The sequence below is a fragment of the Cetorhinus maximus genome, chromosome 21, assembly GCF_964194155.1.
Source record: "Cetorhinus maximus chromosome 21, sCetMax3.hap1.1, whole genome shotgun sequence".
Classification (NCBI taxonomy): Eukaryota; Metazoa; Chordata; class Chondrichthyes; order Lamniformes; family Cetorhinidae; genus Cetorhinus; species Cetorhinus maximus.
Window position 1 is genome coordinate 17,625,858 of NC_135899.1, and position 72,089 is coordinate 17,697,946.

General features: G+C 43.8%; 1 protein-coding gene and 1 non-coding gene across 2 annotated transcripts; one reads left to right on the forward strand and one right to left on the reverse strand.

The window, feature by feature from the left end:
- The first annotated feature begins 18,313 nt into the window (after positions 1-18,313).
- On the forward strand, positions 18,314-18,476 carry LOC144696216 (U1 spliceosomal RNA). Its single transcript, XR_013580128.1, has one exon. It is a non-coding gene; the product is annotated as a U1 spliceosomal RNA (small nuclear RNA).
- An 11,094-nt stretch (positions 18,477-29,570) lies between these two features.
- Positions 29,571-51,214, reverse strand: LOC144695710 (zinc-binding protein A33-like). Its single transcript, XM_078566666.1, has 6 exons — positions 50,794-51,214; positions 50,608-50,703; positions 50,281-50,514; positions 49,182-49,204; positions 46,159-46,277; positions 29,571-30,121 (listed from the first exon to the last, which is right to left on the reverse strand). The coding sequence occupies exons 1-6, from the start codon at positions 51,202-51,204 to the stop codon at positions 29,571-29,573; spliced, it is 1,434 nt and encodes a 477-aa protein (XP_078422792.1). The 5' UTR covers positions 51,205-51,214.
- Between the last annotated feature and the right edge of the window lie 20,875 nt (positions 51,215-72,089).

Genomic DNA, 72,089 nt, shown 5'->3' on the forward strand with positions numbered 1-72,089 from the left:
CCGGTTAGCGGGGCCTCCCACCCGGATCCTCGGCTTCCCATCGACATTTCACATCCTAACCTCCTGCGTCCATTAACCGAATGGAGAGGCTGAGGTCTCCCATCCGGGAGTCTCTCCCGGTCTCTGCTCGGCCACCAAGCCCCGGCTCCTCTCCCGGTCTCTGCACCGCCACCAAGCCCCTGCTCCTCTCACAGCTTCTGTGGCGCCGCCAGTCTTTATAGGGAGCACTGCACAGTAGAGCGCATGCGCGCTCATTAATGCTCACTGGTTAAACAACGCCCACATTAAACAACTCACCCAACCTTGCATCATAATTTCTTTCACAAATCTAAAATGCTCCTTACAATTGCACCTTTGCTTTAATAGCGAACACTAATCTCCACAAACTTTGCTAAAAATCAGAGCTCGATAAACCACAAAAGGTTGAAGTCAAAACCAAGTAGATTTCGAGGTAAAGCCCTGGACCTCACAAACCCAAGAAATGTGTTGCCATTTTGGGGATACACGGAAATGAAGCTATCACTATTTATGAGGGTGGATTTCTGCACCTAGACGAGTATGGATGCAGTGAAGCGCGATTGGAACCCACCTTGCGTTGGCAGGAGTTATACAGTGCATATACAAACCCAGGCAAATTCTTTTATTCATTCTTGGGATGTGGGTGTCACTGGCAGGGCCAGCATTTATTGCCAATCCTGAATTGCCCTCGAGAATGTAGTTGTGAGCTTCCATCTTTAACCACTGCAGTCTCTGTGGTGCAAGTACATCCACAGTGCTGTTAGGGAGGGGATTCCAGGATTTTGACCCAGTGACAGTGAAGGAACGGCGATATATTTCCAAGTCAGGATGGTGGGTGGCTTGGAGGGGAACTTGTAGGTGGTGATGTTCCCATGTGGTTGCTGCCATTGTCATTCTAGATGGTAGTGGTTGTTGGTTTAGAAGGTGCAGTCTGAGCAGTCTTAGTGAGTTGGGGGAGTCAAGAGTTGAGTTACTCGCTGCATAATTCCTAGCCTCTGACCTGCTCTTATAGCCACGGTATTTATATGGCTAGCCCAGTTCAGTTTCTGGTCAATGGTAACCGCCAGGATGTTGATAGTATGGGCATTCACTGATGGTAATGCCATTGAATGTCAAGGGGCGATGGTTAGATTCTCTCTTGTTGGAGATGGTCATGGCCTAGCACTTGTGTGGTGCAATTTATTATTTGCCACTTGTCAACCCAAGCCTGCATATTGTCCAGTCTTGCTGCATCTGGACATGGACTGCTTCAGAATCTAACTCACTCATCAATGACTGAAACATTCTCCTATCCTTTGTACAGTCTTTTTAAAAAAAATTGAAAGTCAAACATTGTTTTTTCTTACACAATCTGTAGTTTTGGTAACAATAACTCAGAACATAATGACTAACGTTAGATGTGATTCTGCGATTGGACAGCATTTGTTGAACAATGAGATGAAGGAGCATAAGTAGACATACAAAGTGTCCATTGAAAGTAACCTCAAACTGTGAACCTGCAAACACATGGAACATCAAGGATCTGTAACGCATGTCACACTGCTCTTAAGACACAATAGATTCCCACACAACTACATATGGGCAAATGAATCATCACTGGACGTGGTGCCTCCCGAGTTAGAAAATCTCTGACCCTCTCAAATCAGATTGATTAGCCAATGCATCCCCTTTTATGATACTCTTTACAAAAAGGTCAGAAGGCAATTTACTGTAGTACTGTCAATGTACCATCAACAGTGAATGAAATCCGTTTACTGAAACTGCCACAAAATGCTAATGTTGTACCACTCAAATTGAAATGAAGCTTGTTTTTAAAAAGGACAGTGTATGCACCAGTACAGGAGACCAAAGTCATGGAGGCTCTCAGATGGCTCAAACAAAACATCACATTGTACAAGGATAAAATAACCTGTATGGATTGGGAGAGCCATTGGGAAAATGCTGACCTATAGAAAGCAATAACTCATTGTCCATCCGAAATTATAGCTACAATTCAACCAGATGATGTACAACGCACAGATGGACCACCAAATACCATTGACTTTATTTACAATCTTCATGAACTGTGTCAAACGATTATCACGGTTTGTGGCCTTTAGCAAGGAGCCACAACTATAACAAAATTGATATTCCCGATGATAGGGATTGTTTTTTTTTCCATGCAGTTTCTGTCTTGCTAGCTGCAGCACTTAAAATAGATGGATTTGGACAAACATTTATACACAGATAAGCCATGGCGAAGAAACATTGATCAGTTTTTGATTGAGATCAGTATACGCAGTTTACCATCCGTGAATTTTTGAAGGATCCTTGAATTCTGTCCTATCAGTCTTTGCTTTGAAGTCCATAAGGATCCAGATTGTTGCCATCACAAATACACAAAATTTGAAATGTCTCTGGAATATTGAAGAACACCTGATTTCAAAATTCTATTGAATAAAATGTTATAATGAATAATTGAATAAATGTAATAATATAGTTTAACACTGAGTGCATATCTCCACCATACATAATGTCCTTTTCATTTGTCCTTGTAGATGTTTTTCACGCCTTCCTCAGAGTCTTGATAATCTTTTGAATATTGTGGAGATCAGAAATGCTCAAGCGTGGACTAACCAAGATTCTGCAAGTTTACCAGAATTTCTGTCGTTCAATTCTATACTTCTACAAATAAATCCCAGTGTGGGGTTTGTTTTTTCTTATGCTCTCGTTAACTTTATGATCATTACTTGCAGGACTTGTAGTCAGTGACTCTAAAGGGGACGCAGGAGCACAGGTACCCGGGTGTACATGTACACACGTCATTAAAAGTGGCAGGACAAGCTGAGTGAGCAGTTAATAAAGCATACAGTATCCTGTGCTTTCTTGATATGGGCACAGACTACAAGAGCAAGGAGGTTATCTTGTATAAGACACTAATTAGACCTCAGCTGGAGCACAGCATACAGCTCTGGGCACCGCATTTTACAAAGGATGGGAAGGCATTGGAGAGAGTGCAGAAGAGGTTTACGAGAATTATTTCAAGGATGAGAGACTTTAGTTATGAAGGTAGATTGGAGTTGTTGGGACTCTTTTCTCTTTTGGAGAAAAGGTGGCTGAGGGGAGATCTCATTTAAGTATTCTAAATCAAGAGGGACCTGGACAGAGCAGATAGGGAGAAACTATTCCCAGTGGTGGAAAGATCGAGAATGAGGGGTCATAGATTTAAAGTAACTGGGAAAAGAAGAAAAACTAAATGAGAAAAAAAAATCACACAGTGAGTGGTTAGGGTCTGGAATGAACTGCCTGAGAGTGTAGTGGAGGCAGGTTCAATCAAGGCATTCAAGATGGATTATTGATTATTTGAAAAAAAAAACAAATGTGCATGGTTACAGGGAGAAGGTAGGAGAATGGCACTAGATGAAACGCTCATTCACAAAGCTGGTGCAGACACATTAAGCCAAATGGCCTCCTTTTGTGCTGTAACAATTCTGTGATTTATCTCTTCTCCCAGATCTCCTGTTATGGAACCCCACTTAGACACTGACCTTCCAACGAGCATGTGGCTTTCTTATTCTTCCCACTAAAATGTACGCTTCACACTCATCTATTATCTGGCACTTACATGCGCATCTTGCAAGTTCATTAATGTCTTCCTGTGATTTGTTGAGGTGCTGCACTGTATTAACTGCAACCCTTGCATCCCTTACAATTTCAAAATTTGCGGAATGCATTACTTTTAATTACCAACCCAAAATGTAATGGTAACAACACCAATCCCATCTTTTGCCAGAGTAACTACCTTTAACTCCTACAATGTTTCCTGTTAGCCAGCTTGCTAATAATTCTATCACTCTCAAACACGTCAAGGAATACTTATTAACGGAAAGATATGAGATTAAGGCAGCATTTAACCATCATATCTCGTGTCTTTCACCCCCATGAACTTCCTTTGGTTCCCTCTTACTACACCCAATCATGGGGTGAAGCTAAAGGAGGCTGAGGGACAACATGTCAACAGGTTCAGAAAACCTGAAATTAATCTATTCAGAAATGAAATGTGCACATGGTTTCAGCTTCTTCAAATCCGAGGATTTGTAAGTGGAAATCTAATGATAAGTATCCAACTGTTTTCAATTGAACCATGCTAAGCCCAGTGTTCTGACAAGTTGTATAATTAGGGCAGTAGAGAGGGCTCTACACTGTATAAGGGGTGGGAGGAGGGGTCATGTGAGAGGACATGTGGTAAATTAAAGGGAAACGACAGGGTAATAGAGCAGGGTAGCAATTTGAGTAATGGTAACCAGTGTGGCAGGAAGGGACAAGGGTGTACCTGCAGATAAGGCCAGAGATTACAAAAATGGTAGAAAAGACAAATTAAAGGCTCTGCATCTGAATGTGCGCAAGATTCAGAACAAAATTGAGGAATTGTGAGCACAAACAGGAGTAAATCTGTATGACCTGATGGCCAGTAGTTGGTTGCAGGGTGCCCAAGTCCTGGACCTGATTATGAAAGGGGATTTGACCCTTCAGAAAGACAAGAAGCTGGGGTCAGGTGGTGAGGTAGCTCTGTTAAATATGGATGATATTCCTACAATAGAGAGAGACACGACCTTAGCTCAATAAATATGATGCAAAATCAATTTGTGTAGAGATAAGAAATAGGAGAACTAAGAGGTCACTTGTGGGACTAGTTTATAGGCCCACTAACAGTTGTCACACTATAGGACAGAGTACATGGTAAAAAAATAAATGGTGTGTGTAAGAAAAGGACTGCAATAATCAAGTAATCTACATGTAGGAAAGATGTCTTGCTGCAATTTAGAGAGCCTTGGCAAGACTGCATCTGGAATATTGTGCACAGTTTTGGTCTCCTTATCGAAGGAAGGATATACTTGCCTTTAGATGGAGGCAACAGAGGTTCACCAGACTAATATAAAAACAAAAAACTTCACATGCTAGAAATCTGAAATCAAAACAGAAAATGCTGGAAATACACAGCAGGTCTGGCAACAACGAGAAGGAAACAGAGTTAACATTTTGAGTCCGTGAGACTTCTTCAGAGCTGGAGAGGTAAAAATGTGATGGGTTTTATGCTGTTGAAAAGATGTGGGGGAAGATGGTGTGCAGCAGGTGGAGCAAAGTAGGAGATGAGGAGAGATTAAATGACAAAGAGAGTAGTAATGATAGTATTAGAGACCAAAGCCGATGCTGGTAGCAGCAGAATGATTAGCCCTGTCTGAAGCAAGATGATGCATTAGTAGCAGAACAACGGTCAGCACTTCCTGAAAGCAAAACTTAACAAAAAGATACAGACTGGCATTTGGGGCTGGGTGGGTGGCGTCGAAAAAAAAAATCCAAATGGAGTACAGAGTTCGTGGTCTGAAGTTGTTGAACTCAATGTTCAGTCCAGAAGGCTGTGAAGTGCCTAAATCAGAAGATGAGGTGCTTTTCCTCCAGTTTGCTTGACCTTCACTGGAACATTGTGCAGGCCGAGGACAGAGGATGACAGCAAGATGGCAAATTGATACGGCAAGCGACAGAAAGGTTGGGGTTTATGCTTGTGGACTGAGAAAAGGTGTTCCGCACACCAGTCATCCATTCTGTTTTTGGTCTCCCCAATGTAAGCAGCGAATGCAATAGACTAAAGTGAATCAAAAGCAAGAGAAATGCTGCTTCACCTGGAAGAGGTGATTGCGGAGAGTGGTGGTGAAGGGGCAGATGTTACACCTCCTGCAATTTCATGTGAAGGTGCTGTGGGAAGGGGATGAGGTGTTGGGAGTGACAGAGTGGCCCAGGCTGTCAAATTGCACATTGCTCTCCTGGCCTTTGGATTCCTCTCTACCCCACCCTTGATTTCCCCACTTGGTGGAAGCTCCTCCACAAACAGATGTTGACACTCAGCTAGAGACACAAAAATAAACTACTGAACAATGAGAGAGGGGGGAGGGGGGGCAGAGAGTTAAAAAATGCTGACCAATGAGGGAGGGGGAGAAACCAATCCCAAGGTAAATACAGTAACATTTTCAAATGGCACACGATCAGACCTAAAAGCTGCAGGAATCCCCTCCAGTTTGAACACGATTTGCTCTGTTGCTCCTTTGGGGATACAATAAACTCTGGGCCACCGCCCAGACTCTGGAGCAAAAAGGCAGCAAACAGAACAAGAGTAGAAACGAAAGTCGGAGCTTCAGCCCAGACAAAGCGCAATTTTATTTCAACAATATCTCCAACTCCTGCACAAAAAAAAATGTTCTGGTGAACATTTCAATCATGAAGCGGCAGAGCCGCGGTTACATTGCGGAAGGGCTGGAAAATCGGATTTGCAAAAAACATTGGTGAATGGGGCAAAAAATGACGTTTCTCAAGTTAAGCAAAGGATTGATCGTATGATAATGGCGCAGTGTGTAAGGACAGGGAAACGTCAACAGAAACTGTAACACACACACACACACAACAAAATAGGTCGAGTTAACGTTTCAGATCGAGGTGGGATTTCATCAGAAGTGTTGAAAGATAGAAATGGAGGAGCTATTAAGTCAGTGGAAAGGGCAGGAAGAACAAAAGGGAAGGTCTATGCAGGACAGGGGAGATTAAATACTACAAGATTTCATGATGCAACAGCCAAAGAGAGTGGTAAATGGGTCTAGTTAGGAGGAGCAAAACTGTCCAGACGAGGCTATGTAACAACCACCTGAATGCAAAGAAGGTATAAAGAGACAAGACTAATCCAGCAAATCAAAAACTAGAACAAGATGGAGGCAGAGGTTATGATCTAAGATTGTTGAACCCAATAATATCAAAGCCAAATATTGCAGATGCTGAATCTAAGATTGTTGAACTCAATGTTGATCCCAGAAGGCTGTAACGTACAAGTTGAATGATGAGGTGCAGTTCCTCGAGTTAATTGAGCAGGCTTACAACGTTCCACAGAACAGTTCACCATGAAGTTATTATCGATATTCCACCATGTGTTAATTAAGTGACCATTGCAAGAAGGAAAACACCAATACCAGACTTTCCAATGTCTAACACAATCATATTTGTACAACATTTCAAATACCATAAAAGACTGTAATAAAACTAACCAACCCATTTCACAGGTATGTAAATACATAGCAGTACATGGAAAAAGGGAAACAAGAATAGATGGTATGGTGCAAGCAAGCAGCATGGAAGTTGCACCACCTCTGGACAACATGCTACACAGTGTCATGAAATGCATTGATCTTTTGTCTCCCTGGGTGCTAAATTTGCAGTCTGTGTAGATTGTAGTATTTAAAAGGTGCAGGGTGTTCCAATGCCTGTTACAATGTTTCCTGCCAAGTAACAAGGGTGGGACCCTATTGGGAGTGTTTTGATAGTTCCCCAGCTAAATTCAAGGGTCAGTGCACAGCTCTTCTTGAGGCAGTCAGTTTCAAGAAGTCAGCTTACAAGTGTCACAGACACAGGGACAGGAACAGGTCTCAGTCAATTTAAAGAAAGCTGTGGGGAGCAGACCTTAAGTGGGCTGTAGGCAGTGGTACTCTGCTTGGCGTGGCCATAGATCTGAAAGTATGCGTGTGAGCTAGTGTTTGACTGTACTGGGGAATCCAGGGAGAATGAATCTCAGAAGACGAGATTGAAACCCTGTAAGCTGGGCTATTGTTAAAGTGCAAAAGTGGGAGTGATTTTTGGAGAGAATTCCAAGGAGAGTTCTTCAAAGGCGGAGTTGGGAATGCCTCATGGGGCAGAGTTTTAATGAGATTGTTTGACTGGTGTTTACTGATGTCTAGGTGAGTTATTTAGAAATCCATGGGCTGTGTCTTGGTTGCCTCTGCCATTTACTCTGTAGTGTGGTGTGTTCGACCACAGTTCATCTGTTAATTCACATGTATCTCATACTTACCCTGAATGTTAGAGTGTAAGACAGATTTGAAAATGTTTTATCTTTCTGAACTTGTGTAGTAATGTTTGTTTTTGTTTGTTCAAAATCTAAGGAATCTCGTGGCTTTATTCCAAAAGAAAGTGTCTTGAATCTCAACCTTTATCTACAAAACGTTATTAGTCCATAACCGGATCTCCCCCCACATCCCAGGGTCTGGCCAAGGATTGTCACAACAGCAATGCCCAAATCTTATTCTGAGAAATGGCTGTGAACGGAGTGTGGAAAGAGTCAGAATTATAAATGAAAAGAAGGGACATTAATGAAGATAGAGCAATGTTTGGTTTAGAAACCAGGCCCACTCTTATATGTTGCAATGTATCCAACACAAACACACACACAGCCCTCCCTTCTAGCTGTTTTCTGGCTGGGACTCACTCTTTAGTCTCCTCTCTGCTCTAAATCACAATAAGGTAATAGCAATTATAGTCTCCACTTAAACATTCAAATATATTTTACTTCCTCGTCCTCCTCAAGTTACATTGATCTTAACCATTCAGTTTGCTTCCCTTTCCACAGATGCTGACTAAGTGTTTCCAAGAGCTTTCAGTTTTTTTTCAGATTCCCAGCATTTTGCTACATTGTTTGAGTGTATACGTGCGCGCACTTGCACATGGTGATTGTGTCATACAGGAGTAATGCAATTCCTTCTGGAGTCTGCAGTCAAATGAGAATGATGAGGCTTTGCTATTGATTTTATCTTGTCCATGATCAGTTGCAGGCCATCTGGAGCATGCAGGTTGACTCAGAGTGGCCAGGGCAGGAGTTTTCCAAGATGTTGTGTCTGCAGCTTCCCTTGTTTTTCCCGGTAAGTTCCTGGATTCCTGACATTCGACATAGGAGTGGGTACGTTGGTCATATAGTACATTTCCAATTGCACTACAGCCATCTCCAATGGATGTGCTGCATGGCTATTACCTTATGTGGTTAGAAGGATGCCCAACCATGATGAATGCTTTAGAGAAGGTGCAAAAAAGATTCATGACCATGATTCCAGGGCTGAGGAACTCGACGTGGTTAGATTAGAGAAGCTGGGACTGTTATACTAAGTGATGTGTGTCCCACACTTCTGTGCAATCGAACCATTCCTTAGCTGAAGCATTGATTCTTCATTTGGTTACACAACATTACAAATATCACTAAACCTCATGTCTCAAACCTGCTGCAGTCTTTGACAGAACCTCTAGCTCGTACATCTGGGATTAATGTATGGTGTATGTTAAAGTCAGTTACCCAACAGCTGGAATAGACCCAGGAACCAACCAGCTTCTTCCCAAAAAATATACTTTACTGATAAAAATTTGCAAAAAGAAAACAGTTCAAGTTTGACATCATATTTGAGATTGTTATCGTAAATTGGTCGTCAGTGTAGTCATTAGCACACTCAAGATTGTTCAGTAAGTGCTACCCAATCACGGAATCACATCGGACAGTTTTGCAAGTGTGGGCTGCTTGTGTACTCTGCCTATTATGAGCAACCAAAGGAACAGGCTGTTTGATTCCATCAGCTAATCGCTGAGACATATATGGCAGTAAAACTGCTTTTTAAGTGAAAAATATTGCTGCCGGTGGGCAGTAGGCATTTTATTTTCAATTGTGTGGTATTTTGAATCATTCATCTCTAGCATAGCTAGAATTACATTCTGCAATATTCTACAGGTTGAGTATCTGTTATCCGAAATCCTCGGGGCCAATCGCATTTCGGATTTCAGATAATTTTGATTTTCGGGATACCACGTATGGGACTGGGCCTACTTACATTACAATAGTCCAAGCCTAACTTGAATAAAATGGCCAGAAAAGTAAGATGTATCACTGAATAATAAATGCAGGGTACCTGTAATAGTACCCACCCATGGCAATTCTGCTTGTAGGAAAGGGTTCAGAGTGTCGATGTTCTCTCCTGGGAGGCATTCTTGACTAGTTCCCCCAGCTTCATTTGCGTCATCAACTTTGGCTTTTCTTTCATAAGTTTGTCTTTTGATTGACGTTATTTCTTGCTCACTTATAATTGCACGTTATTCGGGTGCATATATCAACCTGTCACACATCTTAAGAATATCATCCACTGGCACTTTCTCTACTGGGTTCACTCATCAACACTGTATTTATCAAGTTGGTCTTGATGTAACACCATTCCTGCAATCTCCCTGTCAGTCAAAGAATGAACATTGGGAGCATTTTTAACGGTGTTAAACACTTCCTCAATATCCTCAGCCTCCAGTGTATTCACACATTCCATTCATATGCATCTTGAATACTCAAGGAGCTAGTTTACCAGAATTTTTTCCCTTGTTCACATGAGTCTTCAAAGTTCTTTGTCAATATTATCGTTTCGATGAACAACGTTGCAGGCCAAAGGTTGTCCCACCGTTGGTCGGTGTCTTTATCAAAAAGGCACCACACATTAGCAGATACATAGATGGTGTCAGGGGGAGCTGGTGGTATAGTGGTATTGTCACTGGATTAATACTCTAGTGACCCAAGGCAATGCTCTGGGGACCCAGGTTGAAATCCCACCAAGACAGATGGTGAAATTTAAATTCAATCAAAATGTGGAATTTAAAGTCTGATAATAGCCATGGAACCATTGCTGATTGTTGTAAAAACCCATCTCGTTCACTAATGTCCTTTAGGGGAGCAAACCTGCTGTCCTTGTCTGGCCTCCATGTGACTCTGAACAAGGACAATAAATGCTGGTCTAATCAGTGATGCCTACATCACATGAATGAATTTTTTAAAAACTGTAAACTCCTTTTGGATGCCTTCCACCCCCCAGGCCTCTGTCATAGCGCCAAATATACTATTCAAGAAGGAGTCTTTATATTTACATTTCATGATCCGAAAATTACTTTGGTCCATTGACTGAGTTAATGACGTTACTTTGGGGGAAAAGTAAACAGCGAAAACATTGTTCTTCACCAAGAATTCAGCAGGAGAATGTGCTTAACCATTGTCCAGGAGAAACATGATTTCACAGCTCCCAACGTGCCTCTGGTACAAAGTGGTTGTGAAATCAATCAGAAAACATGTCCCCGGTTACCCTCATTGGCAGAATAGTGAACAGGTAATGTCCGAATCCTTTTGAAGCATCTGGGACGTTTGCTCTTCCCAATTACAGACAATTTACATTTGCGTGTGCTGGCTGCATTGGCACAACCAAGGACAGTCAGCCTGTCCTTAGCACCCTTAACACCTGTTGGTGCACTCTCCTCAGCCGCTTTTAGCATTTTCCTCGGGATGTATCACCAGACCAGAGTTGCGTGTTGATCACTGAAACAATTGGTGAGGGTGCGGTTAAATGGGGCCAGAGATAGCAGTCACAGATGAGGCTGTGATGGAAGGAGCAGTGGATGGGTGCAGAGCCCGGGAGGGGGCAACATTCAGACACAGGCATTCAGCGTTTCGACAGGCACTGGCGGAAATTTCCCCACAGTCAGTCCGCCTCTGAGGGACAGTCAGTAGCCCTGAACAAAACTACTACGCGGGAACACGGGCCTAGCTTTTGACATCCTTTCCTTTTGCCCAGGAAGCTTCATTTTTGTCACATCATTGTCCCACTGTACATTCTGATACTGAGATGCATGTCTTCCAATTAGCACACTCCGATTTTAAAGAAAGCCTGACTGTATAGATAATTCCACCTCCTCCACCACCATCACCCCACCCCAACCCAAGTAATTCAAACCCAAAACATTGAACATTGATCTGGTTCAATTAATGGGTAAATATGGTCAAGTAATGACATGTAATATTTGATATTTGTTGAGCAAGGTGACTTGTGATCCTCAGCAAGTAAACATTGCAGAATCATTGGCGGCATTTTAAATTGCAGAAAAAATGTAAGGAGCATTTGGTGAGCACCCTGGCCAGGAGCCTCTTAGACCTGAGTACCGTTTCTACCCAGTCTCCTCTCTCTGAGGACCCATGTGAAGCTGGTTTGCCAGTCAAAACCCAGCTCCCAGCTTCACATCGCAATGCTGGTTATAATCCAGCATCATTTTGGTAATTGTCCTGGGTTACTAGCTCAAAATAACCTGATGTAGTTCCTCTTAATGTGGACCTGTGCTGAGATTTAGGTGAGAAAGGGATTCAATGTCAGTGTGAAAGGCTGATGAGTCAGATGGGGTACAGTGTCTGTGTGAACTGGGTCCAGAGGAGATAGGATACTTGGCGTAACTGGTGAGCTAATTTTAGAGAAGCGGTATTTGTTGATAGTAGAAATGTCACGTTGTCTCTCCCATTTCTAACAAAATCTTAAATCCAATAATTCTGAAGTATAAAAGGAATTAAAATTGTGAATTCTTTTCTGCAGGACAGGCCCCAATGAAATGCACATTTGAGGTTCCTGATCATGCTTTTGTTTATTTATATTTTCTTTGAACCTACATACGAATTAGGAGCAGGAGTAGGCCACTCAGACCCTCGAGCCTGTTCTGCCATTCAATAAGATCATGGCTGATCTGAATGTAACCTCAACCCCATATTCCTGCCTACCCCCGATAAACTTTTATCTCCTTGTTATTCAAGAATCTATCTACCTCTGCCTTAAAACTATTCAAAGACTCTGCTTCCACCGTCTTTTGAGGCAGTGAGTTCCAAAGACTCACCACCCTCTGAGAGAAAAAAAATTCTCACCTCTGTCTTAAATGAGAGACACCTTATTTTTAAACATTGACTCCTAACTCTAGATTCTCCCACAAGACGAAACATCCTCTCCACATGCACCCTGTCAAGACCCCTCAGGATCTTAAAGGTTTCAATTAATTCACCTCTTACTCTTCTAAATTCCAGTGGATACAAGCCTAACCTGTCCAGCCTTTCCTCATAAGACAGCATTCCCATTGCTGACATTAGTCTAGTAAATCTTCTCTGAAATGCTTTTAATGCTTTTACGACATTCTTTAAATAAAGAGACCAGTACTGAGCACAATACACCAGATATGTCTCACCAGTGTTCTGTACAACTGAAGCACAACCTCCCTACTTTTGTAATCAATTCCCCTCACAATAAATGATAGCATTCTATTAGCTTTCCTAATTACCTGCTGTAACTGCATACTAACCTTTTGTGATTCATGCACAAGGACACACAGATCAATCTGAATCTGAGCTCTGCAATTTCTCACCATTGAGATAATAAGCTTCTTTTTTATTCTTCCTGCCAGAATGAATAATTTCACATTCTCCCACATCATACTACATTTGCCAGATCTTTGCCCACTTAACCTATCTGTGTCACTTTGTAGCCTCATTACATCCTCTTCACCATTTACTTTCCTACCTATCTTTATGTCATCAGCAAATTTACCAACCATTCCTTTGGTCGCTTCATCCAAGTCATTTATCTAAATTGTAGACAGTTGAGGCCCCAGCACTGATCCCTGTGGCAAACTACCCCTCACATCCTGCCAACCATAAAAAGGCCCATTTATGCCTACTCTCTGCTTCCTGTTAGCCAGCCAATCTTCTATCCTTGCCAACATGTCACCACCTGCACCATGAGCCTTTATTTTCTGTAACGACCTTTGATGTGGCACTTTAGCAAATGCTTTCTGGAAATCTAAGTACAGTATATCCACCGGTTCCCCTTTATCCTCAGCACATGTGCTTCCTTCAAAAACTCTAATAGATTGGTTAAACATGATTTCCCTTCTGCAAAACCATGTTGACTCTGTCTGATTGCCTTGAATTTTTCTAAGTGCCCTGCTATAACATCTTTAGTAATAGCTTCTAACATTTAACCCATGACAGATACTAGGCTAACTGGCCTATAGCTTCCTGCTTTCTCTCGCCCTCCTTTTTTGAATAAAGGAATTACATTTAGTATTTTCCAATCTACTGGAACCTTCCCCAAATTTAGGGAATTTTGGAAAATTAAAACCAATGCATCAACTATCTCACTAGCCACTTCTTTCAAGGCCGTAGGTTGAAGTCCATCTGGACCTGGGGATTTGCCAGCCCGCAGCCCCAACAATCTGCTCAATACCACTTGCCCGGTGATTATAATTTTCCCAAGTTACTCCCTTCCTTCCATTTCCTGATTTACAGCTATTTCCAGGATGTTACTTGTGTCCTCCATAGTGAAAACCAAAGCAAAATATCTGTTTAATTCATCCACCATCTCCCTACTTTCCATTATCAAATCCCCAGACTCACTCTCTAAAGGACCAATGCTCACTTTCTTAACTCTTTTATTTAAATATCTATAGAAATTCTAACTATATGTCTTTATATGACTAGCGAACTTTCCCTCAAACTCTAATTTTTCTCTCCTCATTATTTTTTTTGTCATTTTTGCTGTTCTTTATATTCTTTCCAATATTCTGACCTGCCACACGTCTTTGCGTAAGTATATGCTTCCAAGTGAAGATTTTTGTTTACGCCATAAGTTACAAAACCTGTTTTCACGCAAGGAAATGTTCTTGAGGATACAGCACTTTTGGATTCTATCCAAGTTTTGACACTGGTTCAATGGGAGATAATGAACGAAAAGATAAGACAACATTGTTAATTTGCACTATGTTAGGCTAGTTAATCAGTGCGCTGTCTTTCACACATATCGATTATGCTCCAACCCGGAAATGAACTGCTGACCCTGTGATCACAAAAACTCCATTCCTGTAACATTGTCCAGCTTTGCACAGACTTCAGCCCTACCGACACACTCAGCCATCACTCTGACTCCAGTCCTGACTATTACAATGTTCTCATCGCCAGTAACCCGCCCACCGCCCAACATAAACTTCAGTTCATCTGTAACACTACCGCTTATATCCCATCTCTTGCCAAGTCCCTGTTACACATCACCCACGTCCTCACTAGTCTACAGGGGAACAAAGCGAGTGGCCTGTCAGATCTTCAGTCAAACGGAATATCTGTCTCTGCTTCCCGCCACACTTACAGACACTAGTCCTTGTATATGGGAGCTAATGGCAGTGGCCTTCCTTTGCCTAACTTATCTAAACCTGTCATAATCTTGTCCACCTCTATTAGACCCACCACCTTCGCTCCAGGGAGAACAAGCCTAGCTTCTCCAACCTAACCTCAAAACCAGTGGGGGTTAACCCCAGGGCCACCCAGCAATTCAAAGAGAAATTTGGGCGGCACAGAGGGGTGGGACAGAAAGGAAGGGAGAAAAAGAATTCTCTTTTTGAAAAAAAAATATTGAAGGAGACAAACTGAGTGAAGCGTTGAGAATGCCTTGGGAACAGCCCAGGACTGTTTTGCAGTGAGGATGGCTGAGTTTTGGAGAAAGCAAAATGAGGAGACAGCCTGAGAGGTGAGGGAGTGGCGCCACCAAATGGGGAATATCCATACTGCAGGCAGCATTCCCTCAGCGAAGTCTGCTGAGCGAGTCTGCCTCACACCCCATCACCCCCACGACCACATCGTGACCTCCAATAAAACCCTTGCCGTGTCCCCACTAACGTTATCCTGAACCCCAATAATACCCCGGTGCTCCCAGGAACATTATCATGAATCCCAATAATACCCCGGTGCCTCCAATAACATTATCCTGAACCCTAATAACCCCCCATCCCAACAACATTACCCTGAACCCCAATAATCCATCAGTGCCCCCAAAAACATTTTCCTGAACCCCAATAACCCCTGCCCCCAGTAACATTACCCTGAACCCCAATAATTCCCCCAGTCCCCACTAACATTACCCGGAACCCCAATAACCACCACTGTTTCCCCACTAACATTATCCTGAAAACCAATAACCTCCACATAAACCTCAATAATGGACCTTTTAATTCTCTCCTTGGATGCGCCCCAGGGCTCTAATCACCTCTCCTGGAGACAAAAAACTACATCAGAAACAACAGAAAATGCTGGAAAATCTCAGCAAGCCTGGCAGCATCTGTGGAGAGACAGACAGAGTTAATGTTTCGAGTCTCTATGACCCTTCTTCAGAGCTGCATTTAGCTTTTACAATAAACAACATCTTTGTGACTCCAAAAACTTCCTCAGCAACCTTACCCCAACCACCAAGTTCTAACTGTTGCTCCAAGCGGGAGAGCCTGGACAAACTGCTATCGCCTGACAAACTGACTAAGGCCCTTGAGTCCTTCGAGAAGTGTAAGACTCCCGGAAGCAATGGCTTACCGGCTGAGTTGTATTCGGCTCTGTGGGACTGGATCGGCCCAGAACTGCTAGAAGTGTACGAGAGTATGCTCCTGGCCGGCAGCATGTCAGAATCCATGAGGAAAGGCATCATCACCCTCATCTACAAGCACAAGGGGGAAAGGGAGGAAATTACAAATTGGGGACCCATCTCACTGTTGAAAGTGGACTATAAGATTCTGTCCAAGGTCATCGCCAATCGGGTCAAGTCTGCTCTGGAGTTGGTGATCCACCCTGACCAGACCTGCACTGTGCCCGGCAGGAAGATCTCGGACAGCCTTGCACTGCTCAGGGATACGATTACCTATGTACAGGGCAGGGGTGTGGATACCTGCCTCATCAGCCTGGATCAGGAGAAGGCCTTTGACAGAATATCACACACCTACATGGTGGATGTGCTCTGCAAGGTGGAGTTTGGGGAGGGAATCCGCAACTGGATCCAACTGCTCTACACTAACATCAGTAGCGCAGTCTCAAATCAATGGGTGGGAATCAGAAAGTTTTCCAATTAAATCTGGAGTCAGGCAGGGCTTCCCTCTCTTCCCTGTTCTGTTTGTGTGTTGCACAGAACCCTTTGCTGAGTCCATCAGGGCATAAGAGGAGTGACGATCCCAGGCAGTGGAGGCACTCAGATCAAAGATTCCCTGTACATGGACGATGTCACCGTCTTCTGCTCGGTTCTGCTGTCGGTGCGCAGACTGATAAACATCTGCGACCAGTTTGAACTGGCCTGGGGAGCCAAGGTAAATCATGGGAATAGTGAGGCCATGTTCTTTGGGAACTGGGCTGACTGATTCTTTGTCCCCTTCACCGTCAGGTCAGACGTCCTGAAGGTGCTGGGGATATGGTTCGGAGTGACCGGGGCATGCATTAGAAACTGGAAGGAGCGAGTGTCTATGGTGGAAAGAAAACTGGGCATGTGGCAGCGACTCTCCCTCTCCATTACGGGTAAGAACCTGGTCATTAGGTGTGAGACACTCTTGCTGTTGCTGTACGTGGCGCAGGTCTGGCCCATTCCAGACTCCTGATCACCTGAGCCATCTTTCACTTTATCTGGAGTTTGAAAATGGATCGTGTCCACAGGGACGCGATCTACAAGCCTCAAGATAACGGGGAGAAAACGTGCTCAACATCGCCCTCATCATGATGGCCACCTTTGTGTGCGGCTGCATCAAGCTGTGTGTAGAACCTGGGTACGCAAACACCAGGTGTCACTCCGTGCTGAGGTTCTACCTGTCCCCAGTGTTGGGAAGGATGGGTCGGGCTACGCTGCCGCGGAATGCTCCAAGTAGTTGGACCATGCCGTACCACCTGTCCCTGATGGAAAAATTTATGCAGAGAAACTTCTTTGACCACAAGTCCATCAGGCAGTGGTCGGCACGTAACGTTTTAGAGGCCCTGCAGGAAAAGGAGATGTTGGATCCTTTCCGATGGTTCCCCGAGCAGACTGCCAAAGTCATGTGGCAGAATGGTTCATCGCCAGAACTTTCCAAGAGGCACCAAGGTGCCTCCCAATCAGATCCTTCCTACACACCAGGAGTCTCACCCTCTCTGCACCTTGCCCTTGAGGTGGCTGTGTGTGGTAGGGGGTTGGCAAGAGACTTTTGCTCACCTCCTTGTGGATTGTGCCTTTGCAAAGAAGGTCTGGAGAGAAATGCAGTGGTTTCTGTCGAGGTTCATCCCGAGCAGTGCTGTGACACAGGACTCTGCTCTAAGGGCTGTTCCCAGAGCCACACACCGAGACAAACACCAATTGCAGCTGGAGGATCATCAACTCAGTGAACAATGCTCTTTGGTCTGCACGAAACTTGTTGGTCTTCCAGTGCAAAGAGTTGTCCCCGACCGAGTGTTGTAGACTGGCACATTCCAAGGTCCAGGACTATGTGCTGAGAGACACACTAAAGCTTGGGGCAGCCGCCGCAATGGCGCAATAGGGAAGGGTCGCTGTCTAAGACCTTTCTGCCATAGTGCACCAAGAGACTGGAAATTGGATCGACCCCTCAGGCTGAACGGCTCACATTGAATGTATGCAGTGAATACTAAATGTATCATAATTGTATTGAAGCACCTCAGAGTGCAACAGGATGTATGTTGATAACTCCAATACCATTGCACTTTCCGACTGTCTGTAATGACCATATTGTAATGACTGTAATATTCATTGATTGTATTGAAGCAGCTCGTGATCCATGTCTAAAAGTTGAATTTGATACACTTTTTGTGATGGCGATTTAGAAATGTTTTGTAACGTTCTTCCAGATATTTAATGAATAAAGTATATTTGTCCAAAAAAGAGATGGTTCTCCCAGGACGAGGTCAGCCCATTGCACTTCGAGTGTGCTGACACCTGCGATGTCCCCAAATGCGGGATTCTCGACTGTAAAATTTGTGGGAGCGGGAGGACTGCATTTGCGCTCTCCTCTGATTAACTAATTAATGTCAGATTTTACTGTAACATATTTCTTCACCAACAGAGACCGCTGTTGCATGTACTACAAAGTACTCGAAAAATTAACACATACAGGACACATGTATATAGAGAAGCAAATAATGTTAACGTTTCGAGGTCCAAGATCGCCAACATCCGCAGTGTTTTGCTTTTATTTTAACGTTGGCATTTGAGGTCGCTCTGCACTCACTGCATTTATCATGATTTCCTCTCTGCTTGTGTACCAGCGTTCAACGGCCAGCAGAGGGTGGCATAAGCAAGAGAAACGGTTTTTAGGAAGAGACGCTTTTGAAATTCATTCACCCAGAAACAAATGATTCCCCCATTGCAGCAGCGAGCTGCTTCTAAAATGACTTTAGGCTTTTAAATCCCAATGCCAAATCGGCTCAGGAAATGACCTTTATCATTTTTCTTTTATTATTTATTCAATTCCCTTTTGAACAGCATTTGGTTCACAGAATGTGAGGGGGCAAGATAATGTCATTGTCGGTCTACACAGGCTGAACACGTCAGGATCAACAGCAGAAGAGCTAAAGGATCCCCAAAAGATATTGGGTGACTGGTGCAGAATCAGGTTCAACTTCTGGCTTCATCAATTAGAGTTCATGTCATTTCGACAACACCCTCCATGCCCAAATATCCGTCCCTGGCCTGCTGCAATGTTCCAGTGAAGCTCAACGCAAACTGGAGGAACAGCACCTCATCTTCCGATTAGGCACTTTTCAACCTTCCGGGGCTTAACATTGAGTTCAACAACTTCAGGGCATGACCTCTCTCCCCCATCCTTAGCCCCTTTCCGATCCCCCTTTTTTCTAATAATTTGTCACTTTTAAAATATATTTTCCTTTTCCCAACAATTTCTATTAATGTTAAATTTATTCCCATCCATTGTTTTATCTCCACCTTTTAGCCTATTTCGATCCCTTCCCCTCACCCCACAGCCACTCGGACCATTTGTCACTTCCTCGTCTTGCTTTCTACCCTTAATGTCACCATTAGCACATTCCTTAGGTAATATCATTACCATGAAAATCCTTTGTCCCTTTGTCTATGACATGTTTGGCAATCTCTTTTTTGCCTCCACCTATCACTGGCCCTCCATCCAGCTTCACCTGTCCCACCCCCATCAACCAGCTTATATTTCACCTCATTTCTATTTTTCTTTAGTTCTGATGAAGAGTCACACGGACTCGACACTACAACTGTATTCATCTTCGTCGATGCTGTCCGACCTGCTAAGTTTTTCCAGCTATTTTTGGTTTTTTTACAGAATCCATAGACCACTTCATCAGCAGGTGCAGAGAAAAGGGGACGTTCTGTGATTTTTCAAATGCAGAGCTAGCAGGCAGAATTGTTGAGTTGGTGATCACATCCACTCCCATGGAAGGATTCCAGGAAGATCTGTTAGACAAGCCGAAAAGGTGTAGCATTCAAGAGCGGCTGAAGAGGATGGATGTAAGTACAAAGCGATCCTCACAGTTTGATGAAACTTACAGGTCCAAAGTACAACCCAGTTGTTGAAGCACTCACTAGGAAACCCAAACCTAGCAGGACATGTGGAGGGTGTAGCCTTCTGCATGCACCAAGGAAATGCCCAACTTTTCATCGATTCTGTAAGGCATGTGGCAGAAAGGGCCGTTGGCAGAGGCTGTACACTTGAGCAAAGGCTAATGCAGCTACAAAGAGCCGTGCGCTGATCCAAACAACCTGCATGCAACAGGTACTTTTCAGCAATGAGGATGGCCAGCTGGTATCCCACCAGAAACATATACACGAAGCGATTGACAAACAAGAAAATGACGATGTGCACAATGATATGGAGAGTGAAGAGCACCTATTTCACACCGTCAATCTTGTGGAAAGCATTGATGCCATCTCACCATCTGAAGTGTTTGCCAAGATTCGAATTAGCTGCCCTAAGAAAGTTGGTAAGGATTCATTATTGGTCAAGATTGACACAGGGGCAAGTGCCAACATGCTACCTCTACTAATTCTAAAAGACACATATCTGTAGACATGGCAAAACCAACTGCTGTGAAACACTCAGCATACAACATCTCACAAATTCCATTTGCAGGATCATACTCCTGGACTGTAAGTACAATCAATCCTCCTGGTGACACAGATGTTCTACATTATGGAGACTAAAGGCCCAGAGTCCCTAGGTGTACCAGCATGCCATGACCTCACACTAGCAACAATCCATGGAATCAATCAGACCTCACAAGGCAGATCAAACTCAGACACTACACCTGTCACCTCAGCTCATGAACTAAAATCGAAATATCCAGGATATTTAGACATAATTGTCAATTAAAAGTGAGCTGCAACATTATGCTTGCAGGAGAATGCAAGTCTATCAATTGATCCAGAACAAGTCTGCAAGTCAGTCAATTGATCCATAGCATTTTGTGCAAAACAAATGCTAGCAGCTACAAGAAGAAATGGTGAAAGGTGACACTACAGAAACTGTGGAATACGGATGGCCTGATTCAAGTCAGTATCGCCACGAGCAGATAAGATCATTTTGGCCATATTGGGACAAGTCAGGCACCTCCCGGTAAGTCATTTCTAAAGGCAGGCAGCTCATCAAACTGGAATCTTTATGACCTGATATTAGCTTGATCTAATGGCCCAGATGAATGAATGATTTGCACAGTGAAATCCCTAATTCTCAAATGTAGACAGACCAAGCAAGATCTACCCATTGCAATGTTACATCCAAGAGTGACACCTTTAAGTGGAATTATTCTATAACTGGCACAGATTTTGTTTGGCCGACCAGTGCATACCAATTTACGGACTCTTACCCATCCTACTGTCTCAAAGACTAGAGAGCAACTTTTAAAACTGTGAGAGAAGACGGCCAATGTCTTGATAAAAATGTGGGTACAGAGCTGCCAAGTTTACAGTTGGAACAATTTCACGTCCAGGGGCCCACAGAAGGGTACATGGCAACCAGCCGAGGCGTCAAAGATTGGTTCAAAACCAGGGTCCTATGAAGTCATGACACAAAAAGGCACAATGGTGAGACGTAACTGAGGAGAAATCAGATCTATTCCAGCTCCTCAACCACCGTGCATTCCTATTGCATTTAGGAAAAGATCCCTAATGAAACCAGAAACAAAATGCAAGTCTCACAATCGGACAGGTCACTGTGAGCAATTAAATACACCTCCAGATAAAGTTACCATCATAGGATCTGGGCATACCTGCAGATTGCCCTTACCCTTCAGGGACTCATAGATTTATCCATTCGATATGCTCATGTTATACCATTAGGTATCTAAACATGAACAAGTATTGTAAGTAGTTACACTTCTTTGGAAGGGGTTAAAGTACCTTTGAAAAGGGGGAATGCTGTAATATGTCTTTAAGAGATAGCTGCCTATCATCGCTAGAAGGGTAGTGTGTCATGCAATCTAGCTTTAGTTTCACTTTTGATATTGAGCAGAGCACACAACAGACATTTCTGCTGCTGATGCCTTCAATATTTCTATCCATGTATATCTGTCCCCATGTTCCTCGCCTCAATAAATGAACCCACAGCATATTTACACAATCACTTATGTGCAATTGATGCCTTTATATCATTGTAAAATCACCGACATGGAGTACAAGATAATGTATGTGTACAGGCGAGCAAGGCTCCCCATCAGCACAGGCTGTGTCTGCCCGGTGTCCCTATGTGGTTCACAGAGTGAATGAGGGGGAGAGAGCGCTGTGTAAGATAATGTACAGGTGAGTGAGCCTCTGTGCAGCAGCTCAGTGTCTGGTTTTCCTCAATGTTTGTGCATTTTCCCCTCAATTATTTTCTGTTCTGTCATTTAATTTTCCTTTCCCCAGACAACGTACCAGAGAATGTTTGATATGAAACGAGAATTGTAAATCTATTTGTAATCTGTTTGTGAGCGTGCTGAAGTACCTGAGAATGTCATAGGCTGCATTAAACAAAATAGATTTGTGTTGCACTTTATGTGATGTCAGATTGGAACTGTCTTGTAATTTACCTTAACTTTATGAATAAAGTTTATATTTTGAAAACAATATTTTACAGTTTCTAGTACCTGTCGAACAGGAATTGACGTTTATCTCGGTGTGCGTCCCTGGGAACAGCCTGTAGAGCACAGGGTCCTGTGTCACGGAACTGCTCAGGAAGAAACTCGACAGAAACCACTGCATCTCGTTCCAGACTTACTTCGTAAAGACACTTTGCAGCATTTAATCTGTCCTGTTTTCTATTTTATCATAGACCTTCCCTTCTGTTCATCTCCCCCACCCACCCCACCAACCAATGCATCAACTATCTCACTAGCCAATTCTTTTAAGACCCTAGGATGAAGTCCACAGGATCTGGGGATTTGTCAGCCCGCAGCTCCAACTGTTTGCTCAATACCACTTCCCTGGTGATTACAATTTTCCTGAGTTCCTCACTCCCCTCCATTTCCTGAGATACAGTGATTTCTGGGAGGTTACTTATATCCTCAATAGTGAAGCTTAATGCAAAATATCGGTTCCATTCATCTGCCATCTCATTATTTTCCATTATTAATTCCCCAGACTCACTTTCTGTAGGATTAACGTTAATTTTGGGTAATGAAAACAAAAATTGCTGGAAAAACTCAGCAAGTCTGACAGCTTCTGTGGAGAGGATGGAGTTAACATTTTGAGTCCATGGTGACTTTTCTTCAGAACTAAAAAGAAGTAGAAATGTGGTGAAATATATACTGTTTAAGGGGGTGGGACAGATGAAGCTGGCTAGAAGGCCAGTGATAGGTGGAGGCAACGGCGAGATTGCAATAGATGTCATAAACAAAAGGTCAAAGGGGTGTTGATGGTGGTGATACTGGCTAAAGGAAGTGCTAATGGTGGCATTAATGATAGAAAGCAGGATGAGCAAGTTACATTTGGCCCTAATGGGGGTGGGGGGCTGGGGGGTGATGGTGTGGGAGAAAAGATCAAAATAAGCTAAAAGGTGGGGATAAAACAATGAATGGCAATAAATTTTAAAAATAATAATAGAAATGGGGAGGAAAAAAATGTATGTATATAAATTAATATTTAAAATTAAATATTTGGAATAAAGGGGATTAAAATGGGTAAGGATGGAGGAGAGAGTTCATGATCTGAAGTGGTTGAACTTGTTGTTAAGTCCGGAAGGCTGTAAAGTGCCTAGTCGGAAGATGAGGCGCTGTTCCTCAATTTCGCGGTGAGCTTCACTGGAACATTGCAGCAGGCCCATGATGGACATGTGGGCATGAGAGCGGGATGGTGTGTTGAAATGGCAAGGGACAGGAAGGTCTGGGCCATGCCTGCAGACAGACCGAAGGTATTCCACAAAGCTGTCACCCAGTCGGCGTCTGGTATCTCCAATGTAGATGTGACATCATTGGGAGCAGCAAATGCAGTAGACCAAATTTAGGGAAGTGCAAGTGAAGCACTATTTCACTTGAAAGGAGTATTTGGGCCCTTGGACGGTAAGGAGGGGGGTGTGGGGGTGGGATGAAATTTTAAATCCACTCTGCACTCTCCCCAGTTCCTCTATCCTTTTTAATAATAAATTGACCAGAGCCACGTGCAGTACTGTAAGTATGATCTAACCAAAGTTTGAAATAAATTTAGCTTAACTTCCCTAATTTTCAATTTGATCCCTTCAAAAAGAAGCCCTCCTGCTTTGTTTGTTTCTCTTCAGCCTTTTCCTCCTCAGTATTGACTGACCGACTGTTTCTCTCACAGACACACGCACACACACACGCGCACACACACACACACACACACACGCATGCACACATGCACATATAAAGACACGTCATCCATTTATAAATTGTGTTTCTGATTCTGAAGTTCAAAACATTAATGCAAATTATCAACTGCAGTGGGCCCAGTACTGATCCTTGTCAAATACTATTTTCCACTTTCTGCCACTCTGAATAACTACCCTCTGCTTACTACCTGCTAGCAACCCATTCTTCCCTTCTCCCCTGACTCCATATTTTCTAACTTTATTCAGTAGCCTATTGTAAGAGGCATTGTCAAAGGCCTTTTGAAAATCCAGGTAAATTGCATCTACTACATTACCATTGTCTACTGTCTCTGTTACCTCCTCCTAAAATTTCATTACTTTGGTCAAGAGAGATTTTCCCTTTTGAAATCCATGCTCATGATTCATTTTTTTTGTTAGAAGTTCTTCCTCTCTCTAGTAGGGATTGCATTATTTCTTCTAGCACCAAAATGAAGCTGACTGATCTACTATTCCCTAGGCACATTCTGTCCTGCATTTTTAAGAACAGGAATTACATTCACTATCCACCAGTCCTCTAGCACCACACCTTTTCCTAAAAAAAAATACTTTAAATCTGCAGTAATACCTCTGCTATCTATTCCCTAGAATTATTTTAAATGTGTGGTTGTGAAACTTCTGGGCCAGGGTTTTATCCTCTTTGAGTTTGAATCTATCTCTTTTCTCTTATTTTAATTGCACTTACCTGAAGACTTAGATCATCAATCAATATCATGTCTACCTGTTCTAGCTCCCTGTTAAACACTGAAATTAAATAATCATTTAATTTATTTAGAAAAATATACTTTATTGATAAAATATCTGAAAGGACATTACAAACATTTCTAAATTGCCATCACAAAAAGTGCAATCAGATTCAACTTTAACACATGGATCCCGAGGTGCTTAAGACAATCCATGAATATTACAATCATTTCAACCTGGTCATGACAGTCAGACAGTGCAATGGTATTGGAGTTATCAACCTACATCATGTTGCACTCTGAGGTGCTTCAATACAATAATGATACATTTAGTATTCACTACATACATTCATTGTGAGCCGTACAGCCTGAGAGGTTGAGTAATCATTTAAAATTTCTGGCCTGTCTCTATCCTTATCTGTGGCATTATCCTATCTATCCCTTAATGGTCCTATTTCCATCCCAGCCTTCCTATTTTTATTTATGTGCCTGAAAAATATTTTATTTTTTACCTTCCTTTTCAGACTTTAACGTTTCAGAGTCATATCAAATAGTTGAATTTACATAGTAAAGGGAAAATTAAAGGAAAATGAAAGGCTATGTGAGGAGAGGGCCATGTAAGATCTAACAGGAGTGGAAAAACATAGAAAAATAGAAGCAGGAGGAGCTCATTCGCCCTTCGAGCCTCCTCCACTATTCAATATGATCATGGCTGATCCTCAATCTCAACGTCATAGTCTCGATCTCTCCCCAGCCCCTTTGACGACTTTAGTGTCCAGATATCTACCTAATTCCTTCTTCAACATATTCAGTGAATTGGCCTTCACAGCCCTCGGTGGCAGAGAATTCACCACCCTCTGAGCGAAGAGGTTTCTCCTCATTTCGGTCCTTGATGGCCTACCCTGTATCCTAAGATTGAGACCCCTTGTTCTAGACCTCGCAGCCAGAGGAAACATCATCCCTGTATCCAGTCTGTCCAGCCCAGTCAGAATTTTACATGTTTCAATGAGATCCCCTCTCATTCTTATAACTCGTGTGAATACAGGCCTAATCGACCCAATGTCTTTTCACACGACAATCCCAGGAATCAGCCTGGTGAACCTTCGCTGCACTGCCTGTCTGGAAAGTTTTCTTTCTCCGCTCAGGAGTTCAAAACTGCACAGAATACTCCAGGTTTGGTCTCACCAAGGCCCTGTATAGCTGCGGGAAGACATACTTACCCCTGTACTGAAGTCCTCTTGCAACTGCTTGCTGCACGTGCATGCTTGCTTTCAGTGATTTGTATGCAAGGACACCCAGGTCCTTTTGTACATCAACATTTCCCAATCTGACACCATTTAAAAAATATTCTGTCATCCTGTTTTACCTAGGGAAGTGGATAACTTCACACTTATCCACGTTATACTACATCTGACATGTTTTTTCCCACTCACTTAACTCGTCTAAATTGCCTTGAGGCCTCTAAACATCCTACTCACCGCTCACATTCCTGCCTTCAAGAAGCTCCCAGCCATTTATGCATAAGTCTGCTATGTAAAGTAACTGAAGTTGGGGAGGTCATTTGGAATTCCACTGTCAAGTGGGCACTGTGCTAACTTGCTGGGTTTTTTAAATTCTAAAATCTATTTTGTTCTGTTGCCTTAAAGGGGGATGTGTAGCTGGGAATCAGGTTAATATTAAGAATGTTAGAAGTTGGTATAGGAGTAAGTAATTTATAGTCTGATTTATGTGTTTAAAATCTTTTATTTTGTTAATAAATACTCTAATTTCATTTTTAAGATCTCTAAAGTCTTAGTGGACACATTATTTCTGAATTTAGTGCACACATCTCGTAATAAATACAAATTGTAAAACCATTGTGATAGAGCGAACAAGTCTCCCGTGTGGATGTGGTCCGCCCGGCACACATCATCTGCCATGTCATAACACCGACCCCTTGGGAACAGTGTAAAACTACTCCAGTCTGAAAAATAACCATTCACCATACCTGTTTCTGCTGCTGAGGCAAATTCATATTCACACTTTCACTGCCCATTTTATCCCACGGGCTTCAAATTTATGATGTTAGCCTATTATGTGATTTCTTTCAAATGCCTTTTTGGAAGTCTAGAAATAGCACATTAGCCATGTTACCCTATCAATCATACCTGTTACGGCATTAGAAAACTCAGTCAAATTGGTTGGACACATTTCTTTTGAAAAATCCGGGCTGGCTTTCCTTAAGTACTCCACACAATTGTCTACGTGTTTTTTAATTGTGTCCAAGGTTATCACTTCTAAAAGCTTTCCCAGCAGAGAGGTTAAACTGTCTTACCTGGAGCTGCTGGATTTATTGTTAGACCGCTTCTGAACAAGGATGAAACATTTACAATTCTCCAGTCCTCTGGCTCCTCTCCTGTACCTAAGGGGATTGGAAGATTATGGCCAGTGTCTCTGCAGGGAAGTTTAATGGAAAATTTAATAGAGAAGTACAAAATCATGAAAGGTTTTGAGAAAATAGGGAGAAGCTGTTTCCAGTGGCAGAGGGTTCAGCAACCAAAGGATACAGGTGTAAGGTATTGTTTTAAAAATATCCAGAGTGAGATTAATACAGATTTTCCCGCAGCCAGTTATTATCTGGAATGCACTGCCTGCCAGTGTAGTGGAAACAATATTCAAAACTAACTTTCAAAAAGGGATTGGCAGTGGGGGTAAAGGAACTGGACTGGGACCAGTTGAATAGCTCTATCAAGGTGCCCCTCCAGACAGAGGGGGCTGATTGACCACAGTCAGTGCATTGTGATTTTATGATTTTGCATTGCTTCCCACCTGAAGCAGGCTGGCATTCCCACTGCACATCTCAGGTCCCTATCCACGGTAGTGATGGCTGAAGTACCAGAGTAAACTTCAGGACAATTTACAGGTAACTGTTACTCCATTTACTCCAGCCAGAAGCTCTTCAAATCATCCAGCTGAATTTGGAACTGGGGCTGTAAGAACCCAGACTCTGGAGAAATTTGTAAATAAAACAAACAGCATGTTTAGTTTCTGCTTCTCAGATTTAATGATGAACTGTGTCCTTTTTGAGAAAACTGCTTCTATTCCACTCGTTTTCAGGTTCTTTTGGTTGAAGAACCAATTTACAAATGTAATCATGGAACCCCAATGTAAATTATAATTCTATATAAAAATGATAATATGAACAGGTTACATGTACAGAGAGACTTAATAATGTTTTTAATAAAATAGGTAACTACATACTAGTTATTTAAGGACTATTTCACTGACGGGGAAAGTGATGAGACAGAGCAGACAAACCAGAGATAAATGATAACTGCGACTCCGCTTTTCTTTTGCAAAATATACATTGTTCCTAAAATATCTAAAAGAACATTTCAAAATAACCATCACAGAAATTGCAATGATATTCAAATGATCATGTTGCACTCGGAGATGCGTCAGTACATGAGAAAGACCATCACAAACATTCTAATGCAGCAACTTAACTACTTTTCACGTGGTTAACACTGCCTGTTAATAGCATACATACCCGATCAGTTCACACATCACGTTCAATACAGACAGATTATCAAATCAGTATTCACAACAGTGTCACATCATTTACATGCTCAAACAGTCTCAAAGCACGTTCCTATTTTAATGTAAAACAAACCGGAAACACCCCTCCAATTTTAATACAGAGTACCCACTTGTATGTGACAGTCTGGGCAATATTTACAGGCGTGTACAAACCGAGTCCAGTTTCTCAGTGTTATTGAAACATGGTGAGAGTGTGAAGAAAGTCAAGATGACAGTTTTATCGCGGTTACAAGAAACAAACCAATTAGAGATTAATATAAACAGAAAATGATGGAAATACTCAGCAGGCCAGACAGCATGATAACGGCACTTGCTCACTGTCTGAGCCCAAATTGAAGGCAGACGAGTATCACAGCAGCAGCTGGTCTTCCACCTCCCCTCCTACCGAAAGGAAATATCAGACTCACCGCTGAAAACCATGACAGCCGAAATGTCCATCACCGTGAAGAAGGGAGAGAATTCGGGAGGTTTGGGGGTGGAAATCTTGACAGCTGCTCATGCAGGTCTAACACTAACTCCTGGGAATTTATACAAAGCGGGGAGCTTGTCATTTCCCCCACTTCACTTCCTCTCCCTCTTGTGCTTTTCTCTCTCTCTCCCACCCTCTGGAGAAATTATTTCCTGGACCCCCCGGGAAAGACTCCCCGGACCCCAGTTTGAGAATCACTGAACTGATTCATCTCAAACAAGCTGATGTCCCACCACCTTCCGCCTGTGGAGCAACATTACAGGTAGGAAGGTCACCGGGTTCCTGCAGTTCACAGCTCATTCTACCCAGTAAGTTCCTCTCCACAATTGAGCTTCTATTTGTTTCTTCTCTCCCCCTCCTTCTTTCCCCCAGCCCTACAGAGGTCCTCGCTGATCTTTCAGTTCCCAGTTCCCATACAGGGTTTATACCCGGAATGTTAACCTGGCTTCTCTCTCCACCTGTGACTGAGACCCACACCCATCAGTTTACAGCTGGCAGGAGGCAGGGAGCCGGTGTGAAATTATGGGATGGATCTGTTAGTGACCTTGAATCCCGCAGATTGTCAGCGGTGCCGAGTTTTTCCCGCCGTCATTCCATCCCGGGCGGAAGATGGGAAAGATTCTCCCAGTGAAAGTGTGGGTGAAAGTGTGGAGATGGGACATGTTGTCCGCATTGTAAAATGACACCTGTCCACCCTCATAGTCCAGGAAAACCCCGATCTTCCGGGGATTCACAGTCGGGGTGAGGGGGGTCGGTGAGGGGGAAGTGGCGGCTAAATAACCAAATCCGGGAACCAGCCACGCAAACCAGAATCCGGACTCGGGGATCAGGTCGATTAACTCTTTCCTGTTCACAGACTCTCGGGCCACTCCGAGCCCCCACAGAGTCTCCTCCCCCACCCCCACCTCCCAGTAATGTCTCTCTGATGTGAATCCCTCTGATCCCAGGACACAGACCCGGGGATCAAACCTCTCCGGGGTTTCAGGGAGCCGCTGCCGTTTGTCTCCGAGTCTCACACTGGTCCGGTCCTCAGACAGGATGAGCCGGGGATTCGCTGTGTTCAGATCCAGAGTCAGAGAGGCTGGAGCTGGGGGAAAGTTAAAATAACACAGTCAGTGATTTAGAGAGAGGGGCTGGGGAGGGGGAGAGAGTGAGGAAGGAGCCCGGAGAGGGAGAGAGGAAGTGGGAGAGAGAGAGAGAGAGGGAGAGAGAGAGGGAGAGGAAGTGGGAGAGAGAGAGAGAGGGAGAGAGTGAGAGAGGGAGAGGAAGTGGGAGAGAGAGGGAGAGAGAGGGAGAGAGAGAGGGAGAGGAAGCGGGAGAGAGAGAGGGAGAGAGAGAGAGAGGAAGAGGAAGAGGGAGAGAGAGGGAGAGGAAGCGGGAGAGAGAGAGAGAGGGGAGAGAGAGAGGGAGAGGAAGTGGGAGAGAGGGAGAGAAAGTGGGAGAGAGAGAGAGAGAGGAAGTGGGAGAGAGAGAGAGAGAGAGGGAGGCGGGGAGAGAGAGAGAGAGGGAGCTGGAAAGAGATGGAGGGGGGGGAGGTGAAGTTGAGGAGAGAAAATGGCAGCAGAGGAGGGAGCAGGAACGTGGAGAGGGAGAGTGTGGGTGGACTGATGGAGAGGAAGAGGTGGGAGAGAGTGAGAGCAGGAGGGTTTGAGAACATGGAAGCCGGAGAGAAAGAGAGAGAGAGAGAGACCAGCATGACAGATTTTGGGAGAGTGGGTAAGGAAGAGAGGGTGGAGTAAAGAGAGCAGGGGGTTGGCAGGAAGTGTGTGGGGATGTGAGTGTGAGATGAAGGGGTAGAGAGTGCAGGGGGGCAGGGAGAGTGTGATGGTGTGTGAGGCAGAACAAGATGGAGGGGTGGAGAGTGCAGGGGGGCAGGGAGAGTTTAAAGGCGTGAGAGAGAGAGCGAGCAAGAACTGGAGGGTGAACGCAAATCGGGCAGAGTGAAAAAGAGAGAAGGGGAGGGCTTACAAGGGTGGGAGAGAGAATGTGAAGGTCTCAGAGAGAGTGGGAGACTGCTGAGAATGTGAACGAAAGCAGAAAGGGGAGGGGAGAAAGTGCAGAAGAGGAAAGGGAGAGCGTGGGAGGAGGAGAGGGCGTGGGAGAGGTGATGAGGAAAGGGGGAAGGAGAGGAAGGAGAGAGAGTGTCTGGGTCGGTGGAAGAGAGGGCGAAATGGGCCTGACAGGGACAATGGGTGGGGAATGGAGGTAGAGGGCGGGAGGGACTGATATTAGATCGAGCAGGAGCATTGTTGAGAGGGTGAGTGCATGGCAGGAAGAGGGAGAGTGTGTGTGGAAGGGGAGAGAGAAAGATTGTGGGAAGGGCAGAGGTAATAATGAGAGCAGAAGTTAAAGAGGCAAAGAGAAAGGGAGAGTGGGAGGTGAGTGAGAGAGTGTGGGGACAAGGGGAGTGAGAAAGTGTGGGTGGAGAGAAGGATGGGGGAGAAGAGGGAGAGCGTAAGGACGGGAGAGCATGAGTGACAGGGTGTGGGAAGAGATAGTGACGCAAGGAGAGAGAGAGTATGAGAGAGGGAAGAGAGATTGTGAGGAGAGCGGGAAGGGGAAAGATAAGGTTTGGGAGAAAGGGGGGAGGAAACAGCAGGCTGGAGAGAAAGAGAGCTGGAGAGACTAGGTGGGGAGTGATACTTCTGCGAAACAGGTATGAAAGTGTCACCACACAGATTGTATACAATCTGAGCCTGTAAGGTACCAAAGAAAATTAAATTACAAGAACGCTATGATTAGGAGCAGGGGTAGGTCATTCGGTCCCTCAGCCTGCTCGACCATTCGACGAGATAATGGCTGATCTGATTGGATATATTCGATGACTCAGCCTCCGCTGCTTGCCGGGGAAGAGAATTCCAAACACTAACCACCCTCTGACAGAAAACAAATTCTCCTCATCTCAGTCTTAAATGGGAGACTCCTAATTTTAAAACTGCCCCCTAGTTCCAGATGCCTCTCCAAGGTAAATGTCCTCTTGGCATCCACCTTGTCAAATCCTCTCAGCGTCTTACACGTTTCAGTAAGATCACCTCTCATCCTTCTAAACGCCAATGAGTAAAGGCCAAACCTGTTCAACCTTTTATCATAAGATAATCCATTCATCCCAAGAATCAGTCGAGCGAATCTTCTCTGAACTGCGTCTTATGTAACTATCTCATTTCTTAAGTAAGGAGATCAAAATGGTACACAGACTTCAGATGCAGTCTCACTAAGACCCTGTACAGCTGTAGCAACAATTGCATAGTTTAATACTCGATTCCTCTTGCAATAAACATGAACATTCCATTTACCTTCCTAATCACTTGCTGTACCTGCAAAGTAATTTTTGTGATTCATGTACCAGATTGTCCAGATCCCTCTCTACTGTAGAGTTCTGCTGTCTCCCTTGGTACATTGCGAGGTCAGACCCCAAATTTGATACAGTCCCAGGCAAGACCCTCAAATTTGGTTATGATCTGCTTAGTGACCATTAACTTTTTTATGTTAGTTGACCAGATTTGAAATCCCAGTTGCTTGCTAAGAGGATAAATCCATAAGATTCCATGTTTTGAAACAAACAGAAGAATTTTACTAACCAAGAGTCAACAATGCAAACAGATAATATTATCTCTTATATTCTAACATAAAGAATTAACATGAGGTAAACATTAATTAACTGGAAAACTGCGGTCGAACACACCACAAACCACATGGTTAATGACAGACACGAGTAAGGCAAATCACATGAACTTGCTCATAATCTGCCAAAATGTCAATTATCACCATTAAAAACCCCCCGGAATAATGGAGGATCAAAGGACAAATATCAACAAGGAACTGCAACACAATATTATTAGTTTAAAAAAGAGTACAAGAGAAATTAATGGGACTTAAAGTAGATAAATCCCCTGGACCTGATGATCTACATCCCAGAATGTTGAATGAGGTGGCTGTAGAGAAAGTCGGTGCATTGGTGGTCATCTTTCAAAATTTGAGACACTTTGGAATTGTTCCTGCAGATTGGAAGGTGGCAAATGTAACCCCACTATTTAAGAAACGAGGAAGAGAGAAAACAGGGAATTACAGACCTGTTAGCCGAACATCAGTCGTAGTGGCAATGCAAGAGCCTAAAATTAAGGATGTGATAACGGGACGCTTAGAAATAATGGGAAGCTTGGGCAGAATCAACATGGACTTGATGAAAGGGGAATCACGTTTAACAAACCCCTGTTGGAGTTTTTGGAGGATGTAACTAGGAGAATAGGGAAAGGGTAACTGGAGGATGTCGTTTATTCAAATTTTCAGGAAGCTTTTGATAAGGTCCCACAACAGAGGTGTGCAAACAAAATCAGAGCAAATGCAATTTGGTGGAATGTACTGGCTTGGATTGAGAACTGGTTTATGGGCAGAAAACAAAGAGTAGGAATAAATGGGTCATTTCCAGGTGATCAGGCTGTGACTAGTGGGGTATCGCAAGGATAGGTGCTTGGGCCCCAGATATTCACAATCCATATCAATGATTTGAATGTTGGGATCAAATGTAATATTTCCAAGTTTGCAGATGGAAGTGTTAGTTGTGAGCAGGATGCAGAGATGATTGAAGGAGATTTGGAGAGGCTCAGTGAGTGGGCAAAAATGTGGCACATGGAATTCAAGGTTGAGAAATGTGAGGATATCCACTTTTGTGGGAAAAGCCGAAATGTAGGGTATTTCTTAGATGGAGAGAGGCTGGGAAATGTTAAGCATAAAAGGGACTTATGTGTCCATGTTCATGAGTCACTGAAAGCCGGTACAGCAAGGAATTTAGAAGGAAAATGCTCTGTTGGCCTTTATTGCAAGATGATTTGGTTACAGGAGTAAAGGTGTCTTACTAGAATTATATATAGCCTTGGTGAGACTGCATCTGCACTAATATGTGCAGCTTTGGTCTCCGAACATGAGGAAAGGTATATTTGCCATAGACTGAGTGTAATGAAGGTTCACAAATAAATTCCTGGAATGGAGGGATTGTCCTGAAGATGCAGAAAATTTGGATTTATTTTAAAGTGCCAGCTAGGACCAGCAACTCGGTTGCCAAAGCATACACAAACAATCACAGCCTTACATGAAAGCTAAAAACTTGTACAAAGGGCTCAGCTGTAAATTTGCAATTAGGAAATGGGAGACATACATGGGCAGGGACTCAGGATGACTCGATCAAGACATGGGGAAGGCCATTTAACACCATTTAATAGCCCCGAACCACACCCAGTCAGCCCCCGTAAAACTTTTGTCTAGAACAAACGCATATTCTTTGTTGTCTCCCAAAAGGATAATGCCCAGTCTCTGCACTGCAATTACTGTACAAGAACACAATGATCAGATTATTGTTTTGTGGCCTTTGTCTAACTAGCACCATTAAGTTGTAACTGGTAGTAAAAAATATATAAACTGTGCTCATTTGAACTTCGGTGGAGAAGCGCCTGGATTGCCCAGCGTTAGCTGCCCGCATGTGTAATAAAGGAACCACTTGAATATTGCATCTGGACTCCGAGTGTTGAAATTTTGTACCAGAGTATTCCTCGGACCTTTCAGTCCTGTGAGCAAAGATTAAATAGACGGGTCCTTTGCTCTCTGGAGTTTAGAAAAATGAAAGGTGATCTCATTCAAACATACAAAATTCTGACATGACTTGACAGGATAAATGCAGCAAGGATGTTACCCTGATTGCGGTGGTGGGGCGGTCGAGAACTAGGGGACACAGTTTCAGATTAAGGAGCAGGACATTTAAGACCAAGATGAGGAGGAATTTCTTCACTCAGAGGGTGATGAATCTTTGTAACTTTCTGTCCCAGACGACTTTGGAGGCTCAGTCATTGAGTATGCGCAAGACTGAGATGGATAGTTTTCTACATATTAAAAACATCAATGGATACGGGGATAGTGCAGGAAAATGGTGCTGAAGTAGAGAATCAGCCATGATTTCATTGAATGCCAGAGTGGGCTGGAAGGGCTGCACGATCTACTCCTGCCAAGAGTTAATCTACTCCAGTATCTTGAAAGGGTTAAACAATTTTAGTTAGAATTGCCTGTTAGTAACAATAAAATATAAGCAGAAAAGCAGAATGGGAGAACAGCAGATGTTTTTCAGACAGAATAAGAAAGGAGATGGGCAAGGCAGGAGAACAAAGAACAAGGTGAGGGAGTGAGTGGATGTTGAAGTCAGGAGGCACAGACTCCTGCACAGTCAGCAGGAGATGGTGCTCGTGCGAGGATGAGAACAATGTCGAGTGTCTGTATACATGGGAAATAAGTGACAAAAGCCGAAGGCCTCTTTAAGCATGTGATTGTGAATTGACAAGATTAGATTACGAGTCTGTGACTAATTGTGTATAAAAAGATTTCGCTGTAATCTGCACAGCTCGGTCTAGGACTGCCCAACGCTGTCTCTCCCTACGTACGCTTGAATCACTAATGAAAGATCGTGGCCTGTACCTGAGTTTCCTGGTAGTTTGTAGGGCAAACTACAACCTGCTGACCGCAGTTCCACTCCAGCATCTCAACACAGGCACGGTCCCAGCTCCTCAGCTGAGCTGCTGCACCAACTGCTACTCCCAACTCTTTAAACTCAATACAAATGAACACAAATGGTTGTTCACTGTCCTTTGAATTCACCTGAAAACCTGTGATCTCCCAGCAGGGTTCAGCCCCCTTGCCCTGAGACAGGATCTGAATGTATCAACCCTTGGTACATTCTGAACCTTAAATGTTACTATCTCCAGACAACAAAAAGGTTATTCCAAAACAAAAACAGAATTACCTGGAAAAACTCAGCAGGTCTGGCAGCATCGGTGGAGAACTTCTCCACCGATGCTGCCAGACCTGCTGAGTTTTTACAGGTAATTCTGTTTTTGTTTTGGATTTCCAGCATCCGCAGTAGCTTTTAGCTTTTTGTTTTTAACAAAGGTTATTCCCACAGGTGTGAACTTACAATCGCTCCACACCGAAAATACACAGTCAGAACTCCAAAAATATAGTTTTAATCATCCTCTCTATTAAAATAATACATTGCCTTGATATTCTTCCTGCCAAGTGGACAAGTTCATGAATTTGGACATTATAATCCACCCGCTAAGTTAACTATCAATTAATCTATCTAAATCCTTTTGTAGACTCTTCCTGTGCTCTTAACAAGTTAAATTCCTAATATCTTTGTGTCATGAACAAATTTAACTACCATACGTTCGGTCCCTTCATCCAAGTCATTGATATAGATTGTAAATAGTTGAGTTCCCAGCGCTCATCCCTGTGTCACTCCACTAGTTACAACTCAGCAACCCAAACACAGGAGCGGAATTGGGAGAGAGAGAGAAAAAAAAACGTGTGAATAGAGAGAGGGGAGAGGGAGGGGGAGGGGAGGGAGAAAGGGTGATGAAGGAGTGAGAGATTGGGAGGAGTGGGGGTGTGGTCAGTGAGTGAACAGAGTGGAGCCAGAGTTAGCTGGAGGGGACAGTGACAATGATGGAAGGGGAGGGCTGAGATGGTGGAAGGGGGAGGGGAGAGAGGTTGGGAGGTGGAGCGGAGAGGGAGCAAGGGAGAGGGAGAGGAGAAAGAAAGCTGGAGGGAAAAGAGGGGGGATTGCGAGGGACAGTGTGCGGGACAGGGAGGACAGGGAGAGTATGGGACCAAGATGAGGGAAGAAGTGCGGAATGGGGAGGGAAGACTGACTGGAGGGAAGTGAGTGAGAGAGGGGATGGATGGGGAGTGGAGTATGTGTAGGAATGAGCAGAGGGAGAGAACAGAGGCCACGGGAAAGGAGGTGGAGGGGAGCAGGGGACCAGGAAAGTGAGATGAGAGAGAAAGAAGGTGAGGAAGGAGGGTTGTGAGGAAAATCTGCAGGGGGGGAGGCAGAGGGAGCATGGGAGCAAGAAATCGAGGAAGGGAGGACTGGGGGGGAAGAGGGAGTGAGTGGCGAGTATAGAGAGTGGAGGAGGGGAGAGAGCAGAGACGCGGAAAGAGCAAGTGCAGATTTGGGTGGGTGATATTGGGGAGACAGTGTGTAAGGGAGCGTAGAGTGTGAAGGGGCCAGGCAGCAGTGGGAGGGATGTGGGCATTGTGTCATCCAGCGTGGACAGGAGCATTGAGGAGCTGAGAAAAACACTGCTGCCTCCCCCATCTCCATATTGTAAACAGGAAAATAAATGTGCTCAGCTTTTCACTGTCGCCCACATCCATGTCCAGGAAACCCAAGGCTCAGGGCTTGAGTCTCAGGACATCTCATTTTTTGGACAGAGTCCAAAACAGCACCAACATTAGCAGATGGATGGCGCCTAACGTCTGTTTTCGGGACTGCCCTAGTCCCTTAAAAACAACCCAGCCCAGTTATGAGTTGGACTAGATAACGGAATCTTATAGTGCAGAAGGAGGCCATTCAGGCCATCGTACTTGTGCAGGCTGTCCAATTTAATCTTCTAGTCCAGCTTTTTGCCCGGATCCCTGCATATTAGTCCATTTGAGAACATGTTCAATTCATTTTTGAAAGTTCCTATGAAATCCACATTTTCAGACAATGAATTGCAGATCATGAACATAGTCTGTGAGATTTCATTTTTGCTCATTACCCCTCTAATTCTTTTGGTGATTATTTTAAATCTTAGCCTTTAGTTACAGACACACTTAACAGAGTAAACAGATTCTCCTGATCTGCTCAATAAAGCCCCCATAATTCAAATTCCTGCATTAAATCTCCCTTTAAACTTCTCTGTTATAGGGAGAGCATTACCAGTTTATCCAACTCCCCTGTAAACTGAAGACCCTCATCAGTGCTATTGTGCTGGTAAGACCTCCCTGTACCCTCTCCAAGGACTTGACATCCTTCCTAAAGTGTGGTGTCCAGAAATGCAGAAATTACTCCTCCAAAGGCATATTTGACGTGCTCATTGGTGCAAACACTGCACCTGAAACTGCTCTTTTCTATACCCGTGCACTTGCACATGAGGGACAAGTTCACTATCCAGATTTTCTCATCCAGAAGGCGATCAAGAGTCAACAGCAGATGCCCCAAGGTGACATGGAGACACAGGGGGAGGGGGTGAAATTTGTTATGGACGGTTGTGTGACTTGGACAACACTGAAGTAGCAGCTCGGAACACATTCCACTCAATATCTGTTTCCATTAACTCCGATGGAGATTGATATTGAGCACGATGTAAGCTGGGTTACTGATTTACTGTCTGATTTTCACATATTGCATTACCATCCAAACAAGGTTTACTCTTTCTGAAACTCTTTTTCAACTGTTTAAAAATAAAGACAGTTTTAACTAGGCACACAGACATTTCAGGACATGTCATTGAGGTGGTGGCTCACCAACAGGCACTCCATCTACAGCAACTTTCATAGACAATGGCCTCTCTGGATATGTGTGAATAGCTTTCTTACTGCCTTATCAAGATACAGATATTACATCCATAGCTGCCATACACCTGGAGATATCCCCTGCTGAGAGCAGGAAATGACCACATGCAAGTGGAGGGATTGATAAGGCATGAAACACAATTGGATGACCCGAATCAAGGTATTAACTTATATCTCAAGGGACCAGGGTCAGAAAGGGATATAAAGCCACAGCCACAGGGACAGCCAGGAAAGCGTGACGTGGTCAGTCACAGGAAGTCGTGCAGGAGAAGTCATTCACCAGACTGACCACGTGGGAATGGGCTCCGACAAGCGGATCTCACTGAACAACTGGTGTTGGAAGTGTATATTATTGCATGGTTGGCTAATAAAGGTTTTGAGGGGTTGTTTAGGTTGGGCCTGTACTCATCAGATCTCAGGGTCGGGAGGGCATGTGGAGGTGGATCAGAATAATGCCCAGTGGAACGAAGGGAGGTTCAAGCATGACAGAGGGGAGTGGAAAGCTGATATTGGGTGGGTTAATGTGATGGGGGGAAGTTGGTGGGTGGCAGGGGGAAGGGTAGAAGTTGGCGGATGAAGTTTGGAAGGTGACACACACCATTCTTCAAATCTGACGTTGACCACGCAGTTAGTCAGTAAGTAAGATGCCTCGAAGTGGGAGCAAGGTCTTTTTGGTGGGCGGTGCTCAAGGTCAGCACAAATGGCCGACTAAAGGGACACCCTAATAATTATGAGGAAACTGGATGTCATCGATGCTCAGTCGTGTTCTCCCCTCTATGGTGAAGCCCACACGTCAGCAGGTTTATGCCCATCTCATCACATCGAGATCCCAGCAAGGTATGGACCTTCCTTTCATTCTGTCCATTCGCCATCAACTGCAGTCAGAGGCAGGGATGAATGGAGCGAGAGAGGTGGAAGCCTCCAAGAAGCAAGGGTGGTGGCCAACTCATGACTCCAAAACTCCATCCCCCCAACTGAATGGTCATGCCTGACAAGGGCTCATGTGTTTAGTCTTTCTATGTTACCAAGGCAATGTAGGGTCTCGAGGGTAGTGGAGGGTATTAAAGGAACTATCTCGGTGATTGCCGAGCAGGATCCTCAGGGACAAGGAATACCCCAAGCAAAAATGGCTGATGATGCCAGTTCACCACCCGCAGAGTACTGCTGAGGAGATACAATGATGGCTATACCCCTACCAGGTCCCTGACTGAGCAGGTGATTGAGCTCCTAAAGATGAGGTTCAGATGTTTGGATGGCTCAGGCAGTGCTTTCCCATACTGAGATTGTCTCAGATCATCATTGTCTGCTGCACCCTGCACAGCCTCGTGATACAAATGGGGGATGTGTTGCCTGAGCGAGACATGGGGAAGCAAGATGTCTGCTCCGATGAGAAGGACAATGAAGGGGATGGGAGGGCCAGGATGTGGCCAAACCACATGCAGAGGCTATAGCTGGAATATGATGTGGTAGACAGGCCCATACCAATCTGATAGTTACCAGATTCCAGGCAGAGTAAGCTTCCGGGACATTTGTTGAACTTTTTGGTTTTCTATCCTTTGGAGGCTGGAAGGCCCCAGCACCTTCTTGTTTACTGACCATAGGTTTCGCAAATGTACCTTTATTTATGAGAGCAGAATTAAATTGCAGTAGTGACATCTTCCCTGCTGTTGGTTTGAGCCTTGCATGTGCTCAACTATAATAAAATGCTGAACCCTGGCGCCAAATGTGCTTATTAGGATCTGCACCATCTCCTGCAACCTCAGGCACCTGTAAGTAGAATTGTGATTTCAGCAATGCACTGACAACGTCCTGAACACGACAGATTGGAAGGAATGTCAAATCTAAACTTTCCAGAGATGCACTATCCTGATTGGGCATTCTGAATACACTTGTGTGTCACTGACTGAAAGCTGACACATTGGTTCCAAGTGAAGCCCTAGATGGGTCCATTATTAAAGAAGTTCAAGGCGGGGGTGACCTTCAATGCCACCAGCATTGGATTCCCTCCAAGCCCTTGTGGCCGCAGCTCATTGTGGAGAAGCTGGCAGATAGATCCCGGGATCTACGAAGGCACCTCCAGCATTGCCTTTCACCCATTTGTAGATATGAGCACCGCCTGTGATACACCTGTGGTCAGGCCAATGGCCGCCATCTTGACTTCCCTGAGGCCGGCTCTTGCTAACCCTGACACCTGCTCTCAAAGGGGAGCCGACCTAGCAGAGAGCTCTTTCAACCATAACCAGACAGGGAGGAGCAACATGAGAACGTTTGACCCCTATAAATCGCTGTTCCATGCATATTGATGAGAGATTATCATGTTCCTGCCCCCCCCCGGTCACCACTCACACATCATAATCGCATATCCCTTGACATGTTTATCATGCCAACAAGTTTAGGGGTTTCTTTGTAGTCCACTCACTGAGTGCCTCACCTGCAATATGCTTTGCTGAGGTGCAAGGCCCCTGACCCTCCAGTCACAGAGACACCTACGAGTCTGAGTCTCAGATGGACTTTAGCTTTAGTGGAAGACCGTGATCTGTCATTGTGGCACCCACAGCCAAGGAAAACTTCTTTCCTGCATGGACCCGGCAGAGGACAGTTAAAGCTGCTGATCATTCACATGGATATCCGCACAGTCCTCAGCACAGGTCCAATCGACACTCCCTCTCCTCGTGCTCTAAACAAGCAACGATCCTTCAATGATATCCAATGCACTTTGGTTAGACACATGGCAGCATGATATCATCGCCATAACAGAAACCTGGCATATGGAGGGGCAAAAATTGCAGATTACCATCCCCGGATATAGAGTTTTCAGGCAGGGTAGAGAGGGGGATAAAAAAGGTGGGGGTGTAGCATTATCGGTTCAAGAATCAATGACAGCTGAAAGGAGGGATGACATCCAAAATGAAGCATCAAATAAGGCCCTATGGGTGGAGCTCAGAAATAAAAATGGGGCAGGCACACTACTAGAATTGTACTCAGGCCCCCAGATGGTGGAATGGGACAAATATGTAGGCAAATTTCTAAGTGCAAAAACAATAGGACAGCAATATTTGGAGACTTTAGCTACCCTAATATGAATTGGGATGCAAACAGTGTGAAGGGCACAGAGGGCACAGAGGGCACAACATTTTTGAACTGCATTCAAGAGAACTTTCTTAGCCAGCACATAACAAGCCCAATGAGAGGGGGCGCAATTCTAGATTTAGTCTTAGCAAATGAACCTGGGCAAGTGGATGAAGTAGCAGTGGGTGACCATTTTGGAGATACTGACCATAAGACAGTTAGATTTAACACCATTATGGAAAAGGGCAAATAGAAAGCAGGGATAAAAGTTCTAAATTGGGGGGAGACAAATTTTACAAAGCTGAGAGGTTAATTGGCGAAAGTGGACTGGGTAGAGTCATTAGACGGGAAAATGTTGCCAAATCAGTGGGGGTTATTCAAAAGCAAGATTCTATGGGCACAGTGGAGACATGTCCCCATAAAAAGAATGGTGATACTGACAAATCTAGAGCCCCCAGGTTACACAGAAGCAGACAGGTCAAGATGAAGCAAAAAAAGAAGGCTCATGGCAGTCACTAAAAGCAAGTCTAGAGGAGTATAGAAAGTACATGGGTGAAGTAAATATGTAAATTAGGAAAGCAAAGCGAGGATTTGCAAAAATGTTGGCAGGTAAAATCATATAAAACCCTAAGGAGATTTGCCAGTACATTAAGAGCAAAAGAATAATTAAAGGAAGGGTAGTGCCTATCAGAGATGTACATGGTAACCTGTGCGTTGATGCTGAGGATGTGGGCTGGGTTCTCAATGCGTACTTTGTCTCAGTCTTCACTAAAGAGAGGGATGATGCAAACATTCTAGTTCAAGAGGAGTAGTGTGAAATATTAGATAAAATAAGTATAGTGAGAGAGGAAGTAATGGAGGAACTGACATCCTTGAACGTGGATGTATAACCAGGACCACATGGATTGTATCTCGGGTTGTTAAGAGAAGCCAGGGAGGAAATAATGGATGCCCTGAGGATTATGTTCCAATCCTCAATAGAGACAGGTGAGGTACCAGATGGTTGGAGGTCTTTGAACATTGTACCATTATTTAAAAAGGTTGTGAGGGATTGGCAAGAAAATGATAGGCTGGTCAGCCTGACTTCAGTTGTGGGTAAATTATTGGAATCAATTCTGAGAGGCAGGATAAAGTGTCACTTAGAAAGGCATTGATTGATCTGGGATAGCTTGCATGGTTTTGTAGGGGAAGATCATGTCTTACTAACTTAATCGAAATTTTTGAGGAACCAACAAGGAGGATTGATGAGGGTAGTGGAGCAGACATTGTCCACATGGATTTTAGTGAGGCATTTGACAAGGTCCCACATGGCAGACTGGTCAGGAAAGTGAGATCACATGGGTCACAGGGAAGGTGGCGAGTTGGATCCAAAATTGGCTCAGCAACAGGAAACAAAATGTCATGGTCGATAAATATTTTTGCAAATGGAAAATAGTTTCCAGTGGTGATTGACAGGGCTCAGTGTTGGAGTCCTTGCTGCTTGTTGCATATATTCATGGTTTGGGCGTAAATATGGGAGGTATGATTGGGAAATTTGCTGATGACACAAACATTTTCCCTGTAGTTGGAAGTGAAGAGGGTAGCTGTTATCTCCAGAATTATATCAATGGTTTTGTTGAGTGGAAAAATTGAATTCAATCCGGATAAGTGTGAGTAATGCATTTGAGGTGGGGCTGAGGAAGTGAGAGACGTTGGCGTGCATGCCGCATATCCTGGAAGGTGGCAGTACAAGTGGGTACAGTGCTCTAGAAACCATATGGAATGCTTTTCTTTATTGGATGAGGTATTTAAGTCCAAGGCAAAGACGTTGTGATGGAACTGTATCAGATGCTGGTTACCACAGGGCACAGATTTACAGTGATTGGTAAAAGGATTAGAGGGGAAATGAGGAAAATATTTTGAGCCCAGAGGGTGATGGGCATCTGGAAGTCTTGGCCTGGTTGGTGATTTAGGCTGAAATACTCAACTCATTTGAAAGGTACCTGGATCTGCACCTGAAGTGTTGTATCCTGCACAGCTATGTACCAGGAGCTGGAAATTGGGATTAAAATGAGCGGCTAGTTTCTTTTTTCTTTGGCTGGCGCAGGCACAATGGCCTGAATGGCCTCTTACTGCGCCGTAACTTTTCTATCATTCTATGGTTAAAAACCTTTTATGTGAGGCCTACTGCCACCTTTGATAATGGAGATAAAGTAGACGAGCACGCCACCAAATTCTCCATGTGCGGTCGACAAAGGATTTAGGCAAATGCACAAACATCTCTTTAATATTACACCCAAATCCCTCTTGCAGTCAAGAATAATGTGCAGCCTCTGGTTTTCTACTGTTAAGAAGACAGCGTAGAGCTTCAGTCTCTTAGCCTTAAAACTGCATCCGTGCCACTCACATAGCAGATTTAACACTGATTGAGTACTCGTGGCAACCACCACATCTCAGATCAGGGCAACAGCTGCAGGAGAAACAATGACCTCGATGATTCATCTTGGTCTCCTTCCAACGTTACCAATGTCATAGATGCCAGTCTTCAGCTGAGGCAACTGATTGCACATGATCACAAGTAAGGGATGAACTCACTGGATACAGCAAAGGCAATGGACACTAACAACATCCCAGCTGTAGTACTGAAGATTTTAACTCTGAAATTAGTGACACCCATAGCCAAATTGTTCCAGTCGACTTACAACACAGCCATCTGCTCGACAATGTGGGAAATTGCCCAAGTATATACTGCCGACAAAAAGCAGGACAAATGCAATGCGGACAATCAATGGTCCAACAGCCTACTCTTCAGGTAAGTTGTAGAATGTGATGTTGACAATGCCATCATGTGGCACTTACACAGCAATAAAATGCTTATAATCCTCTGTTTGCATTCCACCAGAGCCACTTGAAATCGAATCATTTAGATAAAAATGAAATAAAGATGTGCAGGTGATGTGTTGCAGTTGCAGCAGGTGGGGACCAGAGGCTACCCGTCTGATTCATGGCAAACACATCTGCAGTAAGTGTCTGCAGCTTGAGGAACCTCAGCTCTGAGCTGATCCACTGGAATCCGTGATTTGGACAGTGCAATGCACTGGAGAGGGGTAAAGTTACCGGAACATTTTGTTCCAGGAGGCAGTGACACCCTTAGGTATTCCGATTTGTTCAGTGGTCAGGGAAAGGGAAGAAAGTCAGGTTAGAAAGTCCAGCCTTTGCAATTGCCCAACAGATTCAAAGCCCTTGCACCTCATGTGGACGAGAGCATGAATGCAGGGAGGATGAGCAAACTGACTATGGCACAGTGGTGCAGAAAGCTATCCAAATGCAAAAAGGAATGTCATTGTAGTAGGGGACAGGTTAGTTAGGGGGATAGAAACTCTTCACTTCAGGCAAGTGCATGCATTCCAAAGGCTGTGTTGCATGTCCTGTGCCAGAGTCAAAGTAATCCTCTCAGGGCTGGCGAGGAACTTGGAGTGGGAGGAAAAGCATCCAGTTCTTATAGTCCCCGTGGATACTCATATTGATAGGACTAAGAAACAGGTTCTACTGAGAGAGTATGTGCAGTTAGGCACTAAATTCAAAGGTAATAATCTCTGCCTGAGGCATCAGCTGATTGACATGGAGTGAATACGATCAGAGAATTGGATGTGTGGCTCAAAGATTGGTGTTGGAAAAATGTGTTTCAATTCATGGGGCACTGGCACTAACGCTGGGGAAAAAGTGAGTGAAACTATTAGAATGGCCTTCACTTGAACCACGCTGGAACCAGTGTCCTGGCAAATTGTACAACTAGGTCTGTGGAGAGGACTTTAACCTAAAGAGTGGGGGAGGGGGAGGGGGAGGAATTGTTCATGTGTGGGGAGGTTTTGAACATCCATGAAGGCCCTGCCTTTTCAACCTCACCCCACACCTGAGGTGTGGTGACCCTCAGGTTAAGCTCACCACCAGTCATCTATCTCCAATGAGAGCGCAGCCGATGGTCCTCTGGGACAATGTTGACTTTCACTTCACAGTTTTCATTTCCTTACTTAAGGGAGTTATATTTATGTCTTCGAAGCAGTTCAGGGAAGGTTCGCTAGGCAGATTCCTGGATGAAGGAGTTGTCTGATGAAGAAAGGTTGAGACATTTAACCCTATACTCTTGAAGTTTAGAAAAATTAGAGGTGATCTTAGTGAAACATATGTGATTCTGAGGGAGCTTGATAGTGTTGATAGTGGGAGGATGATTCCTCTCGTGAGGGTATCTAGAAGCAGTGGACATAGTTTATAAATCAGGGGTCTGTCTCCCTTTTGAGATAGAGATGAGAAGGAATTTCTTCTCTTTGAGGGATGTTAGCCTTTGGAATTCTGTTCCACAGACAGCAATGGAGAAGAGGCTGTTGTATAGACTCAGGGCTGAATTAGACAGAATTTTGAACGACAGTGGAGTTAAGGGCTATAGGGAACAGGGAAAAAGGGCAGTTAAAGCCACAGTTAGATGAGCCATGATCTTATCAAATGGCGGGACAGGTTTAATGGGCCAAAAGGCCACCTGCTGCTCCTATTTCTTATAATCTTATGAAGATCATACGACCACAACCCCTCACTGGAGGAACGTTGGATTTCCTGTTTCCCTCACACCCCTGGAACTTTGGAGCTCATTTATTCCCTTCACAACTGGAATTATAGTTAGGAAAATTAATATAAAAGTTTTACCAGGGTCAATGGAATTGATCATTTCCCTCCAAGCTCTGTACTGTAAAGGTCCTATGAACTTTCCGATAGACAGGGCTGCAACATCTGCTACTGAGAGTTTCGGAGTGTCATCACTAATCCTGTAAATATCAAAGAATTAATGCTATAAATTCATCCCATTTGAGCATTTTAGACATGATTTAAATGGTGAAGCTACCCCAAAATGCATATCTTTCAGCATTTTTCATGTTAGAACAAATGTGATAGAAAGTGAAATTTCTCTCTACAACTGAGCAAAAGATAACTTTGAAACACAAGGGCAGAGGATGGAAAGACTCAGGATTCCTAGCCTCTGACCTGTGCTTATAGCCATTGTATTTATATGGTTAGTCCAGTTCAGTTTATGCTCAATGGTATCCCTCAGAATGTTGATAGTGGGGGATTCTGTAATGGTAATATCAAGCGACGGAATATCAAGTGGCGACGGTTAGATTCTCTCATGTTGGCGATAGCCATTGCCTGGCACTTGTGTGGGGAAAATGTTACTTGCCAGTTGTCAGCCCAAGACTGGATATTGTTTAGGTCTTGCTGCATTTGGACATGGAGTGCTTCAGTATCTGAGGAGTAACAAATGGTGCTGAACATAATGCAATCATCAGCGATAGTCCCCACTTCTGACCACTTATGATGGACGGAAGGTCAATGATGAAGCAGTTGAAGATGGTTGGGCATAAGACAGTGCCCTGAAGAACTCCTACAGTGATTTCCTGGAAATGAGATAATTGACCTCCAACAACCACAACCATCTTCTTTTGAGATAGTTATGACTCGAACCAGTGGAGAGTTTTCCTCCGATTACTATTAACTCCAGTTTGGCTAGGGTTCCTTGATGCCACACTCGGTCAAATGATGTAATGTTCAGTCACTCTCACCTCACCTCTGGAGTTCAGCTCTGCTGTCCATGCTTGAACCAAGATTAAAATGAGGTCAGGAGCTGAGCAACCCTGGCAGAACCCAAACTGAGCGTCAGTGAGAAGGTTATTGCTTAGTAAGTGCCACTTGATAGCAATGTTGAAGACCCCTTCCGTCACTTCACTGATGATCGAGAGTAGACCTACGAGGCAGTACTTGGCCAGGTTAGATTTGTCCTGCTTTTTGTGTACATGATATACCTGAGCAATTTTCCACATTGCCGGGTACATGTCAGTTGTACTGGAACAGCTTCGCTAGGGGTGCGATAAGTCCTGGAGCACAAGCCTTTAGTACTATTGCCAGAATATTGTCAAGCCCCATGGCCTTTGCAGTATCCAGTGCCTTCAGCCATTTCTTAATATTACGTGGAGTGAATCAAATTGGCTGAAGACAGGCATCGGTGATCCTGCGGACTTCTGGAGAAGGGCGAGATGGGTCATCCACTGGGTACATCTTGCTGAAGATGGTTGCAAATACTTCAGCCTTAATTGTTTGCACTGATGCGCTGGGCTCCCCATCATTGAGGGTGGGGTATTTGTGGACTCTTCTCCTTACGTTAGTCGATTAATTGTCCACCGCCATGCAACGCTGGATGTAGCAGGACTGCAAAGCTTTGATATGATCCATTGGTTGTGAGATCACTTATCTCTGTCTATCCATTGCTGCTTACACTGTTTGACATGCAAGGAGGCCTGGGTTGTAGCTTCACCATGTTGACACCTCATTTTTAGGCATGCATAGTCCTGCTTCCGGCATGCCCTCTTGCACTCTTATTCAACCAGGGTTAATTCCCTGCCTTGGAGATAATAGTCGAGTGCAGGATATGCTGAGCCATGAGGTCGCAGAGTGTGGTTTAGTAAAATCTGCTGCTGATGGCCAACAGCGCCTCATGGATGCCCAGTTTTGAATGAGGGTATCCTCAATGTGAAGGCAGGAGTTCATCTCCACAAGGACTGTGCGGTGGTCACTCCTACTGCTGATGTCATAAACAGATGCATGTGCGGTAGGCAGATTGGTGAGGATGAGATCAAGTACGTTTTTATCCTCTTGTTGGTTACCTCATCACCTGCCACATACCCAGTCTAGCAGCTATGTCCTTTGGGACAGAACCAGCTCGGCCAGTAGTGGCGCTTTATGAAAAAATCATTCATGAGATGTGGGTATCGCTGGCTAGGCCAGCATTTACTGCCCATCACTAATTGCCCTTGAAAAGTTGGTGGTGAGCTGCCTTCTTGAACTGCTGCATGCCATGTGGTATAGGTACAGCCACAGTGCTGTTAGGGAGGGAGTTCCATTAACGAGTCACTCTTGGTGATGGTCATTGAAGTGCCCGATCCAGTGTATATCCTGCACCCTTGCCACTCTCGGTGCTTCTTCCAAGTGGCGTTCAACATGGAAGAGTACTGATTCATCAGCCAAAGAGTATGTGAGGGAGGGGTGGAGGGAGGGTGTTGGCAAACGGGTTGCTACGTGGTCATCATCAGTATGTTTCCTTGCCCATATTTCATCCGATGCCATGAAACTTCATCGGGTTCCGAGTCGATGTTAAGTACTCCCAGGGCAACTCCCTCCAAACTTTATACCACAGTGCTGCCAAATCTGCTGGGTCTGTCTTGTCGGTGTTAAGGATACAGGTCAAGGTTCTATACTGGAATAAAAACAAAACCTGTTCCCATTTAACATGTGACTGTCTCGGTTTGGTCAGGAGCCTTGCAGGGACATGGATGGTCGACACCATGGAAACATGGACGGTGTGGCTCTCTCAGGGTCAGTCGGAAGGCCACAGCCGCACCAACAGCAGTCTGCAGCCTGCAAGTGAGCACTTCAGGACGGCATGGCATCTTGTAATTTAATACAATCATGTGGACCAGTTATAAGAAATCTAATTTAATATCTGCAATAAAACATGTCATAACAATAAAAGACTGGTGCTTAAACCATAAGCAGAGTTATTGTCGCCCGATGAACGGCACTTTAATGTTGCGATTGTAAGTAGAAAAGAAATTCATAACAAAACCTTTCTGAGTTATTTTACCAAATCGTGCAGAGTTTCAGCAGAAAACATGTCCTACCTTCTCTTCCGACAAGCTTCCTCCTGAAATAAATGAATCACGAACAGTGAGGAGCACAGTAACAGATTTAGAATCATAGAAAGTTTACGGCACAGAAAGAGGCCAGTCGGCCCATCCTGTCTGCGCCAGATGAAAAACAAGCCACCCAGCCTCATCGCACTTTGCATCATTTGATCACCAGCCCTGCAGTTTACAGCACTTCATGTCAATATCCAGACAGCTTTTAAATGAGCTGAGGGTTTCTGCCTCTACTACTCTTACAGGCAGTGAGTTCCACATCCCATAACCGTCTGGGTGTAAAGGTTTTTCGTCATCTTTCCTCTCATCTTTCTATGCACTTTAAATCTGTGCCCCCTGGTCACTGACCTCTCTGCTAAGTAAATAGGCCCTTCCCCACCCACTCTATCAGGCCCCTCATAATTCGGTATATCTCAAATCTCCCCTCAGTCTCCTCTGTCCCAGGGAGAACAACCCCAGCCTTTCCAATCTTTCCTCATAGCTGCAATTTTCTAGTCCTAGTAACATCCTTGTAAATCTCCTCTGAACCCTCTCTAATTCAATTACTTTTCTGTCATGAGGTAACCAGAACCGCACACATTTCAGGAGGACATAAACAGGGCGGCTGGTGAAATGAGCAGACTCAGAGCATGTTAGATTCAACACGGAAGTGTAAAGTGATGCATTTTGGCAGGAAGGTTGTGGAGAGTCAAATAAACTGGAACTCAACATCAGTCCCGCTCACAGACACAGTGACTCTCACACACCGTACCAGACACACCCACACCCACTCACAACATGAACTGGAACTGGATTACAATGGGCGGTCCAGGTGAAAATTAAACTTGGCAACACGGAAATAATCACAAAGCAAGTGTGAAGATCAAGAAAACTGATTCTCAGGAGGTTACAGGTATTCTCGGGAATCTGCAATGTGGAAGCCGATTATTTCGGGGAGACCGCAGAACTGCCACGAAACAGACAGAAATGTGCTTAACTCCGTTTTTATTTATTCAGTAAATTCTATATTTATTCCACAGTTATCAGTTATTTTGTGACTGTGTGAAGTTTCATTGAACTGACCCGCAATATATTCCCTCACCTTTAAAAATATCAACTCGTCCTTTTGCTTCATCTGTTTCTGCAACTTTGAGAGCTTCTCCTCAATAGAATTTAAATTCTCTTCAATCACTCGAAGGTTTTTCTCCATTATTTCTAGAATCCTCTCCTCTTCTTCCCTGAGATCTCTGAGTAGTCGCTGCTCTTTCTCAGTGAGAATCTGATGCATTTTAGTGAACTCGGATGTGATGTGGGTCTGCAGACTGCTCGACTGTTCCTACCAAATGAAATGTGAAACATAATTAATGTCCCGCGATAAAGGGAGCAAAACTGACCGAGATCCCAGAAAACCAGCACAGGGAGACCTTACCCTGACTTCGGAAATCTTCCGCTTCTGTTTCTGTTCCGTTTCTAGAACCGCCGATTTCTTCTGTGTGAGAGAATCTAAGGAAGATTTCAGCTGACCCTGGGATTGGGAGAGAAAAACACAGAATTGAAGTGTTAGACCATGAAAATATGATAAAACTATCAACTTAGAAAATATATCCCCTTTTACCTTGTAGATTTCAACAGCATCTTTAATCGGTAGGAAGTTGTGAGATTTGTGTTCCCGCGAAACTACACAAGTGACACAGATCAATTTCTTGTCAGTTTCACAAAACAGCTTCAGTTCTTCCTGATGTTCCTCACAGTGAAGTTTGCTTTCCGTCTCTTTCAGATCCAGCTTTAATTTTCGAACTTTCTCGGCCAGATTCGCTAAGGCCCGATTTGCCCTGAGGTTTCTTTCCGGAAACTCCTCTCTACATTCCGGGCAGGAGTTTATCTCCTTCTTTTCCCAACACTGGGTGATACAGGAGCGGCAGAAGTTGTGTCCACACTGCAGTGAAACCGGATCAGTGAAGAAATCAAGGCAAATGGAACAAATTGCCTCCTCGGTCAAACTCCGGACCTGTTCTCTGGAAGCCATGTTCACACTCAGCACTTCCTGATTCAAACCACTTTCAGTTTCGATGTTGCTGCCGCACACCCTCAGTACAGCTATTTTCTTATAACGTTCACTTCGATCCTCAGGGAATTATTATTCCATCGTAGTCTATGTCCTCGTGACTTCCACACAGGACAGTAAAAATAACACGCCCAGTCTAAAGGGGGAAAAGCAGAGTTGAAGCACGGAGGGGAATAATTGAAACCTGTCGAGGGCGGGTTGGGCTCCAGGGAATGTTGACAGTGGAGAGAAAGAGAGAGAGAGAGGGAGGGAGAGAGGAGGGGGAGATCGGTGGGATCGAGATTCTATTGCACTTTTCTCCAGTGTGAACTTGCTGCCGATTACAAACCGTCTGGTGAAACAAGGTGTGAGATCCAGATCCTTAAAATGCGTTCCTGATTGCAGTCGCTCACACTAAGGCAAAAAGTACCATAACTTCAAGAAAGCATTTCGAGAGATAGATTCAGAGAATTTAGAGGGTTCGACCTGTCAAGTTACTTTATATTTAATAAAAGAAAATCTTGTGTTTTAATAGCGCCTTTCGCAGCCGCTGGACGTCCCAACGCGCTTTGAAGCAGAGGAAGTACTTTAGAAGGGAAGTCACTGGTGTCACGTTGGAAAATACATCAGTCAACATAAGAACAAGTCTGAGTTCTGTACCGAAGCATCTGGAATGAGACGCGATCCCACCACTTGCTGATTCAGAGGTAAATAAGCTACCAACGAGCCACAGCTGACAGATGGCACTAAAATTAGATATTTTTCACTTGTTTCCGGAATGTTTCTTTGCAGGAGTGTGGAGAGATGAAGCAGCGGATTTACTGGCGAGGGGGTCTCCTCCCAGGTAACTCTGTAGCACAGACCTCTGTGCTTCATGGATCCTTCCCAGGGACACCTCAACTGATGCAGGAAAGCTTTGGGGTGACTTATTTCCCCCAATATTAGGAAGAATTTGTCCATCTGGCGATTGGTCACAATGTGGAACTCGCTGCCACATGATGTGGCTGAGGTCGAGAGCATTAATGCATTGACAAGGAGGCTTGAAATATGTTTTTATGCAGAATGTATTTGGAGTTTCTTTGTAACTGCTTGAGAAAATAAGATTTAGTTTCGGAAATAGAAAAAAAAATCCAGAGATATTCAAACTCCGCCTCGGGGATTTTGTGCTCTGTGCATTCATGTCTCAGGCAGTGCTGCCCTCCCAGTCCTTGATAAAGAGGAAGAACATCACAGGGTGTGGGGGGCAAGACTGTGGGACAGGCCAATGGAAAATGGGAGGGGATCAAACGGCATCCTATTGGGGTTAAACTTGAAGAGCTTCCCCCGACACTCGTGCTCCGGCAGAAAGGAAAACCACAGGCTATTGAAGTTTTGAGATACATCAGGATTATAAACAGATAATTCAGTAAAGTTGGAAAAATATAGGGCAGAATTTAGCACTCGATGGGCGAGCGGGACCCGTCCCCAACTCGCCGACGGAAAAATTCTGGCCAAAGAGTTAAGGCGGCAGAGGGGAAGTGGAGAGATCAATGTCGATTGGAGAAAAAAAATGTCTTGTTTTATTGCAGAGATATTGTCTGATATTCTAGCGCAAAATGTTTCATACATTTGACAGTATTGAACATTGGATTTTAATGTCACTGTCTGGGTGTTAAACAGCTCCTGTGTGGGGTACAGAAAGGACAATCTGGCCTGGGGGACATGAACACCCCTTACACAGCCCACCGGAATTTACTGACATTCATTTCAATGGAGGGAAAACCTGGGAAGTTCCCGTCATTGGAGACATTCCTCCCCACCGGTCGGAATTCTACTCGATTTTGGAAAATACTGTCACCCATCATCAACATGAGGAGAGTTCTGTCATCATCGTTAAAATTTCACCGAAGCCATTCGGAGTGAAATCTCGAAGCAACTTTTCACCTCCAAGTGTCGGGGAAGTGTGGAATTGTCTCTCCTTTAAGGGGGAATACTAGGAATAATGTAATTTTCCAGGGTATCAAAACATACGGAGCTGAGGCGGATAAATGCAGTTGAGGGACATGTCAGTCATATCTAATCGAAAGGTGGAAGGCATTCAGGCGGCTGAACGTTCCAATCCTTTTCCTGTCCCCCTCCGACAGTCTGAGAACTTCCAATGAGATATTCAACCAAGGCCTCAAGTGGGAGTTTCAGATCCCACGGTAAAGTGGAGCAGGGGAATTCTCCCGGCGTCCTGGACAACATTCCTCCCTCAACCAACACCATCAAAGACAAATTAACCCGTAATTCATCTAATTTCCTTTCTGCAGGGTCGTGCTGGGTGTAATATGACTCATTCATTTCCCTGAAAAACGGCGGTTACTGCACTTGCGAGAAATGAATTTCGGGTGCAGTCAGTTTCTGGGATGGGTTCAGACTCTATGTGATCGTCTCTTTTATTCATACAAAGTGCATCACTGCCACCTGCTGACAGAATATCAGTTCCGAAGAAGAGCCTAATAAACAAAGAAACATAGAAACTAGGAGCAGGTGTAGGCCATTCGACCCTTCGAGCCTGCTCCGCCATTTATTATGATCATGGCTGATCATCCAACTCAATAGCCTGCTCCCGCTTTCTCCCCATGCCCTTGGATCCCTTTCGGGTATTGAGCTATATCTTACTCCTTCTAGAAAACATACAATGTTTTGGCCTCAACTGCTTTCTGTGGTAGCGAATTCCATAGGCTGACCACTCCCTGAGTGAAGAAATTCATCCTCATCTCAGTCCTAAATGGTCTACCCGGTATCCTCAGACTGTGACCCCTGGTCCTGGACTCCCCCACCATCGGGAACATCCTTCCTGCATCTAGTCTGTCTCGTCCTCCATTATTTTTAAATGTATTTCCATCCATTATTTTACCTCTACCTTTTAGCCTATTTCAATCCCTTACCCCCGCCCTACCCCCACTAGAGTTTTCTGTCACTTGATTGCCCTGCTTTCTACCCTTAATTTAACCATTCGCACATTTCTTAGCTAATATCACCACCGTCAACACCCCTTTGTTCTTTTGTCTAAGACATCTTTTGGTTATCTCCGCCTATCACTGGCTCTCTATCCAGCTCTACCTGTCCCACCCCCACCCCCCGCCACCACCCCCCAACCAGCTTATATTTCACCTCTTTTCTATTTTGCCTTAGTTCTGATGAAGAGCCATGCGGACTTGAAGCATTAACTGTGTTCCTCTCCGCAGATGCTGTGAGACCTGCTGAGTTTTTCCAGGTATTTTTGTATTTGTTTAGGAATAAAAAATTCTTGCAGTTCACCCATGCGCTCTTTGAATGTTTGCCATTACCTATCCACCATCATCCCTTTAAGTAAGTTTTCTCAATCCATCAGAGCCAACTCGTGTCTCATACCATTGTAGTTTCCTTTATTGAGATTCAGGACCCTAGTCTCAGACTCAACTACATCACTCTCCACCTTGATGAGGAATTCTATCATATTATGGTCACGCATCCCCAAGGGGCATCGCACAACTAGATTGCCAATAATTCCTTTCTCATTACAGAATACCCTGCCTAGGATGGCCTGTTCTCTAGTTGGTTCCTCAACGTATTGATCTAGAAAACTATCCCATATACACGCCAGGAATTCCTCCTCTATGGTATTCTTACTAATTTGGTTTGCCCAATCTAAATGCAGATTAAAGTCATCCATAATTACAGACATTCCTTTATAGCATGCCTCTCTAATTTCCTGTTTAATGCTATTCCCAACATCACCGCTACAATTTGGGGATCTATATAAAAACCCAACCAACGTTCTTTGCCCCTTAGTGTTTCTCAGCTCTACCCATACAGGTTCCACATCGTTGGAGCTAATATCTCCCCTCACAATTGCGTTAATTTCCTCTTTAACCAGCAATGCAACTCCACCATCTTTTTATTTTTGTCTGTCTTTCCTAAACACTGAATATCCCTGGATGTTCAGCTCCCGTCCCTGGCCACCTTGCAGCCATGTCTCCGAAATCACGACTATATCATACCTGTTTACATCTATTAATTAATTCATCCACTTTATTGCGAATGCTTCTTGTGTTAAGGCACAAAACCTTAAGGCTTATCTTTTTAATATTACTTGTCCCATTCCCATTACTTTTAACCAAGGCCTTGCTTGATTCTTGCCATTGATTTCTCTGCCTATCTCTTTTCTTATTCCCCTTTCTGTCTTTTGTTCTTGTCCATTAATCCCCCCTCCTCTGACTCCTTGCATAGGTTCCCATCCCCTTGATATTTTAGTTTAAACACTACCCAACCACTCTTGCCAATATTCCCCCCAGGACATCAGTCCCGGTCCTGCCCAGGTGTTACCTGTCCAGTTTGTACTGGTCCCACCTGCCCCAGAACTGGACCCAATGTCCCAAGAATGTGAAACACTCCTCCTCACACCATCACCTCAGCTACGTATTCATTCGAAATATCCTGCTATTTCTACTCTGGCTAGCACGTGGCACTGGTAGTAATCCTAAGATACAAACTTTGAGGTCCGACTTTTCAACTTACTTCCGAACTCCCTATATTCTACTTTTAGGACCTCAACCTTTTTTTTTACCTATGTCATTTGTACCAATATTTATCATGACCACCGGCTGTTCACCCTCCCCCTTCAGAATGTCCTGTAGCCATTCTGAGACATCCTTCACCCTAGCACCAGGGAGGCAACAAACCGTCCTGGAGTCTCATTTGTGGCCACAGAAACGCCTGTCCATTCCCCTTACTATTGAATCGCCTAAAATTATTGCACTCCCACACTTTTTCCTCCTCCCCTGTGCAGCAGAGCCGAGTGTGGTGCAATGAATTTGGCTATTGCTGCTTTCCCGTGAGAGGCCATTCCACCAACAGTATCCAAAGTTGTATATATGTTTTGCAGAGGAATAGCCACAGGACATTCCTGCACTGCCTGCCTAGTCCTCTTGCTCCGCCTGGTGGTCAACCAGTCCCTTCCTGCCTGTGGACTCTTATCTGCGGTGTGACCACCTCTCTATATATGCTATCCACAATACTCTCCACCTTGCAGATGCTCCAAAGTGTCCCCAGCCGCCGCTCGAGCTCCGAAACCCGGGCTTCCAGGAGCTGCAGCTGGAAACACCTCACATACACATGCTGGCCCCGGGCACAGGAAATTTTCTCAGCTTCCCACATGGAGCAGGAGGAGCAACCACGGCTCTGAGCTCTCCTGCCATGACTTACCACTTTAAATTAAATTGTACCTTATACTTAATACCAGATATATCAATTACTCTCGGTTACTTATTCTCTGCTCCTCGTTGTTACAGAATATAGCCCGTACAAACGATGAACCACAAAATAAGACCTTGAAAACTATAAGTGTTAAAAGTAGTAAATACTTACCTGAATGTACACACAGTCCTCAAAGGATCACCACATTCCCTTGCTCACCGCTCTCCCTCAGTCACCAAACTCCAACTTAAGCAATCTACTGCAGCCCAAAGCAGCACCAAAGTGCAATTTGGAAATGTTAACTCTCCTTCTCTCTCTACAAATACTGCCAGACCTGCTGGGTTTTCCAGGAACTTTCTGCTTTTATTTTCTGACAGAATTTCAGTGCTGAATGAAAGAATTGAGCATTCAAAGCGGCCCAAGAATTGCTGAGTATGGTTTTGGAAGGTTCATAGGTTCGAAAGGCTGAGTGGTCTCCTTCTGTGTTGTATGAGGCTGCAACTTTCAAGCATTCTTAGACTTGGATCCGATCAAATTCAGATTCACAAAGTCGATTCAATCAATCCCATTGTTTCATGATTTGTTCCCAGGGGTGTTAGTGGGAAAGATTAGTTGGAGAATCTCACATTAATATCCACAATTATCCGGGAAATATTTACAAATTAAGATTCTGCATTAATGTGATATATGCTGCAGTATTTAGCTGGTTTTGAAATCCGCTATATAAACCAACATGATTGTCATCCTGGCATTGCTGTGCTAACAGAGGGATTTAAAAACAGTAATGGTGGGAAACAAGTGATTGGAGATCTCCGGAACTGAACAGCATCGGAGTCAGTCTTGATATCAATACTCTGGTTTGTGCAGATCAACCCCAATCTACTGAACTCCTGGTTTGTCGGTTCATCTGGTGAATATCACAATGGGATCCATTCTGCGGGATGAAATGTTGGACATTAAACTCTCTCTACGGAACTTGTTAGACTCCACAGAGGACCATAGGGTCGCTTTACCCAGTAAAATCGTCTATGAACCTCATATTTTCCATCTAAAGTGTGTTCTTATGTAATTATTACTCCTCTTTTACTGACTCCACTGTTAACTGTTGTCTTTGTTTCTGAAATGACACCTACAAGTCTCCCTTTCAAACAGCCGCAGGGAATGTAGTGTTAGTTGTTCCTGACAGGAATTAGGAATGTTCCCTGCCCTTTACAGCCTTTCAGCCTCAGCATTGAATTCAGGAACTTCAGATTCTAACCACCGTTCACATTCTGCTGTAACCATTAACACCTGCTCTGGAACCAGTTTATGAGCCTAAGAACACAGGAACAGGAGGAGGCCATTCGGCTTGTCGAGCCTGCTCTGCCATTCAATTAGATCATGGCTGATCATCTATTTCAATGCCACTCCCCCGCAATAACTCCATATTCTTTGATGACATCGGTCTCAAGAAATCTGTCGATCTCTGTCTTGCACATGCTTGATGATTGAGTTTCCACAGTCCTCTGGGGTAGAGAATTCCAAAGATTTACCACCCTCTGAATGAAGAAATTCCTCCTCATCTCAGCCTTAAATGGTCTACCTCTTATCTTGAGATTATCTCCCCTGGATCTAGACTCACCAGTCAGGGGGAGCATTTTATCTACATCCACCCTATCACACCTTGTAAGAATTTTGTAAGTTTCAATGAGGTCACCCCTTATTCTTTGAATCTCTAGAGAATACAGACCGTCTGCTCAATCTCTCCTCATAAAACAATCCCTCCAGAATTAATCTAGTGAAGCTCCGCTGCACTACTTCTGTAGCGAGTATATTCCTCTTTAGATGAGAAGACCAAAACTGTGCACATTACTACAGGTGAAGTCTCAGCAAGTCTCTGCATGACTGCAGCAAGACATCCTTACTCCTGTATTCCTCGCGATGAAGGCCAGCATGCATTTACCTTCCCAATTTCTTGCTGCATCTGCATGCAAGTTTTTTGTCAAGAGTGTGAAGGAATATTCTCCACTTGCCTGGTAAAACAAACAACACTCACGAAACTCGGCATCATCCAGAACAACGCAGCCCGCCTTATCGGCTGCCCATCCGCCATCTTAAACATTCACCCCCCTTCACCACCAGTGTTCGCTGGCAGCAGTATTTGCCATATGCACTTTGCACCTTGCTACGAGCCATTTAAGAGCTTGTTGTGAAATTATGGTGTCAGATTTTTTTATTTGCAGGATTACTGAAGATTATCATTGAGTATCGTTATCAGAGGGCATTTTGTGGGATTTTACTGTGACGGGTGAATGTGCGCTTGTGAGTAATTCACTGTGGACCGCATTAGTTTGAGGGATGGGTTGAAACTATGAATGTACGCAAGTTTTTCATTGATACAAAGCTGCCACCTGCTGACTGAAGCTCGGTGCTGCATGAAAGAAAAAGGACCCGAGAAGTGGGGGCTGACTTTGAAGGTTCACAGGCACCACGGATCATAGAAACATAGAAAATGGGAGCAGGAGTAGGCCATTCGGCCCTTCAAGACTTCTCCGTCATTCATTATGATCATGGCTGATCATCCAACTATAAAGAACAGGAGTGCATTGTAATTTTGCTTTCTTCTTTTGTAGAAAGTCTGATAATGTGACTTTGCAAAGGAAGGCTACAAGTGAAGAAAAGTAAGCAAAAGCTTCAATAAAATAAAATATCCAAATTACAAGGTTAAAATACAGAAGTTAGGTCTCAGAAGGTGTAGCAGCTTTATTACTTCTAACTTGTAAATGGACTATTGCTGGTATGTAATTGCAGTACAGCAGGGTTAATCCAGCAACAGTATTTTAAATTATAACAGCTCCAATTAATAAAAATTGAAACACTCTCCCAGCCAAATCTCACATAAATTTTCAGTATTATACATCAAAGTATCAGTAGAAAACTGTACAAAAATTCCCTGGACAAGAAAGATGCTTTATAGGCATTTAGAATTATTTAAGGATGGACCTTAGTCAGAAGGCCTCAAGCTTACAAGTTTACAAAGTTGGCAAATGGAAGTGCTCGAAATTTTAATGGCAACATAGCAATATCATAAAATTATATTAGTACCAATTTATTGGTTTGTGTGTGCGTGGAAATTATGTGCCATATCGATCGATTGGGCTCCTTCTGTGCTGGATCATACAATGATTATCATGTATTCTGCTACTCAAATCTAATCGATACCACTTTCTCAAATTGAATTCATCCAATCCCCTTGTTTGGTTATATGTTCCGTGACCATCATTGGGAAAGTTTAACTGGGCAGCCCCACACTAAAATCCACAATTATGTGGGATAGATATAATCAGCATGATTTTCCATTAATGTCTAACCTTTGATATAAACTGTAGTATTTAACTGGCTTTAACTTCAGCCTCAAGAACATGGTTGACGTCAAGACGGTGTAGTTCTAACAGAACGATTTGAGTTCAGTAATGGTGGTACCAACTGATTGAAGAACTCAGGAAATAGACACAATCACTGTCAGTATGGTGTCAAACTTCTTGTTTAGGTGTCAGTTTCTTTAATTCAATCATGCGATGTGCGGTTCTCTGGCTAGGCCAGCATTTATTGCCCACCCCTAATTACCCTTGAGAAGATGGTGGTGATGAACTCCCAATCTTCTACACTTCTGGTTTGTCTGGTACTCAAGTGAATATCGCAATGGGGTTCACTCTACGGAGCAAATTATGTGACGGTCAACTCTCTGCACAGACATCCTTAGACTCTACAGACAAGCACAGAGATACGTGTGCCAATAAAAGTCATTATGAGCCTCGTGTTTTCCACCTAAAGCTTTTCCTTATATTTTTTAATCCCCGAATCAGGTCACTGTTAACTCCTGCCTTTCACTCTATTCCAAAGGGATCAGAGTATAAGAGTAAAGCAGTCTTACAGTAATTATACAGGGGCTAGGCGAGTCGTCAACTGGTACTGTGTACAGTCTTGGTCTCCTTAACTATCGTAGGATATGCTTATTATAGAGGGAGTGGAAAGAAGTTTCATGAAACTAATTGATGGGGGATTTCTATGCGGAGAGTTTGTGTAAATCTAGCATGTAATCCGTAGAGATGAGGAGAATGAAAGGTTGTCTCATTGCAGCATTTAAAATTGTTAAGAGCTTTGTCATGGTAGATGCTGGAAGGATGTTTCATCTGATTTAAGAGTTTAGAATTGGGCACCATGGTGATTCAGCTGAAAACATCTGGAAAATTCAATCTGGACGCGACAAGGAAATTAAACATGAGGATCATCGGGAAGAAGTGAAGCTGTTTTGTGAAACTGACAAGACATGTCCTGCTGGGAGAGACCAACAGAATCACGAGTCGCACCATCTCCTGCTGATCAATGAAGCTGTTGAGATCTACAAGGTACAATCAACAAGAGATTCACTCACATGTTTTCAGAAACACTTTCATTCTGTGATTGTCTTTCTCAATCCGAGGATCGGTTGAAGTCTTCATTAGAATCACACACAAAAAAATACATTGGCCATTCTGTAAACTACAACAAAACAGAAAGTGAAGATTTCCGAAGTTAAGATGAGGTCTCCTTGTAATAAAAACAGAAAGTGCTGGAAAAACCCAGCAGCTCTCGCAGCAGTGAAAGTGAGTAGGAGGTATTTAAAGTGTGAGTGTAGGGTGGGAGTGGGGTTGGTTGGGAAGGTGGTGAATGCAGTATATCGGGGTTGTGGAAAGGTGAGGAGCAGCCAGCAGCAGGCAGGATAATTCATGCAGCCTCCCGGGCACAAATTGTCAATAAAGAGAACAAAAAGAAATAACTTTACATTTCTATAGCGCCATTCACGACCACATGACATCCCAGAGCACTTTACAGCCAGTGAGTTGTTTACAAAGTCTGTTAACTGTTGCAATATAGGAAACACATCAGGCATTCTATAATCTACAGATGTGATAATGACCAGATAATCTGTTTCTGTGATGTTGTTTGAGAGATAAATATTGATTGAACAGGACACTCAGCGTCATTCACTTCAACCTAGACTGTCACCCACTTTCACTGATCTGGTTTCAGTTATTTACAGTTCTTAGTTCACCAATTAAATACACATCTATCTCTGTTCTGATATTTTAAACCAATATCCCTATTGGAAAAAAGCGGCATAATTCGGATCAATCTTTTGATATTTTTATTTTATTCTCACTCCACTCTTCTCTTTGCAAAGCATATTGTCACAAGTTGATATCCAATCAGAATCCGGGCTGCAGAATGGAGCCCCAGTCTCCTTTCCTGCACTGTTTAAGATTCCTGCCCCTAATTGGTGGTACAGTTTAGCTCAGGCTACAAAGCCTAAACTACAAGGTAAATCTAGGTACAGAACACATTGTCCATCCTCTCCTCTGTCTGTTCTGCGTTTGAACCTCTGCTCTTTTCAATGGCTGGAACGCTGCTCCCATTAGACTTTCTGAACTCCGGAATCCCTGAGCCATTAGGACTGTGCCACTCTGCTGAGAAATGCTCCAGCCATATAAATGGACTTAGGTCGGTGGTCAATACAGACCGTACCCAATTGGTTAGCTGTTCTGCTCTCCGCCCCATATTCACTTTCATTGACTTGAACAAAACATAATATCCACCCTGTCAGTGGGAAGGAGGAGGGGAGGGGAGTGGAGAAGGCAGATAGGAAGGGAGTGAAAGGTGGCATCGTGGTACTGTAACTGGACTAGTATTCCAGAGACCCAGGGTTATGCTCTGGGGAGTCAGTTTCGAATCCCACCACGTCAGCTGGTGAAATTTAAATTCAATAAAAATCTGGAATTAAAAGTCTGATGATGACCATTACATTGCCCCATTGCCGATTGTTTTAAAAACTCATCTGATTCACCAATGCCCCTTTAGGGAAGGAAATCTGCCGTCCTTACCTGGTCTGGCCTACATGTGACTCCAGATCCACATCCCATGAACAATTGAAAAAATGTGATTCTACTGTTTTGCGTCCTCACCAATTTCCAATATCACCCCCAGTGTTCACTGGCTACCATGATTCTGCTCTTCCACTCAATCGCTTCAAGTTTAATGTCATTTGTTATAAATTCCTGGTCAGAACAATACTTCGCTGCATAGCTGATCTCTGAGCTTCACTCTGCTACTTTGCTGGGTTCTGGTCAGGAATTGGCTTTCGTCTGAGCTGAATTCCAGTTGTACTGTGATCTCTGTATTTGCTGCAGCTTTTTACTGAGATTGTATCCTCTTCTGGACCCTCCTCCGAGCTCCATTAAGCACATTCCCACTGAACTGCTGCTATCCAACTTCCCGTCCTGTTCCCATGTTAGCTCACATTGTAAATGGGGGCATCTCCTCACTTCCTGTCCAGCTAATTTTCAAATTCCCCCACTTTCATAAGGCCCATTTCAAAAATACCGACCATCAATCGCTGTTCTTGCACTTGATCTCCAACCTTACCTTAACAAAGTCCTTGAATGTGTGCTCACTTCTGAAATCCATGTCCATTTTCCAGCAGTTACATGTTTAAACCAACAACAGGATTTTCATCCATCAGAGAGTCAGTGGGTCTAATAATTGTCACAAATAACATGTACTATGACAGCGAGTATAGCGCATTAACCCTCATCATCCTCTTGGACCATCCTGTAACCATTGACATGGTCATCAGCACCATTCTCCTCCAATTTCTCTCCTCAATTGTCAGTGTGACTGTATTGATTTGGTTCCACATTTGCCAATTTGATCAACAGAAGTGTTTCTGCAGCAATAGTTTATCTTCCCCCCTCAGCACTGTATCCGGAATCTCCCCAGGATTTATTCTTTACATCTCTCTATTACTGATCCAGATGTTGCACAGTTCAACCTCATCCACAGAAACAGGGTCAGTTTTCAGATGTACACCAATGACAACCAACTCTACCTCTCCACGACCTGTCTTGGACCTTCCACCACCAGTTTGTTTTCAAGCAGCTCATTTGGAATCCAGTTATGTAGGAACCGGAATTTCTTTCAAATGAGTATTGAGAAGATTTAAGTTATTACCTTACAAAGTTATTACCGATTCTCCATCCGCTCCTTGTCCACGGTGTCTGACTCCGACTCTGTCTCTGACTGAACCAGACTTTTCCCTGCACCATCCTCCTTACCCCTGCTCACTCTCTCCTTGCCGCAATGTACTTTCCCCTTACCCCACCATCATTCAGTTTGTCTTCCCCACTGAGCACTCTTGCTCTCCAACCACACTCTCCCACACTCCGCAGCCCGCCCCTCCACCCAATGTTTCCAGTGAATTTCAGGTCTTTATCTCCAGACACCCAGGGTGTAAACTCTCAGGTAACAGCAAATTCCAAGAATTTAAACTACAACCTGAGTGAGATCTTTAAAAGGAAAGCATTCAAATTAAACAGAGCAGAATATTAAATCACTGACTGTGTTATTTTAACTTTCCCCCAGATCCAGCCTCTCTGACTCTGGATCTGAACACAGCGAATCCCCGGCTTATCCTGTCTGAGAACCGGACCAGCGTGAGGCTCGGAGACAAACGGCAGCCCGGAGAGGTTTGACATCTGGGGCTGCGTCCTGCGATTAGGGCAATTTATACAAGGGAGACATTGCTGGAAGGTGAAGGTGGGAAACAAGACTTGTTGGGTCTGACAATGGTCCAAGGGTCTGCCAACAGTAAAAAGATGATCAACCAGAGACCTGAAACTGGATACTGGATAGTGTGGCTCGAACCAGGAACAGGTTATTCTGGCAGAACCACCCCCTCATCGACCCCCCGAGTGTGAATCCCCGGAAGATCGGGTTTTTCCTGGGCTATGAGGGTGGACAGGTGTCGTTTTACAATGCGGACAACATGTCCCATCTCCACACTTCCACCCACACTTTCACTGAGAGAATCTTTCCCTTCTACAAGCCGGGATGGAATAACAACAGGAAAATTCTGCACCGCTGGCATTCCGTGGTATTTAAGGTCACTAACAGATCCATCCCATAATTTCACACTGTCTCCCTGCCTCCTGCCTGCAGTAAACTGATGGGTGTTGGTCTCACTCACAGGTGGAGAGAGAAGCCAGGTTAACATTCCGGGTGTAAACCCTGTATGGGAACTGGGAACTGAAAGATCAGCGAGGACCTCTGTAGGGCTGGGGGAAAGAAGGAGGGGGAGAGAAGAAACAAATAGAAGCTCAATTGTAGAGAAGAACTTACTGGGTAGAATGAGCTGTGAACTGCAGGAACCCGGTGACCTTCCTGCCTGTAATGTTGCTCCACAGGCGGAAGGTGGTGGGACATCAGCGTGTTTGAGATGAATCAGTGCAAAACCTTTGCTGCCAAGCACTGTTATTAAAATATACAGTAAAAGCAGCACTTGATCTAAAAAGAGGACTTGATGTTTAATTACATTCCAGAAGCCTCTCCAAGGCTCCACAGTGATAAAGGACAGGCGTTGGGAAACTCCACCGTTGAGCACTTGACCGTAATCCCTCCTTTTGTGAAAATGTATCAGTCAACCTCTTACATCACATTGATGGGAAAATTATAGTTTAACATCTCTGATCTCTCTCTCCTATAGGTTTTAAAAACACATTCCACACATGAACCATTACTTTCTGATTTTCCTCATTTTGTTGTCAAATGGTTTCAACTTTCCTCATATTCCACACCCTTCATATCCGTTTCTTACTCTTTAATAATATAAGTGCAAATATTTCATGTTATAAGTTTTTTTCTCTATTATCACTCAAACGTTATTTGACAAATCAGTTGTGAACATCTGTCTCTTTTAATTTTCCAGTCTTAAGCCATTTAAGAACCCACTGTGACAAGCTTACTGATTGAGATCAGTGTTTCTTATTAATGAATTGATTTGATTAGACCAGAAGAACACAAGAACCATGAGCAGGGGTAGACGATCGGGCCCAGACACTGCTCCATCATTCAATATGATCATCGCTGATATTCTGCATCATCTCCACTTTCCTGCCCACTCCCCATATGCCGTGATTCCTGGAGAGATCAAAAATCTGTCCTTAGTATTAAATACATTCACTGATTCCACAACCTTCTGGTGTAGAGAATTGCAAATCATCACAATCCTATGAGCGAAGAAATTTCTCATGGTGTCGGGCGTAACATATTAGCAAGGGTAGAAGATTAGATAGCTAACAGGAAGCAGAGAGCAGGCATAGTGGGTCACTTTTGAGTTGGCAAGATGTGGCGAGTGGAGTGTCATAGGGATCAGTGCTGGGGCATCCACTGTTTACAATTTATATCAATGACTTGGATGAAAGGACTGAAAGTGTGATTGCTAAATTTGCTGATAACACAAAGATGGGAAAGTGAGTTGTGAAGATGACATAAGAAGCCAGCAAAGACACATAGAAGGGGTAAGTGTGTGAGCTGTTTTCTTGAACCGCTGCTGTCCATTTGGTGCAAGTACAGCCACAGTGTTTTTAGGGAGGGTGCTCTAGGATTTTGACCCACCAAGAGTTAAAGAATGGCGATATATTTCCAAGACATGATGGTGAGTGAATTGGAGGGGAACTTCCAGGTGGTGGTGTTCCAAACTTTCTGCTGCCCTTGCCCTTCTAGATAGTAGTGTTCATGGGTTTGGATGGTGCAGTCTAAGGAGCCTTGGTGAATTCCTGCAGTACATCTTGTAGTTGGTTCTCACTGCTGCTGATGTGCATCGGTGATGGAAAGAGTGAATGTTTATGGATGCGGGGCCAATCAAGCGGGCCACTTTGTCCTGGATGGTGTCAAGCTTCTTGAGTATTGTGAGAGCTGCACTCATCCAGGCAAGTGGGTCGCACTCCATCAAACTCCTGACTTGTGCCGTGAAGATGGTGGAAAGGCTTTGGGGAGTCAGGAGGTGAGTTACTCATCGCAGGATTCCTAGTCTCTTAACTGCTCTTCTAGCCACAGTATTTATATGGCTGGTCCAATTAAGTTTCTGGTTAATGGTAAACCCCAGGGGGTTGATAGTGGGGAATTCAGTGATGGTAATGCCATTGAACGTCAAGGGGTGATGGTTCGATTCTCTCTTGTTAGAGATGGTTATTGCCTGACATTTGTGTGGTGCAAATGTTACTAGCCAGTTGTCAGCCCAAGCCTGGATATTATCCACGCCTTGCTGCATTTGGACATGGGCTTCTCCAGTGTCTGAGAAGTCACGAATGGTGCTGAACATTGTGCAATCATCAGCAAACAAACCCACTTCTGACCTTACGATGGAAGGAAGTATATTGATGAAGCTGAAGATGGTTTGGCCTAGGACACTATCCGAAGGAACTCCTGCAATGATGCCCTGGAGCTGAGATGTCAAGGGCAGTCACCCTCACCTCACCTATACCTGCTATTTGGTAGATGTGCACACTTGAGGAGTTTGTGGGTTAAATAAGTAAACAGCAAAATATCTCCACACCAGTTCTGAGAAGGTCTATTACATCACTCCATTCTCCATCCTGGGTGCATCCATTAAATGCTCCCAGTGACAGACGGCTTTCTGCTTTGATAGGCTGATAAACATTTTAACTAATTATGCAAATGTGATATATTTAATAGCAGAAACTGAAACAAACACTTCATAATGTTACTCAGTAATTTTTCGAGAAAATGTCATCAGATGTACTGTCCTGGAATATACAAAATTCAAATGTTAACACATTGTAGAGTGATGAAAGTCCAAATATAGACTCAAAAAGCTTTGATTTTCCAGCATGAAAGAGCACAAGAGTCAATAGTAAAATGATGAGCAAATTGCTGATCTCAGCTGCAAAGAACTTGAAGGGAGAGCCTTTGGGTCTTGGACAGGAGTGGACGTGAACTAATGGAAGGAAGCGATTGAAAAGCTAATTAGAAAAGCAGAGTGAATAATATAGGGCTAATTGGTTAAACGGTCAGTGGATGTCAGTATTCAATATTGAGGGGGGAATCACTGGAGAGCTGTGTCAGGGATTTTTACCAACAGACAGAGTCAGCAGCAAACAGAAATAAGTGCAGGGGGAAACCAAACACATAAAATAATAGAGCATGCACTGACAACAGGGAGAACACTTGTAAAGACACTGATAAAGCCACAACAATGGGAAGCTACAGGAACAGGAGTAGGCCTTTAAGCCTCTTGAACCTCCCCACCATTTCATTAAATCAAAAACTAATGCCTAATACAGAAGATCCAGTCACGGAAGAGGTAGCAGTTCAGAAGCCAGAGAACGTGGTTAGGACAAGCATGCTGTTGGGAAGGTGCAGGGAGATTCTGGCTGTGAGTAGTGATGAATGTGGGAATGATGATGAGTTGAGTATCTAGAGAAAGATATGTGTACGTTGAGGATGAATAAGAAAAGGTACTAGAGGAGCGGGAAGGACTAAATAACAAAGTAAGAAATGATGGAAGTTATTCTGGGAAATAGAGCCAGGCCTTACAGGATTGAAATTAGGAAATACTTCAAGATAAAAAGAGTGGTACAAGTCTGCAACTCTCTTCCCCAAATGTCAATCGATGCTAGATCAATTTTGAATTTCAAGTCAGAGATAGATAGATATTTGTCAGCCAAGGGATAAGGGAAAAGGCAGGTATATGGAGTTAGATCGAAGCTCAGCTATGATCTCACTGAATGACAGAACAGCTTCAAGGGGCTAAATACCCCCTCTGCTGTTCCTATGTTCCTTTAGGAAAATGATGGCCTGGACAAATGTGTATTTTGATGTCCTTTGAGTTGTATGTAGTGGTATTTAGTGAAAGTCTCAGAAAGAAAACTGCAATCTTGGAAGTTTTTCTTCGATTGTCTATTATTTAAGTTATAAGAATAACATTGCATTTAAGTGTCAAATAATCTACACATTAAGCACTGAACTAATAAATAATAATACCGATTTTAAAAAAACCTTCTTCACCAAGACATTTTGAATCACATCATTTTCGATAGACAGGGTCACAAGTGAAGATAGTCTGTCCTCACCCATATTCGATCACTAATGTGATTTTCTAAGCTACAACTGTTGACTGCTCACCACTGATGTGAGTTAACAGGGTCTTGAGTGTTATCCATGTGTTCAGAAACCAGAAATTTGTTCTATTTAACTAGCACTAGTGTTAGTTGGAAACAGATTTTGGAGTTTGCCAAATTCTTTGCAGAGGTTGATTTCAGTATTATCAGGCTCTCCCCAGGCAGTCAACCAACATTAAGACCGGCCCTGTCTAAATAAGGCAATTTAGGTTATGATGTCTCTACATCTTTCCACTATGGATATGCATCACTTCACACTTATCCACATTAAATCTCATTTGCCTTGAGCCTGTCCATTTCACCAGTCCATATGCTCCTGAAGTCAGCTACTCTTCTCTTCACTATTCAGCTCGCTGCCAAGTTTAGTATCATCTGCAAATTTTAAAAGTGTAATTTTTATAACCAAGTCTAACTTATTATATATAAAATAGTTTCTTGTCAATTGCCTTGTATTTCTCAAAACAAAAACAGAATTAACTGGAAAAACTCAGCAGGTCTGGCAGCATTGGCGGAGAAAAAAAAAAAGTTGACGTTTCGAGTCCTCATGACCCTTTTTTGTTTTTATCTTTGTTTTTGCCTTGTATTTCACGCTGATTTTCCTGAATTTGTCTCCTCAAAACCCCAACTCACCTCCTCCTCAGCCCCATCCCCCTCCTCCTAAGCCACCATTCGCCCCTCCTCCTTTCCCCATCCTCCCTCCGCTTCAACCCATCCCCCTTTTCGCCATCCCCCTCCTCCCTCCTCACCACATACCCCTTTTCCCCATCTCCCCCTCCTCAGCCTCCAGATTCCCCCTCCCCCTCAGCTCCCCATCGCACCCTCCTCTTTACCCTCACCATGCCCCTTCCTCTTCATCTCCCATTCCCTTCCTTCTTACCCCATATGCCTCCTTCTTACCCACCCATCCCCATCCTCCTCACCTGCCCATTCCCCCTCGTCCTCAAACACCCATTCCCCCTCCTCCTCACCCACCCATTCCCCTACCCCTCATTCACCCTCATCCTTAACCCCATCTCCCACCTTCTCAAACTCATCCCACTCTTCCTCACCACCACTCCCCCCTTTCCCCACCCTCATACCTCCTCCCCCTCACCCCATCCCCCTCCTAACACAGATGCCCTTTGAAAAATCCAGGTAAATTGCATCTACTACATTACCATTGTCTACTGTCTCTGTTACCTCCTCCAAAAAATTCATGACTTTGGTCAAGAAAGATTTTCCCTTTTGAAATCCTTGCTAATGATTCATTTTTTTTGTTAGAAGTTCTTCCTCTCCCTAGTAGGGATTGCATTATTTCTTCTAGCACCAACATTAAGTTGACTGATCTACTATTTCCTGGGTACATTCTGTCCTGCCTTTTTAAGCATAGGAATTATATTCGCTATCCACCAGTCCTCTAGCACTACACCTTTTCCTAAACAAAATATTTTAAATCTGCAGTAATACCTCTGCTATCTATTCCCTAACTTTATTTTAAATGTGTGGGTGTGAAACTTCTGGGACAGGGTTTTATGCTCTTTGCGTTTGATTAGATCCCTTTTCTCTTATTTTAATTGCACTTACCTGAAGAGTTAGATCATCAATCAATATCATATCTACCTGTTCTAGCTCCCTGTTAAACACTGAAATTAAGTAATCATTTAATTTTTTTCAGAAAAATATACTTTATTCATAAAATATCTGAAAGGACATTACAAAACATTTCTAAATCGCCATCACAAAAAGTGCAATTAGATTCAAATTTTACACATGGATCACGAGGTGTTTCAAAACAATCAATGAATATTACAGTCATTTCAATATGGTCATTACAGACAGTCAGACAGTGCAATGGTATTGGAGTTATCGACATACATCCTGTTGCACTCTGAGGTGCTTCAATACAATAATGATACATTTAGTATTCACTACATGCATTCATTATGAACTATAAAGCCCGGGGTGTCGAGTAATCATTTAATATTTCTGCTCTGTCTCTGTCTTTATCTGTGGCATTATCCTATCTATCCCTTAATGGTCCTATTTCCATTCCAGCCTTCCTATTTTTATTTATGTGCCTGTAAAATATTTTATTTTTTACCTTCCTTGATAATTTACTTTTATAGGGCTCCTCTTTGCTTTTCTAATTTTTTTTTGATTTCTCTCCTAATCACTTTATCTTTCCTCTGTCATGCACCCTCTGCTGCCCATGCACTTAACATATGCTTCTTTCCTAATGCACATTTGCCCCCTTATGTCTTCACGGATCCATGGAGTCTCTCTAGTGCTGATTTAGTACTTTCGTGTCTAGCAGAATGTATTTTTCCGGTATTCTGTTGAACACTGTTCGAAATGTTTTCCATTGTTGTTTGCCAATTCTGTTGCCCATTTTGTTATCCCTAAATTCAATTCTCAGCCCCTCAAAATCAGCTTTTTTCAAATTGATTAATCTGGCTTTCATCATAATTGTGATACAAAATTGGCTGAAAAATAGGAAACAGAGAGTAATGGTCCATGGATGTAGCAGATGAAGTTCAGTGTTGAGAAGTATGAGGTGATGCACTTTGTTAGGAAGGACATGGACAGACAATATCAATTAAGGGGTGAAGCTTTGAAGGGCGTGCAGGAGCAGAAAGACCTGGGTGTATATGTGCAGAGATCATTGAAGGTGGCAGGACAGGTGGAGAGAGTTAATAAAGTATATAGTATGCTGGGTTTTATTAATAGGGGCATATTGTAAACGAGAAAGGAGTTTGTGCTGAATTTATATGAGACACTCATTAAACCTCATCTGGGATATTGTGCACAGTTCTGGGTGCCACACTATAGGAACGATGTGATCGCATTGGAGAGAGTGCAGAAGAGGTTCACAGGAATGTTTCCAGGGATGAGAAACTTCAGCTATGAGGATAGATTTGAGAGGTTGGCACTATTCTCCTTGGAGAAAAGAAGGCTGAGAGGAGATTTGATGGAGATGTTCAAAATCACGAGGGGCTGGACAGAGTAGATAGGGAGAAGCTGTTCTCACTCGTAAAAGGATCAAGAATGAAGGGGCACAGATTAAAAGTGATTTGCAAAAGAAGCAAATGTGACTTGAGAAAAGCTTTTTCACACAGCAAGTGGTTTGGGTTTGGAATGCACTGCCTGGAAGTGTGGTGGATGCAGGTTCAATTGAAGCATTGGAGAGGGCGGTCGATGATTGTTTCTATTCAAATAATGTGCAAGGGTACAGGGAAAAGGCAGGGCAATGGCACTAGGTCATAATGCTCATTTGGAAAGCCAGTGCAGACATGATGGGGGCCTCCTTCTGTGCCGTTAAAATTCTGAGTCTGTGATTATGTCCTTCTCTATCATCATCTTATGGTCACTATTGCCTTGGTGTGCTCCCTTTCTTTTCCTTCTCTTATCTGCACTGGTTCATTCCCATTACTCGGTCCAATAGAGAACCTTCCCTGTCCCAGATCTGGTGCCAATATGCCATGAAAAGGAACCCTCTTTCTCTTTCTAGCCCTTTAATTGTCGAGGGTGATGGAATATGGTGGAGCCACTACATAAATATTTGGAACCTTTTTCATACAAGTGGTGTGGAAATAAATGTTTAGGCACAGTCGAGAAGAATATGGAAAAAGAAATAATGGTGACAACTGTGGAAAAATACAGATTTTATAAGAAAATCATAGCAGAGCTCAAGGT

What these genes read in the sequence shown, in the direction of transcription:
- LOC144695710 (XM_078566666.1), bottom strand. Translation starts at nt 51,204, where the DNA reads ATGGCTTCCAGAGAACAGGTCCGGAGTTTGACCGAGGAGGCAATTTGT. An exon ending in ATGCTGTTGAAATCTACAAG is followed by an intron (nt 50,704 to 50,793) that starts GTAAAAGGGGAT and finishes TCCCAATCCCAG; the next exon opens with GGTCAGCTGAAATCTTCCTT. An exon ending in ACGAGTTGATATTTTTAAAG is followed by an intron (nt 49,205 to 50,280) that starts GTGAGGGAATAT and finishes CATTTATTTCAG; the next exon opens with GAGGAAGCTTGTCGGAAGAG.